Source organism: Trachypithecus francoisi, unplaced genomic scaffold (genome assembly GCF_009764315.1).
Source record: "Trachypithecus francoisi isolate TF-2019V2 unplaced genomic scaffold, Tfra_2.0 Lachesis_group1, whole genome shotgun sequence".
Taxonomy (NCBI): Eukaryota; Metazoa; Chordata; class Mammalia; order Primates; family Cercopithecidae; genus Trachypithecus; species Trachypithecus francoisi.
Window position 1 is genome coordinate 38,483,077 of NW_022681454.1, and position 72,089 is coordinate 38,555,165.

Consider the following 72,089-nt stretch of genomic DNA (forward strand, 5'->3'; position numbering starts at 1 on the left):
TTACTAGGTACCTTGCACTATTCTAAGCAATTTGCAGGCATTAAATAGTTTAATTCTCAACACTGTAAAGCATGTAACTATTATCATTTTCTTTCTACAGATGGAAATTGGGGCACAGACAGATTAAGTAATTTACCCAAGGTCACAAAGATAAGAAGCAGAAGAACCAGCTTCAGATTCAGGCCACCTATACCCAAAGCCTGCTGTCTTAACCATTATATGGGTCTCTGGCCTGGGTGGCCCTCAGGCCATTTCATGCTTCCTCTCAAAATTCAAACCAGGTGTGCCATGGGTGGAATTTTTTTTTTCATACTTTTACCATACTGAGTCATCTGCTGGGTTACCCTCTCCCTCCCTCCCAGGCCCCATTCATCCACCCCTTCACTAGAAAAATACTGCTAATTCTTCAGTACATGCAAAGCCAGAAATCCCCAATGGGTAAAGGAAGGGGGAAATTTACTGGTTTCTATAAATAAGAGGTTTGAGATACAGAAATACATTTATTTGTATATATGTATATATACATATATGTATGGGATTACACCTGTAATCCCAGCACTTTGGGAGGCTAAGGCAGGTGGATTGCTTGAGTCTAGAAGTTTAAGACCAGCCTGAGCAACATGGTGAAACCCTGTCTCTACAAAATATACAAAAATTATCTGGGCATCTCATACATATATATGTATATATACACACATATATACTTATATGTATATGAATATGTATCTACATATGTATATGTATATGTGTGTATATACATATATATATATATATATATACTTTTTTTTTTTTTGGAGACACCATCTCACTCTGTTGCCCAGGCTGGGGGGCAGTGGTGTCATCTCAGCTCACTGCAACCTCTGCCTCCTGGGCTCAAACGATCTTCCCACCTTAGCCTCCTGAGTAGCTAGGACTACAGCCATGTGCCACCATGCCCAGCTAATTTTTGTATATTTTGTAGAGATGGGGTTTCGCCATGTTGCTCAGGCTGGCCTTGAACTTCATCTGGACTCAAGCAATCCACCTGCCTTGGCCTCCCAAAGTGCTGGGATTACAGGTGTGAGCCACTGTGGCTGGCCTCGATTTATTTTTTTTTAATGTCAGGTGAATTGTATCACTTAGATAAAAGTCATTCTTTTTAATGCACATTCAGTCATATCATTATAATGAAGGCATAGAACAATTCCATCCCTCCTAAAATTCCCTCGGCCTCCTTTATATTCACCCCGTCCTCCAGGCCTATTTTATTTCCCTGTACTCACCTCTTACATATGTGTGTCACCTTTTTGAGTCTGGTGTCTATTGTTTCACATTACGTATTTGAGAGTCAACTATGTGGTTACATGTATCAGTAACTTGTTCCTTTTAATTATTGAATAAGGATATACAACAATATGCTTATACATTTACCAGTGAAAGAATGTCTGGATTATCTTCAATTTGAGGCAATTATGAATAAAGCCACCATAAATATTCATGTACAGGTATTATTAACCTTTTTGTTCAATTTTTGGGTTTTGTGTTCCTTGCTCTTGGGTAAATACTTGAGTGGGATTGCGAGATTGTGTGCTAAGTAAAGATTTAGCTCTTTAACAAATTGCCCTGCTCTTTTCCAGAGCAGCTATGCCATTTTGCATTTCCACCAGCAATGTATGAGAGTTCCAAGCTATTCTACAACCTCACCCACACTTGGTATTGTCAAGTGCTTTGTTTTGTTTTATCCAACCAAATAGGTGGGGCAGTATCTCATTGTGGTTTTAATTTGCATTTCCTTCATGACTTATGATGAGCATCTTTTCATGTGCTTATTTGCCAGCCTTATATCTTCTTCAGTGGAGAATCTCTTAAAATCTTTTGCACATTTTGTATTGGGTTGTTTGTTTTCTTATTATTACATTCTGAGAAGTCTCTGTACATTCTAGATATGCGTCATGTTTTGCTAATATTTTCTCCCAATCTGTGGTTTGTCTTTTCCTTTTCTTAACAGTGGTTTTTCAATAGAAGACATTTTTAATTTTGATAAAGTTTAATTTATCATTTTTTTCTTTTATGAATCATAATTTTTGTGTTCTATCTAAGAAATCTTTCCTTAACCCAAGGCCACATACATTTTCTCCTCTTTTCTCCTTCTAGATTCCTTATGGTTTTAGGCTTTACACGTACATCTATGATCTATTTGGGCTTAATCTTTGCCCATAGATATAATTTATGAGTTAAGGTTCATATATATGTCCAATTGTCCCATCACCATTTATTGAAAATACTATTCTTTCTCCATTAAATTGATTTTGCATATTTGTCAAAAAATCAACTAACCATATATGTGTGGGTCAGTTTCTGGGTTCTCTGTTGTGTTTCATTAATCTATGTGTCTATCTTTTCACCAAGACCACACTATTTTAATTACAGTAGCTTTACAACAAGTCTTCAAATTAGTATGAATTTGCTAACTTTGTTATTCTTTTTAAAAATTATTTTGGTTGTTCTAGCTCCTTTGGGCTTCCATTTAAATTTAAGGACCAGTTTATCAGTCTTTCAAAACAAAAGCCTGCTGGGATTTTGCTTGGGATTACACTGAATTTATAGAACAAATGAATTTTTCAATGTAAAAACGTGCTCTATTACTCCATTTATTTGAGTCTTTGATTTCTTTCATCAGTGTTTTATAGGTTTTGTATACAGGTTATGGACATATTTAATCAGATTTATACTTAAGGTTTCTGTTGTTGTTCTGTGCAAGGGATTGGATTTAGCAGTCATAGAGGGACAGATGATAAGTCCTGGCTTTGAATGAGATGGAGAGTTAAAACTGAGACCTTCTACGTAAATAGTTGAACATAAGCAAACACAAAACACTTCTGGAAGAACATACTTAACCCATGACACAGACAGTTTTCACAGAGAAAGCTCTACTTTGATTTAAGTTCACAAGCCAAGCTAACAAAACTCATAAAGAAACATACATTATAAGCAAGAGCACAGATGCTGCAAAGACCACAACAAAGAAATTCCTATGGTAGAACTGTCAGAACACTATATTTAAAGACATGGTAGGATTAATCAAAGCCCTAAGAAAATGGGTATCTGGAAAAGGGTTCCAGCCACAATATTAATGAATGGATTCATTCCACATTATTCCTTCTGCTAATTGCCTCCCAAAGTGCTGAGATTCTGGGATGAGCCACTGCACCTGGCTGACTATAACAGTTAGATGATTGGGGTCTAGCCTACAGAGCCATTCTCTTCCTGGTCTTTTGGGCAATGGGTGAGGGGGGTGCTGCACTTCTTATGGTGTTTACCTGGAGTATAACAGTGGTTTGTTTTGTTTTGTTTTTTTTTTAGATGGAGTCTCGCCCTGTCACCCAGGCTGGAGGGCAGTGGCACAATCTCGGCTCACAGCAACTTCCGCCTCCAGGGTTCAAGCGATTCTTCTGCCTCAGTCTCCCAAGTAGCTGGGACTACAGGTACCCGCCACCATGCCCAGCTAATTTTTGTATTTTTAGTAGAGACGGAGTTTCACCATATTGGCCAGGCTGGCCTTGAACTCCTGACCTAGTGATCCACCCACCTCGGCCTCCCAAAGTACTGGGATTACAGGCATGAGCCACCGTGCCCACCTCTGAGCTAGGTATTATTATTTCTGTTTTACAGATGACACTGAAGCTCAGAGAACCCAGGTAACTTACCCAAGATGTGTTTTTTTTAAAAACATTTTTTTAAATTAGAGATGAAGGGTCTTGCTGTGTTGCCCAGGCTGGCCTCAAACTTCTGGGCTTAAGCGATCCACCTGCCTTGGCCTCCCAAAGTGCTGGGATTACTGCACATAAGCCACCGCATTGGCTTTCAATTGTAGAGTGAGGGAGAGGATTATAGAGAGCAGGGAGCAGAAGGAAAAGATATTTTAAAACCACGTCTGGGCCGGGCGCGGTGGCTCAAGCCTGTAATCCCAGCACTTTGGGAGGCCGAGACGGGCGGATCACGAGGTCAGGAGATCGAGACCATCCTGGCTAACACAGTGAAACCCCGTCTCTACTAAAAATACAAAAACTAGCCGGGCGAGGTGGCGGGCGCCTGTAGTCCCAGCTACTCGGGAGGCTGAGGCAGGAGAATGGCGTAAACCCGGGAGGCGGAGCTTGCAGTGAGCTGAGATCCGGCCACTGCACTCCAGTCCGGGCGACAGAGCGAGACTCCGCCTCAAAAAAAAAAAAAACAAAAACAAAAAAAAAACCACGTCTGAAGTCCCTGGCTCATCTCTGGGTAGCCCAAGCATCAAACTGACCAGAATGAACACAGAAGAAGCTTTGAGAATTGAACTACAGCGTGGAATATCACCATGTTTCAAACTGGCCTCTGTGCACAGTGTGGCTGACCAGAATTGTACTACAAAGCTTCAAAAATTAAGTTAACATTCAAACCACAGCCCACAAAAGTGGGCCAGGATGTGTGCTCTAAATCTAAATGGGTGGATGGCCAGCTAAAATAGAAGATTTAAACAGGAACCAGAGTCTCATAACAGTACACACAGAGTTTCTAAGACATAATCCAAAATTACTCAGCATAGTGAGAACCAGGAAAATCTTACCTTGCATGAGAAAAGAAATCAGCAGACACCACCACTCAAAGGACGGAAACATTGGAATTATCTGAAAAGGGTTTTAAAGTAACTGTTATAAAAATTCTCCTAAAAGCAATTATGAACACTCCTGGAACAAATGGAAAACTAGAAAATCTGAGCAAGAAATACAAGACACAAAAAAGAATCAAAAGGAGATTTTAGAACCAAAAAGTATAATATTCAAAATAAAAAACCCACTGGACGGGCTTAATAACAGAATGGATGTTACAGAGGAAAGAGTATTATAAAGATAGATCAATGCAAATTATCCAATCTGAACAACAGAGAGAAAAACAGACTGAAAAAAATATGAACACAGGCTAGGTACCCGTAGCACAATAACAAAAGATCTAACATTCAGAATTCCAAAGGGAGAGAAGAAAGTGCAGGGCTAAAAAAATTTTGAAGAAATCATGTCTGAAAATTCCCCACATTTGTTGAAAGATCAAAAAAACTACAGATTCAAGGTCAGCAAACCCCCAAAAGATTAAACTCAAAGAAACCCCTAACCAGATATATCATAATCAAGTTGTTGAAAACTAGACAAATAAAAAAAAATGAGAGGTCAGACATAACTTGTATGAAGCATGGTATTGAATTTTTACATCTACAACTAGATAAATACTAAATACTAGAACTGTAAGTGGTTTTATTTGTATCAAAACATTTAATATTTTATTTTTGCCAAAAATTAAACAAAACTTCTTAGCTTCTCCCTCTTCCCAATCCTGTTCCCCTCACTTTCATGCAAGACTTCTTTATTGCAGATGTTTTTCCCCCCTTTAAACCACCTGCATGCAAATCTCTGTTTCAGAATGTATTTCCAGGGAACCTGACCTAAACATGTGCCCACTGGCACAGAGGCAGAAAGAAACAGCCCCCTGTCTCCTCTCAGATGTCGGTATAGTGAGACAAGCAAACGGTGAGCTTGCTGATAGATATTATTATTAAATGTACAAATGTGTAAATAAATTTATAATTTATTTTAAATAGCTTTGATTTCTAATTGTAGATATTTAAATACATAATGGTGTTTTTTCCTTGTATTCTTGCCCCAGGTCCCACAAATATGTAGAGTAAGTCTGCCCTTCCTTCTTGATTTCTATTATATTTTCTAGTTTCTCGTATAGAGGAACATTATTGGTTTTATAATATTATCTTGTATCTCGCAAATAGGCTGAGCTGTCTAATTAATTCTATTATTTTGCCTGATGATGCTATTGGTTTGCTGTTACTGTTTTTAACACCTGTAATAACTCCAGTAATAACTATTTAATTTTCCCCCAACGCCCCCAATCTTCATATCTTTTATGCTTTTCTCATTTCTTATGGTATCTGCTAAATTATGCAGCACCATGTTAAGCATTAGTAGTGACCATCTGGCATCCTTGTCTTATAGTGGTCTTCATGGAAGTGTGTCTAAAATGGCTCCAAGAAGCATGATTTCTGTTATATGATTTTTGTCATATAACCTCTACTTGGGTAAAACTGGCTCCTTTCCTTTTCTAGTTTTCTGAGTGTTTTCATGTAAATAGGTACTGAACTTTAACAAACACTCTTTCTACATCTATTTAGATACATTTAGGATTTTTCTCCCTTAGACCATTAATATGATAAATGACAGTGATAGATTTTTTTAATGTAGAACCATCCTTGCATTTCTTGTATAAAGCTTGCTTATACACAGAATATATAAATACGTAGTTTTAATAAAATGTAAAATTTGGCTAGTTGATGTTTTATTTAGGATTTTATATCCATGGGAATAACTGAAATGAGCTTGTAATTACCTGATCAAGGTTTCATTAACTTCATAAACTGTGTGCAAACGAATGAAGACCAACCAGATGAGAACAGACAAAGGCAATTAATTCAGAGCTTGCTAGTAAGGGAGTCGGCCACCAGCATTTGCATTTTGACAGAGATTCAAAGGCAGGGAAAAGAGGGAGAAAGCTTCAGAGCAGAAAAAGGGAAGGCTACAGGTAAACCCTTGTTGGAGGCTGTTAGCCTGGGGAAGCAGGTTAACTCAAAGCAGGGTATCCTATGTGATTGGTTAGGGTGCATATTTGGCTTTATCTGGTTGGACCTAGGTGGAAAGCAGGAATAAAAATCAGGGATGTTGGCTGGGCGCAGTGGCTCACACCTGTAATCCCAGCACTTTGGGAGGCCAAAGCGGGCAGATCACCTGAGGTCAGTTCAAGACCAGCCTGGCCAGCATGGTGAAACCCCATCTCTACAAAAATACAAAAATTAGCCAGGCATGATGGTGGGTGCCTGTAATCCCAGCTACTTGGGAGGCTGAGGCAGGAGAATCGCTTGAACCTGAGAGGTGTAGGTTCCAGTGAGCCAAGATCGTGCCATTGCACTCCAGCCTTGGCAACAGAGCGAGACTCTGTCTCAAAAAAAAAAAAAAAAAAAAAATTAGGGATGCTGTCAATTATTAATCAAGTCCTGGCTATTTTGGACTGATTGTTACAGGGCTTATTGTTTGCTTCCTAGACTGTTTGCTAGAGATAGTGGTCTGACTTCCTCCAAGTCTAATTTGTAGATTGCAGGCTGGTTTTCTAGGTTGGTTACAATAGGTAACAGGTTAGCTTCCTAGGCTAGTTGCTGCAGATTGTGGTGCAGAGTTCTGTTTTCATACGTACCCTGGCCATTGTCTATTTATATAGACCGTTTCAACTGAGTTGGACAACTTTCACTCTTTTATTTTTCTGAAACATCTTATAAAAGGCAGATATTCTTCCTTGAAAGTTTGGTAAGATTTCTCTGAAAAACTGCCTGGGCCAAAATCTGGGCAGAGGGGGTTCTTGCTTACCCTTTGAGGCTTTTAAAATAATCTTTACTCTATTGAAATATTCTATTTATTCTTCCACCAATTGTTGCCCTTTATATTTTTCCACAAATGTATCTGGTTCATCTAAGTTATATTTATTAGAAAACAGTCATAATAGCATTTCGGCCGGGCGCGGTGGCTCAAGCCTGTAATCCCAGCACTTTGGGAGGCCGAGACGGGCGGATCACGAGGTCAGGAGATCGAGACCATCTTGGCTAACACGGTGAAACCCCGTCTCTACTAAAAATACAAAAACTAGCTGGGCGAGGTGGCGGGCACCTGTAGTCCCAGCTACTCGGGAGACTGAGGCAGGAGAATGGCGTAAACCCGGGAGGCGGAGCTTGCAGTGAGCTGAGATCCGGCCACTGCACTCCAGTCCGGGCGACAGAGCAAGACTCTGCCTCAAAAAAAAAAAAGAAAAGAAAACAGTCATAATAGCATTTTACAATTATTTTAATCTCTAGGTCTATAACTGTTTTCCTCTTTATTATATATTTTGTGTATTTGTGTCTTCCTTCTTTTCTTGATCAGTTTTGCCAGAAGTCTATTTTCCTAATTTTTTTCACACAGCCAAATATGTTTTTTTAATTAATATCCTGAAGTGCTTTGTGTTAGTTTGTTGGTATCTATTCCATTAAATTCTATTTTCTTCCTTCTTGTTTGAGTTTGCATTGTTGTTATATATTTTAATTTGTGGAGATAATTCCTAACTCATTTGTTCTCAATCTTCCTTGGTTTTTTATTTATTTATTTTTCAAACAATACCCGGTTCATGAGGTTTTTTAAAGAAATGTATGTAAATTTACTGTATGAATCTGTTCTCACACTGCTAATAAGGACATACCTGAGACTAGGTAATTTATAAAGAAAAAGAGGTTTAATGGACTCACAGTTTCACATGGCTGGGGAGGCTTTACCATGGCAGAAGACGAATGAGGAGTAAAGTCAAGTATTACATGGAAGCAGGCAAGAGACCTGGTGCAGGGGAACTCCCGTGTATAAAACCATCAGATCTCGTGAGACTCATTCACTATCATGAGAACAGTATGGGGGAAACCTTCTCCATGATTTAATTATCTCCACCTGGCCCTGCTCTTGACATGTGGGGATTATGACAATTCAAGGTGAGATTTGGGTGGGGACACAGAGCCAAACCATATCAAGTTATAAATGTCTTTCTAAGCTCTGCTTTAATTTGGCGCCCTGAATTTTGTCACTCGCGCAGGCAGAACAGTCACACAGAGTGAACCATTTTGCTCACTGCATAGGTGTGGATGAGCTGGTGAGAAGAGCTCTCTGTAGAAAGGAAGAAATGCTTTTTCTTTGTAGAAAAGGACCTCTAGCTCTCTCCTTCTAGGCCCTCAGGATTGTGACTGTCCAAATCAGGTGCCTCTGTCTGATTCAAATAGATTTGTCTTATAGGATAGTGAGAATCCTGAGGTGGGGCTGTTGCTCAGCCCTAAGCATTTTATTTGTCTTATGATTTTGTTAACCCAGGAGTTACTTAGTAGCATTTTATCCAGTTTCCATGTGTCTGGGATTTTGTTTGAGTAATCTACTAGAGTAGATGGGGGCAAATAGACCAACAGGACTGAGGAGACAACTGAGAAATACTGTGCACCCTCGCACCTCTGGGCTCTTGAGATGTAAGACAGGCGGTGCCAAACATTAATGGAGGAAAACAGAAGCGCTTTAGGAAATGATGTGAAAAGAATTGAATCACTATTTAGGGAAAAACAAAACTGGATTTGCTCCTTTATCTCCTATGCAAAGATGAATGTCTGGTGGAAAAGAAAGAAACTGAAACCTACCTGAAGAAAATGTAGGCATTCATCATTGTGAGCTCCAAATTGGGGGAGATATCCACAAGGCTGAAAATGTATAAACCACATAGCAAAATGTTGATAGGTCTGACTATATCAAAATTAATTTATTTCAGCAGAAAAAGTTAACAGGAGCTAACAGAGTAGGAGAAGATGTTTCCAATATCTATCCAAGGACTGTCCTAAGAACACAAGTAAATCAACATCAATGACCTCAAAAACAACATTGAGTAAGAAAACTAGAAAAAAATACAGTAGTTTCCCCTTATCCACAGTTTCGTGCTTTCCACAATTCCAGTTACCATGGCCCAAAAATATTCCATGGAAAATTCCAGAAATAAGCAATTCATAAGTTTTACATTGCATGCCATGTTGAGCAGCATGATGAAACCTCGTACCGCCCTGCTATGTCCCACCTGGGACATGAATCATCCCTTTGTTCAGCCTATCTATGTTGTCTACACTACCCAACCGTTATTCATTTAGTAGCCCTCTAGGCTATCAGATCAAAAAAAAAAAAAAAAAAAAACCATAAAAACAAGCAAACAGCATAGTATATATAGGGTTGGTACTATCTGAGGTTTCAGGAATTCATGGGAGGTCTTGGAACATATCCCCCAGAGACAATAGGGGACTATTGTATTAATATCAAACATCACTCATATAAATTAGAAACACATATATGTACAAAGCTACATGTTTTACAAGAACACAGGCATATTTAAGGTCACAGCTTAAACACAGTAAAGCTGGTGTGCATGGGGATAGGAAAAAGGACTAAGAAAGAAGGGAAAAAAGAAAATAAGAGCGACTCACACCTCAGCTCAGAGAGTAAGGTCATCATTAGTCTATCCATGAGTAACTCAGTTCTCAGCAGAAAAAACAGTTTAGACCAGAAAACATTTGTAAAATATCTATCTAGTACCATCACGTGCTAGTGATATAGTTATGTTAGTTGCTTTTCTACACTACTGTGAAAATCCATGCCACACTGTGCAACCCAGCCTAGATCTGTTTTTTTTGTTTTGTTTTGTTTTGTTTTTTGAGACGGAGTCTTGCTCTGTCGCCCAGGCTGGAGTGCAGTGGCGCGATCTCTGCTCACTGCAAACTCCACCTCCCAGGTTCACGCCATTCTCCTGCCTCAGCCTCCTGAGTAGCTGGGACTACAGGCGCCCACCACCACGCCCGGCTAATTTTTTGTATATTTAGTAGAGACAGGGCTTCACTGTGTTAGCCAGGATGGTCTCGATCTCCTGACCTCATGATCTGCCCACCTCGGCCTCCCAAAGTGCTGGGATTACAGGCTTGAGCCACCGCACCCGGCTATCTGTTGTATTTTTTTAATAAGCAAAAGCGTTCAACCTTACCAGTCAGAACTTCCTTGTTATTAAAAATAAAATGGTAGAGCAAAATGCTGAATTGAGTATTTGAAATGAGACAGGCGTCATCTGGCTAATTTCTTTTAAAGACTTCTCTCCCCTAATAAAGAATGGAGTGAACAATTGGTTGTATTTGAGCTTTTAATTAGACCCAATATAATATGCTTACAAGCATTTTGCCTGCCAGGCATCGCAAAAACCACTCTGCTGATTTTACAAGAATTTAATACACGGGAACACAAGTTGGCTGGGATTCAATAAGAGATTATCTTGCTAAGTGAGAATAATGAAAAAAGCAAGGAGAAACACAACTTTATTGGAAGGGGTGGGAGGACAGGAAAGGCAGGAAGTCACTCTGGAAATGAGTTTCAGAAGTACAGAGTTATTTACTCAGGGACAGGTCCTGGTTTTGTGGGGCCTGACGCCTACCTACTTGGTGGAGGCAGGTGAGGGGAGTAAAATATTTAAGAAAAGATATTAAAATATTAATATGAAACCGGCTGTGATTATATTTATATCAAATGAGAAAAAAGTCTCAATAAACTACAAATTTTAAAAGATGATAGATATGTTAAACATAACAAATCTCATAATGTTTCTTAATGACTTGCCTGACCATCTCTACAATATTTGTTTTCTACATATTTTTTGACTGTGTAGACTTTATAGCCTTTTTCCGTGACAACAATTTCATAATGTTTTTTATATGTAGAGAATAAAAAGACAAGCTAATATTTTCCCTAGCAGGGATTATTAAAATTTATTTTTTATTACTTTTCATTTTTGAGATGCAGTCTCGCCCAGGCTGGAGTGCCGTGGTGTGATCTCAGCTCACTGCAGCCTCCGCATCCCAGGTTCAAGCTATTCTCCTGCCTCAGTCTCCCGAGTAGCTAGGACTACAGGCGTGCCACCACACTCGGCTAATTTTTGTATTTTTAGTAGAGACAGGGATTCGCCATGTTGGTCAGGCTGGTCTCGAACTCCTGACCTCAGGTGATCTGCCCACTTCAGCTTCCCAAAGTGCTGGGATTACAGGTGTGAGCCAGCATGCCCATCCTTGTTACTCTTTCTTTTTAATTTTTTGTTTGTTTGTTTTTTGTAGAAACAGGGTCTTGCTATATTGTCCAGGTTGGTCTCAAACTCCTGGCCTCAAGCAATCCTCCCACCTTGGCCTCCCAAAGTTCATGTCAGTGGGATGAACACCAAAGTTTATGCCAGGCATGAACACTACATCTGGCATACAATTTCTTGTTAATAATAATCAGATTCATAAAATACATGATTTCACACATAGATTTACTCACTTTTATAGAACTGCTACAGGTTTACGCCCTATAAATAGAGAAATGTTGATAAAATCTATTTCATATGATTCATTTCTAATTATATTTGTTGCATTATTGAGTAGATTCTTGACAGGAAAGAACTTCTGCATCAATCAGATGCTGATGAGAACTGAGTGCTCTGCTTACCACTGTACGTGCTTGATGACTGGCAGAATGTTCTGTGGATTGGCCTCTGGCCCTGCATGTTTTAAGCCTTGTTTCTCTTCCACTGGCACATCTGGGCCAGTTGGCATAGGACACATTCTTATCACCATACCACCTCTGGTCCTCCAGCTTCATGTCTCCAATCAGGTCGGGTCAACCCAGTGGGCGATGAAAGTATTCCCTGGACATTATTCCTACACCAGGATGAACTGACAAGAACTCAGCATGGAAGTGATGTGAAACACACGAATATATCCTGCGAAACCCAAACGAAATGAAATTTCCAGGTTAATATTCCCTTAGATGACCCCTGCAAACTGCCCACAGCTGTTCCAGGCCTCCTCACATTTGGGGAAGTCAGAAAGGAAAGAAACGGCAGTCTTAACCAATGTGCAGTTTCAACACCGAATGGTCCTCAAATAACACCATTTCATTCAACCTTGTTTTCATATCACTTCGAGAGAAAAAAATGGATTTCTGGCCGGGTCTCACCACTGCCTATGTGGAGTTGCACATCTCCCTGCGTCTGCATGGGTCTTCTTCGAACACGCTGCTTCCCCACCACATCCCAAAGCTGTGCACACTGGGTTAACTGGCAACTACATGGTCCCAGATCAAGTGAGTGTTGGGGGTTGTGAGTTGCCCTGCCATGGGATGGCCTCCTGTCCAGTGCTGGTTCCCACCGTGTGCCCTACCCTCCAGGGACCAGCTTCAGCCACCTGCAACCCAGAGCTGGAATAATAAGGTAAATAATTATTTCACTTGTTTTATTCTTTTTTTTTTTTTTGAAACAGAGTCTCGCTCTGTCACCCAGGCTGGAGTGCAGTGGTGCGATCTCGGCTCACTGCAAGCTCCCCCTCCCAGGTTCACGCCATTCTGCCTCAGCCCCTCAGCCTCCCAAGTAGCTGGGACTACAGGGACCCACCACTACGCCTGGCTAATTTTTGTGTTTTTCGTGGAGACGGGGTTTCACCGTGTTAGCCAGGGTGATCTCGATCTCCTGACCTCGTGACCCACCCGCCTTGGCCTCCCAAAGTGCTGGGGGGCGTGAGCCACCGCGCCAGGCCTGTTTTATTCATATTTCTTAAATGCATGTATAGCTCACATTTATTTCAGTGTTTAATATTAGAAGTGTTTTGGTCTTTATTTAAAAGTTTGATGCTGTTCTTCTGACCAGATATATGCCATGGGAACTTAATTCTTGTTTTTATCTATTAGCCTATGGGAAAACCGGTTTCATTAGAGGGTGTTTCACTTAAGGTCGCAGTTTCCAAGAACCTATTGATGCCATTAAGTGAGGACTTGCTGTACTTCCATGGATTTCACAGACCTCAATGGCAAGGAAACACAGCACAGGGGCTCGTGCCAGGACTTGGAAAGCACAAAGCCGCAGATGCCTTAGCTTCACGGTAAATCTGCCTCTGACCCTAGAGGCCCACAGTCCTGGCTGATAATCAGACTCATCTGCAGGCCCTGTTAGAGAAATACGGACCCCAAGGTCCCACCTCTGGAGATTTTGCTTCAATAGTGAAAAGTGAAGTGGTGCTTATGGAAGCTAAGATGTTTGGGTAAGGTGTGCATGGAGGTGGGAGGGAGGAGGGGACAGATGCAACTTACTGAGCCTTCCAAAATCATTCTCTTCAGAGCTGGTCCTGGCACCCTGCGAACTGTCCATCATCTTTTTTTTTTTTTTTTTTTGACAAAGTCTCGCTGTGTGGCCCAGGTTGGAGTGCAATGCGCAATCTCGGCTCACTGTAACCTCCGCCTCTTGGGTTCCAGCAATTCTCCTGCCTCAGCCTCCTCAGTAGCTGGAACTACAGGTGCATATGCCACCATGCCAGGCTACTTTTCTTGTGTTTTTAGTAGAAATGGAGTTTCACCATGTTGGCCAGGCTGGTCTGGAATTCCTGACCTTAAGTGATCTGCCTGCCTCAGCCTTCCAAAGTGCTGGGATTACGAGCGTGAGCTACCGCGCCCGGCCTGTCCATCATCTTTCAAAGCAGGCTTGTTCAACCTGTGGCCCCCCGGCCTAATGCAGCCCAGGATGGCTTGAATGTGGCCCAACACAAATTTGTAAACTTCCTTAGATGTTTTTGCGATTTATTTATTTATTTATTTATTTATTTTTGCTCATCAGCTTTTGTTAGTGACAGTGTATTTTATGTGTGGTCCAAGATAATTCTTCTTCCAATGTGGCCAAGGAAAGCAAAAAACTTGAGCACCCCTGTTTTAAAGTCTCCTGGTATTTCAAGAAATGATGGCCAAAGCCAACTTCTCCAAATTGCTATTGCTGCCCTTCCATCACAAACACACACATCCTGCCTCTCCCTTTGCATTCCTATTCTGGCTGGGTTTTTTGTTTGTTTGTTTGTTTGTTTTATTTTTTGTTTTGTTTTGTTTTGTTTGATGGAGTCTTGCTCTGTTGCTCAGGCCGGAGTGCAATGGTGCAATCTCGGCTCACTGCAACCTCTGCCTCCTGGGTTCAAGCAATTCTCTGCCTCAGCCTCCCGAGTAGCTGGAATTATAGGTGTCCGCCACCATGCCTGGCTAATTTTTGTATTCTTAGTAGAGACAGGGTTTCACCATCTTGGCCAGGCTGGTCTTGAACTCCTGACCTCATGATCCACCCGCCTCAGCCTCCCAAAGTGCTGAGATTACAGGTGTGAGGCACTGCGCCCAGCCTTAATGAAAACTTTTTTTCCCCTTGAGATGGAGTCTTGCTCTGTCGCCCAGGCTGAAGTACAGTGGCATAATCTCCGCTCACTGCAACCTCCGCCTCCTAGGTTCAAGTGATTCTCCTGCCTCAGCTTCCCAAGTAGCTGGGATTACAGGCACACACCACCAAGCCCGACTAACTTTTGTATTCTTAGTGGAGGCGGGGTTTCACCATGTTGGCCAGGATCGTCTCAAACTCTTGACCTCGTGGTCCCCCTGCCTCAGCCTCCCTAAGTGCTGGGGATTACAGGCATGAGCTACCACACCCGGCCCTGACTGTTTTTAAGTAAGGGACATGAGTGTGTGTGTGTGTCACACAACACACACACACACACCTGTGTCTTCCTCTAAATTACTACATCAGGGCATATGTTAAATCAGGAGCTGAACCTGTTTATTGGAATCTGGAACTGGTCACTTGGAAACTGGGAGTAGTTGGTCTTCTCTTTGTGTTCTAGAACGGAGGCAATTATACTTCCACTCATCTCCCATGCAGACAGTTCAGGTGAGAAATTAATCAATCCACTCCATCCGGAGTTCATAGGAAGCTCCTTAAATCCTAAGCATAGCTTTCCATTTAAAAAATAAGTCTTTATTTCTGCCCAACTGGAGAACAGGCTTATAACTATAAGCCTGAGATACCATTTGAAAAATCAAATACTAACTAAATAATATTCTTAAAACAATACCAACCCTTGTCATTATTATTATTATTTATTTTATTTATTTATTTATTTTTTGAGACAGAGTCTCAATTTGTCACCCAGGCCGGAGTACAGTGGCATGATCTCAACTCACTGCAACCCCCACCTCCCGAGTTCAAGCGATTCCCCTGCTTCAGCCTCTCAAGTAGCTGCGACTGCAGGCACACACCACGCCTGGCTAATTTTTTGTACTTTCAGTCGAGACGGGTTTTCGCCACGTTGACCAGGCTGTTCTCGAACTCCTAACCTCAGGTGATCCACCCGCCTCGGCTTCCCAAAGTGCTGGGATTATAGCCTGGCTCCTTGTCATTAAGTCTGTCTCTCTTTTTGACATCTTTGCGCCTAAGTCTACAGGCTTCAGAACAGACTGCCTTTGTCCACGTTCCTGTTTTTTTTTTTTGTTTGTTTGTTTGTTTGTTTGTTTTTTAATTTTTTTATTATACTTTAAGTTCTAGGGTACATGTGCATAACGTGCAGGTTTGTTACATATGTATACTTGTGCCATGTTGGTGTGCTGCACCCATCAACTCGTCAGCACCCATCAATTCATCATTTATATCAGGGATAACTCCCAATGTAATCCCTCCCCCCTCCCCCCTCCCCATGATAGGCCCCAGTGTGTGATGTTCCCCTTCCCGAGTCCGAGTGATCTCATTGTTCAGTTCCCACCTATGAGTGAGAACATGCGGTGTTTGGTTTTCTGTTCTAGTGATAGTTTGCTAAGAATGATGGTTTCCAGCTGCATCCATGTCCCTACAAAGGACGCAAACTCATCCTTTTTTATGGCTGCATAGTATTATTCCTTACCATTATGTCCCTCTTGCAAGCTATTTAAGCTCTCTGAGCTTCAGTTACCTAGTCTGTAAAACAGGAGCAGTTCATAACTAGCTGATAGGGCTGTTAGGATTGGATGAAATTGTGTTTGTAAAATGCCTAGTGCAACATTTGAAATTTGCTCAACAAATCAGTTAATATTTTCACTATGTTACTATTCGTACTTTCAGAATGAATGAGAAGGACATGCAAATGAGAAAAAGAAAGAGAGCCCAGGGTTGTTAAGGTTGTTAAGCCTTAACAGGACGTTATCAAACACTGCCATTAGGAAGAACGACAAAGATCATTTAGGAAGTAAGTTGATAGTGTTTATCAAAATTTAATCGGTACATATCTAATTTCTAGGAACCTGTTGCAGATGGATCCAAACTAGTTTTACTGGGCAATAACTGTCAGGTTCTCTTGATAAAATTCAGCTGACTGCAGTGACTAGAGGTAGATGATACAACCATACAACCTTAACACGAAGAGCCACACACCTCAACTGTGGGCTCCTTATTAGGCCACTTCAAATACTAACTGCCTCTAGGGTGTAGAGATGAAAGATAAACTATCATATACACTACTAATGCTCATGGTAGATATGATCAATTGGGTACCTCTTTCTTTTTTTCTTTTTCTTTCTTTCTTTTTTCTTTTTTTTTTTTTAGACCCAGTCTCGCTCTGCCGCCCAGGCTGGAGTGCAGTGGTGCGATCTTGGCTCACTACAACCTCTGCCTCCTGGGTTCAAGCGAGTCTCTTGCCTCAGCCTCCCAAGTAGCTGAGATTACAGGTGTGCACCACTGTGCCTGGCTAATTTTTGTGTTTGTAATAGAGGTGGGGTTTCACCATGTTGGCCAGGCTGGTCTCGAACTCCTGACTCAAGTAATCTGCCTGCCTCGGCCTCCCAAAGTGCTGGGATTACAGGCATGAGCCATCATGCCCGGTCAAACTACTCTTTCTAAATATGCCTTTGTCGGGGAGGAAAAAATCATTTTCCTTCTACCCTTTTAGGTTCTCAGCTGAGGCTCTGACAGGTGAACAGGAAAGAAACAACAGAGGTTTGTCACCATGTGTATACACATGGGAAAAACTCAGGGATGAGTATCCCAAACAGGCGGCTAGAACTTGGACTTAAATAGCACCTTTTAAAAAAAAACAATAAATTTCAAAGACATAACAAGACAAAGCAGAAAAACTTTGAGTTTCTAGGGCAGCAAATTGTGGACAGGTAAATATATGGAAGGTCAGCACCAGTCAGTAAAATTTGTTTTTTTTGTTTTGTTTTGTTTTTTTTCTTTTTTTGAGACGGAGTCTTGCTCTGTCGCCCGGGCTGGAGTGCAGTGGCCGGATCTCAGCTCACTGCAAGCTCCGCCTTCCGGGTTCACGACATTCTCCTGCCTCAGCCTCCCGAGTAGCTGGGACTATAGGCGCCCGCCACGTCGCCCGGCCAGTTTTTTGTATTTTTTAGTAGAGACGGGGTTTCACAGTGTTAGCCAGGATGGTCTCGATCTCCTGACCTCGTGATCCGCCCGTCTCAGCCTCCCAAAGTGCTGGGATTACAGGCTTGAGCCACCGCGCCCGGCCTAAAATTTGTTATATGAATGTTCTGATGCTGTCTTTTCGTTGATAAGGGTCTAGGATTGTCAGTGATTAATTGTTGTACAAATTTGTATCCTGATTTTAGGCAAATAGGGAAAAGGATGACAGCTTTCCGTGTATCTTCTTCTCAGTTGTCTTTAGCTCAAAAGAATCCTTATGCCCAAGTGGTATATTTTGGGGTGGCAAATTCTGCCATCCTTTACCTTCCTGTACTGCAAAGTCTAGAAAACTAAAAATTACATTCCCTAGCTTCTCTTGCAGCTGAGATTTGGAGGGAGAATTCAGTCCCACCAAAGTCACATCAGATAATTTCCAAAATATTCCCCCCCCCCCTTTTTTTTGATAAGGGCTAAGATGAAGGATGTGCTTAGTGTGAGGTCCAGATGGCCTACTGTTAATAACTGAGGCCCAGGATCTGGCCAGCTTACCTGCCCCCAGTCAGGGCAGCATAGGACTGGCAGTGGCCTTCCCTACTGGAGACTGGGGAGTTGGGGCTGAGCTGGTAACATTTAGGGAGGGCCTGTAGAGGCTGAGGAACATTTGTGTTTTTTGCAGACAGCTCACTCCCAGGAGGAAGAAAGTGAAATCCTGGGCTGAGCACACCTAGAATTTTTCCCAAATTTGCCTGCCAGGTTAAACTACCTCTTTCCTCTCCCAGCCACTGCAGAAAGTCAGAGAGGCCAGGGTGTTACAACTCCACATAGGGGAGAATCACCAAGGAGGGTGAAAGGGTTTAGTTACATATATTGGCAGGAAGTCTGGTGAAAAGGGACAAAAAGAACTGTCACAATTTACTGTATATACTCCTGTTTAAAATTAATTTTTATAAAAATCCTGTATTCATGTACAATTTGTATAGTTAAAATAGAAAGAAAAAGAAACCTACCACTTTGGTGTAGGATGGAGTAGCCTACAGCAAATCAAAGATCCTGCCAAGAAAAACTGGAAAATCTAGATTACGGTAATTTAAAAAGAAAAATAAATCTTTTAAATGCATCAGAGGGCTGGGTGAAGCAAAAAGGATTAGAAGAGGCCCCACTCTGGAGAAGGGAGAGCTGCAGAGAAGTGAGCTGTTAACTAGCAGCCACTTATCCCGTGGGGGGCCCTCATCCTGCCACTGGGCAGAGGAAAAGTCACTTCCTGGGATAGCCCCATCTAAGGCCAGCTTTCCTCTTTTATTCTTCATCACAACAGTCTCAGGGTTTGCGCTGCAATTTGTCATTAAATGTCAACGTCATTGCATTTTTATTTGTCTCTCTGTGTACACTGCAACCTTCATGTGGGCAGGAAGAGTCTGTCCATCTTGTTCATTGTTGCACTCCCAGGCCTGGTATACGGTAGATGCTTAGTAAATATGTGTTGGGTTGGATTGGAATGAATGCAATGGAATATGAACAGCGAAAGCTTTCCAACTCTTTCAGCTTTCCTGGATTCTAAAGGCCCCTTTTCTCCCCGGAGGGTCTGTTCCCTTAAGGCTTTGTCAATAGGGCCAAACCTAAGCTCCTTCTGATAGAATGGCATCCTCTGAGTCCTGCTCTAACACCTCCGGGGCTTGGAAGTGGGTGGGGTTGCGAGCCTTATCCGCAACCCTCTAATCTCCCAGGCCACACCCAAGCTAGCACCTCCAGGCCCTTCTCTCCCTAACCACAGAATGCCTTGCAGCTCTAACAGAAAAAGTGTAAGAACTCCTGTTTTGAGGGCCTACCTGGCATCCAGTTTCTGTTTAATTCAACCCATTTCTCAATCTCTCCAAAGCCCTGCAGGTTCTTCAAGTCCACGTGCTCTCAAACCCTTGCCCCAGATTCTAAAACCAGGCCTGTCCACCCTCAGTCTTATTGCCGGGCCTCTGGGCCCACCTTCCCCATTCTCACTGAACCCTGGACCAACCAAGCCTCTGGGGGTCCCACCCAGGGGGAACCCACACCCCATGAGTGAAGACAGTACAGAGAGAAAAAATCTAAATGGAAATCTGCAGTTGCTGGGTACTTTAAAAATGTCTTTCTAAGGTCGGGCACGTTGGCTCATGCCTGTAATCCCAGCACTTTGGGAAGCCAAGGCGGATGGATCACAAGGTCAGGAGTTCAAGACCAGCCTGGCCAATATGGTGAAACCCCATACAAAATTAGCCCAGAGTGGTGGTGCATGCCTGTTGTCCCAGCAACTCAGGAGGCTGAGGCAGGAGAATCGCTTGAACCCAGGAGGTGGAGGTTGCAGTGAGCCAAGATCGCGCCACTGCACTCCAGCCTGGCAACAGAGCGAGACTCTGTTTCAAAAAAAAAAAAAAAAAAAAGAAGTCTTTCTAAGTGCAGCCTGACATTCTCGAAACTTTATTCTTGCGCGTTTGAAGTATTTTATTTTCCTTTCCAGATGTAAAAAGCCCAAGACTGAAGCCAGGAAAAATGAATTCTGGTCCTGGTTCTGCTGCTATGTGATATTGGACCATCCGTTTTCTGATGGAAACCCGGCTCATTTGCTTTGGGGTTTGGTCCTCTGATATCCGAGCAGGGACTTTGATTTTCTTGTGGGCACTCAGAGGCTGTCCGGCTCAGGAAAACCTACATACATGGTCCACATTGAAATGAGGGTCTAAAACCTTGATGTAAGCACGAAAGTGCGCAGGCAGCATGCAGCCCTACAAGCAGGCATTGATCCTCAATGGGTCAATGTGTTAAGGTTTATCCAGCCCCAGGAGGGCCCAGGTCCCCACTGGACAAGAGAAACCCCTTTAGGCTTGTGTATTAGCCCTTTTTCACACTGCTGATAAAAACACACCAGAGACTGGGCAATTTACACAAGAAAGACGTTTAATGGACTTACAGTTCAATGTGGCTAGGGAGGCCTCACAATCATGGTGGAAGGTGAAAGGCGCTTCTCACATGGCGGCAGTGAGAGAGTAGATGAGGAAGAAATGAAAGCGGAAACCCCTTATAAAACCATCAGACCTCGTGAGACTTATTCACCACCGGGAGAATGGTATGGGGGAACCGCCCCCATGATTCAATGACCTCCCACCAGGTCCCTCCCACAGCACGTGGGAATTATAGGAGTACAGTTCAAGATGAGATTTGGGTGGGGACATAGCCAAACCGTATCAGCTTGTTAGGCCTCTCCAGAAATGGAGAATTTTCTTTTATATCACTTTGGTACTTATAGAGGCTTCCTGTGTGCCAGGTCTGTTCTAAGCACTTTACACCTGATGGCCCATTTCATCCTCATGACAAACCTATGGAGTAGATGTACTTTCCCTGCCAAGAGCTCCAAACTGTGAGGCCTTGGGAAGGTAAGGCATTTATTCAAGGTGAGCACTTTCTACAGTAAGAGGCAATCTGGCTCCAGGGTCCATGTTCTTACCCACAGTGCTGGTGATTTTTCTACAGGCACCAGAAGAGCCTCCTCATGCGTGGTTTGGGTTCCCTGGTCACTTGATCCCAGGTGGACAGTGCTAAATGTGGGCATGCCACTCACTGTAGTTTAGTCACACCTTAGTCTCATGGTTTGGTTTTTCTGGAAAACCCTAACTAACACAGTGCCTACAGGGTGTTCTGTAAATATACATGGTTCATCAATGCATGGATTTGATTTTGATCTTTTGAATCTCCTCTGGGCATCGGTCTACAACTCATCTTGGGGGTCGGTTATACCTGCAAATAGTCCATCTCATTAACTACTTTCTTCCTAGTTTCTCAGTAAGTGACATTTTCCTGACCTCTTTTCCAGAATCCAGAAGCAATTTTCCAAAGCCCACTTCCTAAAGGAGGCCCTCACCCACAGCAGTATATACCCAATAGGGGTCTTTCCTTTCCTTGAACCCTTATGAAATCTTTCTAGTCTCTTTTTTTTTTTTTTTTTTTTTTTTTTTGAGACAAGGTTTCGCTCTTGTTACCCAGACTGGAGTACAATAATGCAATCTCGGCTCACCGTAACCTCCACCTCCCGGGTTCAAGCTATTCTCCTGCCTCAGCCCCCTGAGTAGCTGGGATTACAGGCACACACCACCATGCCTGGCTAATTTTGTATTTTTAGTAGAGATGGGGTTAGTCAGGCTGGTCTCAAACTCCCGACCTCAGGTGATCCACCTGCCTTGGCCTCCTAAAGTGCTGGGATTACAGGCGTGAGCCACTGCGCCTGGCCAAATCTTTCTAGTCTTTCAAGAGTAAACTGATATACAGCTCTCCAGTTACTTTATTTGTGTCATTTCATTTAATGGTTCATTTTATTTTATTTTATTTTTTGAGACAAGATCTGGCTCTATCACCCAGGCTGGAGTCCAGTGGCGCGATCTCAGCTCGCTGCAACTTCTGCCTCCCGGGCTCAAGCCATCCTCCCACCTCAGCGTTCTGAACAGCTGGGACTACAGGTACATACCACCACGCCCAGCTAATTTTTGTATTTTTTGTAGAGACAGTCTTGCCATCTTACCCAGGCTGGTCTCCAACTCATGAGCTCATATGATTTGCCTGCCTCAGCCTTCCAAACAGCTGGGATTAAAGGCGTGAGCCACCATGGCTGGCCTTCACAGTTCTTTTTAAACCTCAATCTAGAAATGGAAATCTCAAGCAAAAGAAGGCAGATGTTTTTATTTAAGGCCCTCAAAGAAGATAAGGAAGTCCAAGAAATTTTCCAAATGGAGTTGCAAGCAGAGAGAATATGGAGACTTAAAAAGGTGTTCGATCTCAACAGGAGCTGTTATTTGTTTGCAGATTTGCCTGTGATCTTCTTGGGGGCCTACATACTTCCCATTGTCACTGCTATAGAGCCGGGACCCAGGCCAGTGCCGGGTCAGAAGAAGCTCTGTTAGTGCTTATGAACTGTGTTAAATTGGAACTTTCAACCAATTCAATATGGTCACAACGGGTTGGCTCCTAGTAAGCTGCTCAATAAGTGTGTCTTCAGGTGACGATGGCAAATGAAAGGCAGTAAGACCCATTGATTTCAGATCCAGAGTTTGGGACTCAGAACTATATAATCCTGGGGTCAAATCTCAGTCTTGCTTGCTTCTTTCTGCGTGCCCTGAGCCTCTCCCCTGTAGAGAACCTATTTCACAGTATTGCTATGAAAATGACATGAGATCATGCATGTGAAATTTATCATAGTATTGCTCATAATACTACCTTGGGCTGGGAACTATTCCCAGGCTTTCTCATTTAATCCTCTTGCAATTCAAAGAAGAAGGCACTCTTAACTGCCCCACTTCTTTCAGATTAAGAAGTTGAGGAACAAGGGCCGGAGCGGCGTCTCCAAGGTCACAAAGCTAAGAGTGGGTATAGAACGCAGGTGCAGTGGCTGGTCTTTTTATTTTTATTTATTTAATTAATTAATTTATTTTTATACTTTAAGTTCTAGGGTACCGTTAAGGGAGAGCTACGAAGTCCCACATGTGGGCAGTAAGTACTCAGTAAAAGTACACTGTTGCTGTTACTGCTGCTGCTGTTATGCTGGACAGCGGGGGAAAGTGAGGGGCAGAGAACTTGGGTCCCCATAGCTACTCCATAACAGAGCCAGAACCACAGGTGGCTCCAACATTCAGACCTGGGGCACCAAGCCTTATTGCTTGTTTCTTAACTGCTTTCTCCAAGGCCTGCCCTGGGCAGCCACACCCAGAGTTCTCACCACACCCTGGAGCTCTTGCCACCCAGAAGTTCTCGCCACACCCTGCCTGCTCCCAGAAGGTCCCGGAAGGTAACAGGGCCATTGAAGAAGGGCTGCATTGTTGTGGCCCTGGCCGTGGCCCTGAAGGCCAGGAGGACAAACACTTTGTCTTATAAGTACTGCAAATCAATATACAGTAAAAGTCAGAATAAAAGCCCTCTTGAACTTCAACTGACCTCAACTCCAACGACTGGCCCTGAGGACAAATACCCAGGAACCTGATTCCAGGAGAGAATACTTCTGCATGCCATCCAGTTGCTACCTGGCAGGAGGGTGTTTGCCTTTGGGGGAGGTGGGGGCAGGGGTATCAAGTTCTCCTGGGGAAGACAGAAAGTTTGCCAGCGCCACCCAGAGCAGAAAAAAAGTGTGACGGTATCAATAAAGATGACAATAGCAAGAGATTTCCTTTTTTCCTCAGAGTCCTGGCCTGCAATGAATAGGTGAAATCACAACAGCTAAGATTCAGTTAGTGCTTACTGCGTGGGCCACGTGCTGCGCTTAGAACCACATGCATTGGTTCGTTGAATGCACTTAACAACCCTATGGCGTGGATTGTATTATTTTCATTTTTCAGGTGAGAAAATCATGGTACAGAGAAAAGTAAATTGCCTCCCCAGGGACTGCTCAGCCCCCAGGAAGCAGAACTAGAGTCTGAACCCAAGCGATCTTCTATGGCCCTTCCCTGCAAGCTGGCAGTGGGGTATTTCTCTTTATGGTCCCTCTCATTTAATTTTGAATCAGATGTCTTATGCCAAAGTATATACAGAAAGGGCACCACTTTGGAAGGTATACTATAACAAAATACCATAAACTGGCTGTTTTGTTTGTTTGTTTTTTGACCGAGTCTCGCTCTGTTACCCAGGCTGGAGTGCAGTGGCACAATCTCAGCTCACTGCAAGCTCCACCTCCTGGGCTCACGCCATTCTCCTGCCTCAGCCTCCCAAGTAGCTGGGATTACAGGCACTGGCCACCACACCCAGCTAATTTTTTGTATTTTTTTTTTTTTTTTTTTTTTTTAGTAGAGACGGAGTTTCACCATGTTAGCCAGGATGGTCTCCATCTCCTGACCTCATGATCCGCCCGCCTCAGCCTCCCAAAGTGCTGGGATTACAGGCGTGAGTCACCTCACCCAGCCAACTGGTTCTTATAAACCACAGAAATTCATTTCTCACCGTTCTGGAGGCTGGAACTCCAAGATCAAGGCACAGGCAGAGCTGGCATCTGACAAGGTTCTGCCCTCTAGTTCATAGATTGTGCCTTCTCACTGTGTCCTCCCAAGGTGGAAGGGGTGGGAGGTCTCTCTTGGGCGTCTTTCATAAGGGCACGCCTCCCATTCAGGAGGCCTCTGCCTTCATGACCTCATCACCTCCCAAAGACCCAGCTCCTAATACCATCACCTTAGGGGGTAGGATTTCAGCATATGGATTTTAGGGAAACACAAACATTCAGACCATAGCAGAGGCACTGAGAGACCCCTGAAGCCTGCTAGGGCTCCTAAGAGCAGCTGACACATGTATAGGATTTTGAAGAAACTTTTCAAGTCCCAGGGCAATCAACTTTGTTCCTGCTCTGAGTCTGAGAGGTCCCCGTTAAGTTAGCCCTCTCATTCAGTCTTTTTTTTTTTTTTTTTCTTCTTAAATTTTGAGACAGGATCTCACTCTGTGACCTAGGCTAGAGTGCAGTGGCACAATCACAGCTCACTGAAGCCTCCACATCCCAGTCTCAAGGGATCCTCCCACCTCAGCCTCCCGAATAGCTGGGACTACAGGTACGTGCCACCGTGCTTGGCTAATTTTTGTATTTTTTTGTAGTGACAGGGTTTTGCCATGTAGCCCAGGCTGGTCTGGAACTCCTGGGCTCAAGTGGTCCACCCGCCCTGACTTCCCAAAATGCTGCCACTACAGGCCTGAGCCCCTAACTCGGTCTTTACTGCAGAGCATTAAAAGGGTGGAAGAAGCGCTTCCCTGAGCCGTTCTCCTCCCCCCACCACCACGAGAGGTACAAATTCTACCAAACCTCGTCTCCTGGCCTCTCTGCCTCTGTTGCAGGTTGAGGTTTGGCCTTCAGGGACTGCTTCTGTGAGCTAATTTCTTGCAAAGGATGTGACAAACGTCACTAGAGAAGACACACCTCAGCACGTGTTCCAAAGGGCTAATGTGGTGAGTTCAGCACTGGCCCCATCAGCGTGCAAACCATGTGAGAGGACTCATGCATGGGAGGCCACCCATGAGCAGGGCTATTTTAATAGAATGTCTTCGGGATGTGTTAAGAAAAACCCCGGCTTGGAGTGTTTGTGGTTCATCTGGAACCAGGCAGCGCTGTTGTAAGTTGGGGGCCTATAGGGGCTTCTTGGGTTTCTGCTTATTGATACCCATTTCAGGTCCTCCAAGAAGGGTCCTCAATCATTCCCTTGGCTATGTCCATGTACCGCATCATTCCTTTGAGTAGTACACTGTAAATACTTAAAGAATGCTAAAGAAAGTTTTGAGATCAGAGCCTTTCCCACAAAAGTCAGGAGTTTCAGCTCTCAATAAGCGGAGGTATCTGTGGTTAGAGGGAGCCCAGAAAATGTGGGCTATGTGCGCCCCCTGCTGGAGAGGGAGGCCCAGGCACATGGGGCTTCTAGTTCAGGGCCCGGGTCCTCTTGAGGGTTCTCGGAGCACCTCTTCCTGGTTCAAACGGCTTCCTGTCCTCTCAGGACTGGAGAGCAGGGCTGCTAAGGGTAATGTGGCAATCTAGAACCAGATTGCCGGGGTTCAAATCCTGTTTCTGCAACTGCTGTGTAACTTTCGGCAGGTCATTAAACCTCTCTGTGCCTCACCTTCCTCATCTGTAAAGTTGGGATGATCGTATTGGAGCCTACCTCACGGAGTACTTACGAGACATAAACGAGATAACATCTCAAACACTGAGGCACAAACGAGGCAACATGTCAAAACACTTAGAATAGTGCCTGGCACACGGGGAGTGTTATGTGTTAATTAAATATTGATTATTGCTATTATTAATATCATCATCATCATTCTCCTGGTTACTAATAAAATATAAGAGAAAGTTTTTCTCCTCTCTCTCAACCCTAAGGGTCACTTTCACAGGCATCAGAAATTCTAACAATCCCAGAGCTAGGATTACAGGCATGAGCCACAGCACTAGGCTCATTATTCTAGATACTAAGAGAAGGGAAGAAACTGCTAACACTATTCCAATAAAAACATCTTCCTCAAAGAAAAAGGGTAAGCGGCCGGGCACGGTGGCTCACGCCTGTAATCCCAGCACTTTGGGAGACGGAGGCGGGCAGATCACGAGGTCAGGAGATCGAGACCATCCTGGCTAACATGGTGAAACCCCGTCTCTACTAAAAATACAAAAAATTAGCCAGGCGTGGTGGCAGGCTCCTGTAGTCCCAGCTACCGGGGAGGCTGAGGAGGGAAAATGGCGTGAACCCAGGAGGCGCAGCTTGCAGTGAGCTGAGATCACACCACTGCACTCCAGCCTGGGCGACAGAGCCAGACTCTATCTCAAAAAAAAAGAAGAAAAAAGGTAAGACAAGCCCAGTGGCCATGCCTGTAATCCTGGCACTTTGGGAGGCTAAGGTGGGAGATTACTTGAGGCCAGAAGTTTGAGACCAGTCTGGGCAACCTAGCAAGATTCCCTCTCTACAGAAAAATTTAAAAATTGACTTATGCCTGTGGTCCCCACTACTCGGGAGGCTGAGGTGTGAAGATCATTTGAACTCATGAGTTTGAGGCTACAGTGAGCTGTGATTACCCCACTGCACCTTGGGCAACAGAGTGAAACACTGTCAATAAATAAATAAATAAATAAATACATTTTAATTAAAAAGGAAAGGAAAAACGGTAGAATAACTTTCATATTAGCCAGGCACTTCCAAAGTTTGTTGGGCTTGTTGGTTGTCTCTGATAGCAAAATAATCTACAGACTGCCTTTTATTTCTGCTTTGGGGAAAATTTAATAAAGTTTGGTTTCTGAGGTAGGTAGCAATACGTAACCTCAATTTAACAATTTGTTTTCTTGAAAATTTGAAGATTATACATATGTCTGTTCACATGTATGCATATGCCTTATGTATATATACACATATGTGTATTTGTGCAAACATGTATACATCTATATTCCATTTTAGTCATTTGGCATATGGTTACAAAGATACATAAACATATACATTATGAGCATGTTTAAGACTTTATAGGCCAGGCTGCTAGCTCACATCTGCAATCTCAGCAGTTTGGGAGGCCGAGGCAGGTGGATCACTTGAGATCAGGAGTTTGAGACCTTCCTGGTCAACATAGTGAAACCCCGTCTCTACTAAAAACACAAAAAATTTAGGCAGACATGGTGGCGTGCACCTGGAGTCCCAGCTATTTGAGAGGCTGAGGCATGAGAATTGCTTGAACCTGGGAGGCGGAAGTTGCAGTGAGCCAAGATTGCACCACTGCACTCCAGACTGAATGACAGAGCAAGACTCTGAAAAAAAAAAAAAAGATTATATAAATACATATATACAGAATGCCTTATAGATGTTTATGCCCCTTTGAGTGGAACACTGATGGTTGTGGGGAGGAAGGCACACATGGAAGAGGTAAAAATAGCCATAGGGTACCCCAGGGGACGATATTTTCAAGAAATTTTGAAGTTCAGCATGGCGCAGTTTAGAAAGGGAGGTGATGGTGGTGATAGTGGTGGTGGTGGTGGTAGTGGTGTCGATGATGGTGATGGTGGCAGTGATGGTGATAGTGGTGGTAATGGAGGTGGTGGTGGTGGTGGAGGCTGTGGTGCTAGTGGTGGTGATAGTGGTGGTACTGGTGGTAGTGGTGATGGTGGTGGAGGCAGTGGTGGTGGTGGTGGTGTTGCTGGTGGTGATGATGGTCCTGATGGTGATGATGGTGGTGGTGGTGATTGTGGTGGTTGTGGTGGTGGAGGTGGTGATGGTGGTGGTGTTGGTGGTGATGGTGATGGTGTTGGTGGTGATGGTGATGATGGTGGTGGTGGTGGTGGTGTTGGTGGTGGTGATGGTGTTGGTGGTGATGGTGATGATGATGGTGGTAGTGGTGATCGTGGTGGTTATGGTGGTAGTGGAGGTGGTGATGGTGGTGGTGGTGGTGGTGATAGTGGTGGTGCTGGTGGTGTTGTTGGTAGTGATGACGGTGTTGATGGTGGCAGTGGTGATGGTCCTGGTGGTGATGGTGATGATGGCTGTGGTAGTAGTGGTGATCATGGTGGTTGTGGTGGTAGTGGTGATGGTGGTGGTGATGGTGATGGTGATAGTGGTGGTGGTAGTGATGGTGATGATGGTGGTGCTGGTGGTGGTGGTGATGGGGGCACTGGTGGTGGTGATTTTGGTTCTCATGGTGGTGATGGTGGTGCTGGTGGTGATGGTGCTCATGGTGGTGGTGGTGGTGGTGGTGGTGATCGTGGTTGTGGTGATGGTGGTGGAAGCAGTGGTGGTAGTGGTGGTGATGGGGTGGTTATGGTGGTTGTAGTGATGGTGGTGGTATTGGTCGTGGTGGTGGTGGTTGTGGTGATGGTGGTGGTACTGGTGTGGTGGTGGTGATGGTGCTGGTGGTGATGGTGGTGGTTGTGGTGATGGTGGTGGTACTGTTGGTGGTGGTGATGGTGGTGGTGTTAGAGGTGGCAGTGGTGATGGTGGTTGAGCTAGTGGTGATGGTGGTGGTGGTAGTGGTGGCAGTGATGGTTGAAGTGGCAGTGGTGGTGGTACTGATGTGGTGGTAGTGATGGTGGTGATGGTGATGGTTTTACTGGTGGTGGTGGTGGTGGAGCTGGTGATGGTGGTGGTGGTGTGATGTAGTGGTTGTGGTGGTTTAGGTGATGGTGGTGGTACTGGTGGTGGTGATGGTTGGGTTGTGGTGATGGTGGTGGTACTGGTGGTGGTTGTGTGATGGTGGTGGTGGTAGTGGTGGTGATGGTGGTGGTGGTGATGGTGGTGGTGATGATGGTGTGGTAGTAGTGGTGATCATGGTGGTTGTGGTGGTAGTGGTGATGTGGTGGTGATGGTGATGGTGATAGTGGTGGTGGTAGTGATGGTGATGATGGTGGTGCTGGTGGTGGTGGTGATGGGGGCACTGGTGGTGGTGATTTTGGTTCTCATGGTGGTGATGGTGGTGCTGGTGGTGATGGTGCTCATGGTGGTGGTGGTGGTGGTGGTGGTGATCGTGGTTGTGGTGATGGTGGTGGAAGCAGTGGTGGTAGTGGTGGTGATGGTGGTGGTTATGGTGGTTGTAGTGATGGTGGTGGTATTGGTCGTGGTGGTGGTGGTTGTGGTGATGGTGGTGGTACTGGTGGTGGTGGTGGTGATGGTGCTGGTGGTGATGGTGGTGGTTGTGGTGATGGTGGTGGTACTGTTGGTGGTGGTGATGGTGGTGGTGTTAGAGGTGGCAGTGGTGATGGTGGTTGAGCTAGTGGTGATGGTGGTGGTGGTAGTGGTGGCAGTGATGGTTGAAGTGGCAGTGGTGGTGGTACTGATGGTGGTGGTAGTGATGGTGGTGATGGTGATGGTTTTACTGGTGGTGGTGGTGGTGGAGCTGGTGATGGTGGTGGTGGTGGTGATGGTAGTGGTTGTGGTGGTTTAGGTGATGGTGGTGGTACTGGTGGTGGTGATGGTTGTGGTTGTGGTGATGGTGGTGGTACTGGTGGTGGTTGTGGTGATGGTGGTGGTACTGGTGGTGGTGGTGGTGGTGGTGATGGTGGTGGTGATGATGGTGGTAGTGCTGGTGGTGGTTGTGGTGATGTGGTGGTACTGGTGGTGGTAATGGTGATGGTGCTGGTGGTGATGATGGTTGTGGTGGTGTGATATGATGGTACTGGTGGTGGTGGTGGTGTGATGGTGGTTGTGATGATGATGGTACTGGTGGTGGTGGTGGTGGTGATGGTGGTAGTGCTGGTGGTGGTGTTAGAGGTGGTGGTGGTGATGGTGGTTGAGCTAGTGGTGATGGTGGTGGTGGCAATGGTGGCAGTGATGGTTTAGGTGGCAGTGGTGGTGGTACTGGTGGTGGTAGCAGTGGTGGTGGTGGTAGAGGTGGCAGTGGTGGTGATGGTGATGATTGTACTGGCAGTGTTGGTGGTGGAGCTGGTGGTGATGGTGGTGGCGGTGGTGGTGATAGTGGTGGCAGCAGTGGTGATGGTGGTGGTAGAGGTGGTGGTGATGGTGGTGGCGGTGGTGGTGATGGTGGCAGCAGTGGTGATGGTGGTGGTAGAGGTGGTGGTGATGGTGGTGGCGGTGGTGGTGATGGTGGCAGCAGTGGTGATGGTGGTGGTAGAGGTGGTGGTGATGGTGGTGGAGGTGGTGGTGATAGTGGTGGCAGCAGTGGTGATGGTGGTGGTAGAGGTGGTGGTGATGGTGGTGGAGGTGGTGGTGGTGGTAATCGTGGTGGTGGTGGTGGTGGTGATGGCAGTGGTGGCAGTGGTGGTAGAGCTGGTGGTGGTACTGGTGGTGGTGGTGGTGATTGTGGTGGTACTGGTGGTGGTGATGGTGGTAGATGTGGTGGTAGTGGTGGTATATCTTCATGATGCAGCAGGCTGGTAGAAGACCCCAAAAAGTTGATTTCAAGAGTAGCTGGTGGTTGTGGTAGAACCAGTTTTGCCATTCTTTTGCCAGGAAAAACTTGTGCTTGGCATCACTACTTGTGACACACCTCTTCCAAGTCCTAGACGAAGTGCCTCTCTGAGCCTCCGTAGCACCCTGTACCACTCACTCCTACCACAGCATCTGTCACTCTCTTCTCTGAGCCTCCATAGCACCCTATACCACCCACTCCTACCATAGCATCTGTCGCTCTCTTGTCTGCCCTCTCAGTAGAATGGAAGCTCAATGAGAGTGAGGAGAGCTTTTCCTTTTCACATCTGCATCTCTAGCTCTCAGCACATTGCCTGGCACAGAGTTGGCACGTTGTAAATAGTTGTTGCATGGATGAATGGATAAGCAGACAGGTGGACACATGCATGAATGAGTGAACAAATGAGTAAGTGTGGAAATGAATAAAAGAGAATCAGAGGACTACAAGCCTGGAATTGGGAATTATTTCTACCTGAGGGATTCCAGAGAGCAAGAGCTAGAACTGGGGATTTACCATCTGCTGGGGTTTGCCTCCTGGTGGAATGACGGATCAGTGGCAATGGCATTTTACCATAGCCCAAAGACATAAAGTGTTCCGATTCAGGAAGCCTCTTTTCTGAGACTGAAGAATCTCCTAGCTGAGAATATATTTCTCCAAAGCAGCCCTAGCTATATGGGAAGTCATTTTGGATGAAGTCACCCTGTGGTAGTTGAAAAACACAATACGGTCAACGCCTACTCTGCGATGACAGCATGCATCTTCCCTCTAGCGTTCAAAGCTTACTTTGGCCTTGTGAAGTAGGCATGATTATTCCATAAAGAAGAAGACTGCACCCAAAGATGCGGAGTGGCTGGCTAGTAAGTACAGAGTCAGAATTCAAACCAGCTCTGTTGGCTTCAGTGTCCCCTGTGGCTACTTGGGAAAGCAAGATTGATGAAAAAAGGAAGAAATTCTGTTGGTTAGAGTAACACTCGCTGCTGTAGCAAACTCTGAAATTTGTAATTGCTACAACAATAGACGTGTGTTTCTCTCTCACGTAAAGTCTCAAATGGAATTCCTGGTGAGCAGATGGGCCTTCTCCAAGAAGAGATTCAGGAACCTGTGCTCCCTCCATCCTGCGGTACCATCAACTTCAACACGTCTCTCTCCTACGCAATCCTCCTTGACAAGGAAAAGATGGAAAGGGCAATAATTTGTCAGTACAACACAGTCATGTTTTAGGTGAATTTTAGTTACATGTATTTGAAATTGTGTAATACAGAACATTCATAAGGTCTCATTTTGTGCTCAAAATGAGAAATGGTGCAAATCTCCCAAATTAAAATAAAATCAAGAATTGCTCATGTCAAAACTGCTCAGACAAGTGAATTGTAAACTGTGCCACTTCAGTTCTAAAACAGAAATCCTCTCTTCCTTTTGCAGATCTCTCATAGACTACGCTGCTGTTCACACAGCTCAGAACTCCAGGTGATTTTGGTGACAATCAAAAAGTGATTTTGTTAACATCCTATGGCCATGTCATGTGAGCATTCATAACGTGATGGCACAGAAAAGCACCAGGAGCAGTGCATTTCTTCTGCACGTTAGATGTCATAAAAAGGCTCTGCAGAAGACAAGACAGCCATTATGATATTATATGCTTATAATTCAGCAGATTGATTTCTGCAAAATATCAGAGATCATGCCGAAGAAATGAAAAGCACCATTAAAAAGCAATTATGTACCAACTGGTGTAGATTTATGTGCACTGTAAATCTACTCTTTCATACTTTAAATGTATTAATGTGGGAAAAAATTGCTTTGAGTTACATAAGTTTTGGATAATGCAGTCTTCAGGAATGTATCCATTGTATAAAATAAACTCATCCTAAAGATATTATCATTTACTTCTAGGAACTAAAATACCCAATGCATTTGGTAACTAAATTGCTCATGATAATTTATAAATTGAAAGTTTGATTTACACATCAGTCTCTAAGGAGCTTATCATGCGTAACCTCTGGGGACACGGAGGAAAATGAATTTTTCCAATTTGTAAGCCTACGGCCTGCCTTTGTACTGTGACAACTTAGCATGCACTAGCATGTAGCATATCTGGGTGGACCTCAGTTTTCTCTTTCCATGTTGACCAAACCTGGACAAGAGCTAAGGCTTTCCAAGAGGCAAGTAGAAGATGTACGGTGATATGCACTATACAGTTAGTAATAGGATCTACCACTTATTGGGTGTCTTTTTTGTGTGTGTGTATCAGACATGATTCTAAGTACTTTATGTACATTATTTTATTGACCTAAAAATCTATGTGTATGAACAAATGAATAATTGAAAGCACAAGAATGTTGACTAACTTGTCCAGATTATTAATTAGGATGTGGCAGAGATGATTATTCTAATATCTCCAATTTACTTTTAAATATTTCCATATATACTGTGGGATATCATATGTATTACCTTCATTAAGGCACAACCAAGGTGGTCAATTCTTTTTTTTATTTTTCGTATTTAGAAACAGGGTCTCACTATGTTGCCCAGACTGCCCTGGAGCTCCTGGGCTCAAGTGATCCTCCTGCCTCATCCTCCCAAGTAGCTGGGATTACAGGCAAATGCCACTGCGCCAGGCCCAGGTAGTCTATTCTTTTTCTTTTTTTTTTTTTTTTTGAGACAGAGTCTCGTTCTATTGCGATGATCCAGGTGGTCAATTCTAAGCAAGAATTCTGGCCGGGCGCGGTGGCTCAAGCCTGTAATCCCAGCACTTTGGGAGGCCGAGACGGGCGGATCACGAGGTCAGGAGATCGAGACCATCCTGACTAACACGGTGAAACCCCGTCTCTACTAAAAACACAAAAACTAGCCGGGCGAGGTGGCGGGCGCCTGTAGTCCCAGCTACTCGGGAGGCTGAGGCAGGAGAATGGCGTAAACCCGGGAGGCGGAGCTTGCAGTGAGCTGAGATCCGGCCACTGCACTCCAGTCCGGGCGACAGAGCGAGGCTCCGCCTCAAAAAAAAAAAAGAATTCTAACCCAGGTGGTCATGGGGCAATCGACCCGGGAAGTCTGTGCCCAAGCAGCAGGTGCTATATATGCTTTGGTTATTTGTATCTTGACAAAGAGCTACTGTGTTGCCAATCAGCACAGGGAATGTCAGTCACAGGTTTTTATTTCTGATCCTAATGACTTGTCAAACTGCATGATGGATTTTAGAAATAGGCTGTAATTTGGGCATTAAAGGTATTTAAAATATGTGGCTTGGCTAAAGTATTTTACAGATACTCGCGCAATTGCACAAATAGAATATGATGACCTTTGACTCCTGTAGTCTTCACTGTTGCGCTCTAGCTCTGGGCTAAAGCCCTAACTGGTTCCATGTAAAGCCATGACTCAGAGGATCGCAGCTCACTCACCATCCAATGCCAGCAGTCAAGGTAACAGAATCCTGTCTCTAGAGGTTCAGCATGTCTGCTTTGGATCACCCTGTCATGCAATGTGGTAGATGAAGCACCTAAAGTGACAGAGAGTTGGGGCTTCTTTTAGCCTTAAAGAACCAGTTGCAGAAACGGCTCTGGACTTGCTTGCTAATAAATGTTTGCTAAATAAACAAGCAACTAAATAAATGAATGTAGCAGAACTATAACTTGGAAGCATAATTGTGAGGAAGGGAGTCACTTCAAATCTCTTCTGAGACTATAGAAGAAACCAAGAGCTATGTCTGACCAAAGTGACTCAGGTGAGTTTTCAACAGAGGTATTGAACCCAGAAATGTTTGCCTGTCTCCAGAAGCAGACCTTGCTCTTTAGAGCAAGACCTATGCTGAAAAAAAAAGCATCATGGTTTCCACTACAGGGTCTCACTCTGTTGTGCAGGCTGGAATGATCTCTCCTGGAAATGACTGGCATAGTTGAGGGGAGAAAAGACCGGTCAGCTCTCAATGCTTTTCTGTAAGCCCCTACTGCACTCACCCATTTGGGTCAATGGGTCAGAGATGACCAATACCTTTGACTCATGGAAGTAGGCCAAACTGCAGCCTTGACCTCCAGGGCTCGAGCAATCCTCCCATCTCAGCCTCTTGAGTAGCTGTGACTACATGTGCCTGCCACATACCTGGCTAATTTTTTTTGTATTTTATAGAGATGGGGTTTTGCCATGTTGCTCAGGCTGGTCTTGAACTCCTGGGCTCAAGCCCACCTGGCTAATTGTTTTTTTTTTTTTTTTTTGAGATGAAGTCTTGCTATGTTGCCCAGGCTAGAGTGCAGTGTCATGATCTCTGCTCACTGCAACGTCCAACCCTGGGTTCAAGCAATTCTCCTGCCTCAGCATCCCAGGTAGCTGGAATTACAGACATATGCCACCATGCCTGGCTAATTTTTGTATTTTTAGTAGAGACGGGGTTTCACTGTGTTAGCTAGGCTGATCTCAAACTTCTGACCTCAAGCGATCCACCCGCGTTGGCCTTCCAAAGTGCTGGGATTACAGGTGTGAGCCACTGCACGCAGCCTTTTTTTTTTTTTATTTTATAGAGATGGGCTCAGATTTGCCCATTTTGTATTTTATAGAGATTTGCCATGTTGCTCAGGCTGGTCTCGAACTACCCGGCTCAAGCCCACCTCAGCCTCCCAATGCTCTAGGATTACAGGCATGAGCCACCATGCCCAGTAGGTTTCAACTGTTGAAACAGTAAGTAGGTCAAACAAAAGAGGATAGCCCCAAATTCTGGAAAATAATGGACAGCAGACTCCAAATGGGACCATCATCCCATGATATTGATCTCTCCTGGAAATGATTGGCATAGTTGAGGGGAGAAAAGACCGGTCAGCTCTCAGTGCTTTCCTGTAAGCCCCTACTGCACTCATCTATTTGGTTCAATGGGTCAGAGATGACCCATACCTTTGACTCATGGAAGTAGGCCAAACCCAGCTGAGATGTTATCAAAAGGAAGTTGGACCAGACATGAATTATGCAGCATGGGATAATTCGTGGGGAGTGCTGTCACAGTTTGAAAACCAGAACACATACTCTCTTCAGGAAGCCATCGTGCTAATCTGCAGAGAGGCGAAGGTGTTTCCCATGGCAGGCATCACTTGCTGGGTGTTATGGTCTGTCTCTCTGTCCTCTGCTCCTTAGCATCCGGTTTAGGTCTGGGTCTCGATACTGTCTGGCTTCTCATGTCTCCATCCACATCCAATGTACTGTATTGTAAAGAGATTTTGGACAGAACTTCTTTACTTCTGGTTTGATTAGTAAGTAATGGATAAAACTACCAAGCTACCCCAAACTCCAAACACTGCTTGACAGCGGGGCATCTTAAATAGTCACCGTGCCACAAATGCTGCCTTCCTCTGCTGAGATGATAAATTATGTTGATTTTTACAAGTCAATCTTGAATTTCCACAATGAACTCTTTGAATAAATAAACTTGGTCACAATGTCTTATACTTTTTATACACGACTGAATTCTGGTTACTAATGTTTTATTTAGGACATTTTCATGTGTGTGGGATTGGCCTGTAATTTTCCTTTCTTATAATGTTGTCAGATTTTGGTACCAAGGGTATACTGGCCTCTTAAAAAAACTTAAGAATTGTTCTATCTTTTTCTACGCTCTGAAAGAGTTTGTGTAAAATTCTTTTTTTCTTTCTTTCTTTCTTTTTCTTTCTTTCTTTCTTTTTCTTCTTTCTTTTTCTTTCTTTTTCTTTCTTCTTTCTCTCTTCCTTTTTTTTTTTTTTTTGAGATGGAGTCTCACTCTGTCACCCAGGCTGGAGTGCTGTGGCCGGATCTCAGCTCACTCCAAGCTCCGCCTCCCGGGTTCACGCCATTCTCCTGCCTCAGCCTCCCCGGTAGCTGGGACTACAGGCGCCGCCACCTCGCCCGGCTAGTTTTTTGTAGTATTTAGTAGAGATGGGGTTTCACCGTGTTAGCCAGGATGGTCTCGATCCCCTGACCTCGTGATCCGCCCGTCTCAGCCTCACAAAGTGCTGGGATTACAGGCTTGAACCACTGCGCCCGGCCTCTTCTTTCTCTCTTCCTTTCTTCCTTTCCTTCTTTCTTTCATCTTTTTTTTTTTTTTTTTTTTTTGATAAGGTCTCGCTTTGTCACCCAGGCTGGAGTGCAGTGGCAAGATCTTGGCTTGCTGCGACCTCCGCTTCCTAGGCGCAAGTGATCCTTCCACCTCAGCCTCCTGAGTAACTGGGACTGCAGTAATGCACCACCACATCCAGCTAATTTTTGTATTTTTGTAGAGATGAGGTTTCACCATGTTGTCCAGGCTGGTCTCAAATTCCTGGCCTCAGGCAATCTGCCCTCCTCAGCCTCTGTATTAGCCTGTTTTCACAGCGCTGATAAAGACATACCCAAGACTGGGCAATTTACAAAAGAAAGAGATTTAATTGTACTTACATTTCCATGAGGCTGGGAGAAGCCTCACGATCATGGCAGAAGGCAAGGAGGAGCAGGTCGTGTCGTACATGGATGGCAGCAGGCAAGGAGAGAGAGTATGTGCAGGGGAACTCCTCTTTTTAAAACCATCAAATTTCATGAGACTTATTCATCATCATGAGAACAGCATGGGAAAGACTTGTCCCCATGATTCAATTACCTCCCACTATGTCCCTCCCACAACATGTGGGAATTCGAAATGAGATTTGGGTGGGTACACAGCCAAACCAGCCTTCCAAAGGGCTGGGATTACAGCCATGAGCCACCATACCAGGCCTACAATTGGTACTATTTCTTAATTAAAGTATTTATCAAATTCTCTAGTGAAGCCATTTAGGCGTAGAGTTTCATTTGTAGGAAAGATTAAACTACAGATTCTATTTTAATATGTATTTATTGGACAAATCAGAATTCTCATGTCCACTTTGGCCAGTTATTTTTCTAAGAATTTATCTGATTTATCTAAAAAGTTTGGCTTTATTATTACTTATAATGCCACTTTGTGATCTATTTAACATCAAAGGTGAGATGTTTCCTTTTCCATTTCCAGTACTGGTGATGTAAGCCTTCTCTACTTTGTTCATGATCATCCTCATCAAGGCTTTACTTTTCACTTTGCTGAATTGTACAGTGTTTTCTGGTTCATTTGGCTTTTTTAAAAAAAATCTTTGTAATTTCCTTCCTTCTATTATACCTTCTTTAAGTAAAATTTTCTGTTTGTCTTCTAATTTCTTCAGGCTTATTGATTTTTAGCTTTTCTTTTTTTCTAATCTAAATACTTAACACAAATAGAACACTTATGGAAATATACAATCCTATAACAACAACCAAATTTTGCATCCCAAGAAAAATGTAAAGTTGAGACTGTGTCCAGCTAGACTTATGTATTTATCTTAGAAACAGGGTCTAGGTATGCTGCCCAGGCTGGAGTGCAGTAGATATTCACAGCAGTGATCAAGCACATTGCAGCCTTGAATTCCTGGGCTCAAGCAACCTTCCTGCCTCAGCCTCCTGAATAGCTGGGACTACATATGTGTGCTCTGTCACCTGGGCCTAATTAGAATTAAATTAATGCAGCTCAGTTTATATTTCATCATCACATTATTTGAATTCTATCACTAAAAAGATCCATTAAATTTTGTAAATTAAAAACATCAGGCCAGGTGCAGTGGCTCACGCCTGTAATTCCAGCACTTTGGGAGGCTGAGATGGGCAGATCACTTGAGGTCAGGAGTTCGAGACCAGCCTGGACAACACAGTGAAACCCTGTCTCTGCTAAAAATACAAAAATTAGCCGGGCATACTGGTGCATGCCTATAATCCCAGCTACTCAGGAGGCTGAAGCATAAGAATTGCTTGAATCCATAGGTGGAGGCTGCAGTGAGCCAAGATGGCACCACTACACTCCAGCCTGGGTGACAGAGCAAGACTCTGACTGAAAATAATAATAATAATAATAATAATAAATAAATAAAAATAAATTAAAAAATAAAAACGTCATTTACACTTTTGCCCCCAGCTTCACCAGTCCCACCAAAATAACAGAGAGTGGCTTAAAAAAAAAATATTAACTCACAAGGACAAAGAGAAAAAGAAAGTAGAAAAGAAAAAGAAATATTTTGGAAGTTGGAGAGCATATGGGACAAGTGACTACCAACTTAGCTGACCAAAGGAAGCTGGAACCAATTGGGGGCAGCCTGAAGTAGGATGATTTGAGACACAGAACCTCAGAAAGACTCAGGAGTTGGTGGCCCCAGGATGAAATCGAGGCTGAGAACAGAAGACTGCTTACAAGCCTATACAAATAGAGGCGCATAGATGCCCCCAGATCTGCCAACCGCTATCTCCAGTCTCAGAAGTCCAGAGTTGACCCTCCAAAGAGGGTTAGCCAGAGAGACTCCAGCCTCAGTGACATCAGGGCAGGGCACCATACAGAAAACTGGGGATCAACTGGAGTTCTACATCCTGTGGGCCCTCATCCCCTTCCCTCCACTACAGTCTCAGAATGCTGGCAGTCAGGTTTATAATTCTCAAATCAGAAAGGGTTTCAGGAAACTGTCTAGATTAAGAGAAAAGACCCAAAGAAACTACAAAATAGGAGTTTCCCAATGAAACAGCCCAGCAAGATCACTCTACAGAAAAGTTCACACACTGGTAAGCTCCCTCCAGTCCTCAACACCACCATGTATGTGCATGCACACACACACACACATATGCACACACATATACACACGCATGTACACACACTACATAACTTACAACCAGATTTTAGTGCTTCACTTTTAAATATGAGAAAAGAGTCAAAGATGACCAGATATCTGATAAATTTTCTAATAGAAAAACTGAGATAAAAGCAAATAAGATTTTTATAAGAGCTCAGTAGAAGCAGAAATAATAATAATTTTAAAAAGTAGAAAATTTCAAAAAGCTGTAATTGATATGTTCAGAGAAAAAAATGAAGGAAATTAGAAAGTTACGTGAAATAGAAATGTCAGAAGATAAAATTTGGGAAAGTAAAAAAAAAAATTCAGACATGGAAAACATACAAAAAAAACCCCATAAGAAATAATACCAATTTTACACAAACTCTTTCAGAGTTTGGGAAAGTAAAAAAGTATTTTGGAGATGGAAAATATAGGAAAAAATTAAAGACCTGATGAAGAACTATAATATTCAAATAAATTGGGAGTTCCAGAAAGAGAGAACAGAGAATATAGAAAGGTTAAAACTATTCAAAAAATAATTCAAGAAAATTCTTCAGGCCAGACGTGGTGGCCCATGCCTGTAATCCCACACTTTGGGAGGCCGAGGTGGGTGGATCGCCTGAAGTCAGGAGTTTGAGACCAGCCTTGCCAACATGGTGAGATGAAATCGCACCACTGCACTCCAGCCTGGGTGATTGAGCGAGGCTCTGTCTCAAAAAAAAAAAAAAAAAGGAAATTCTTCAGAGCTGAAGGACATGAGTTTTCATACTGAGAGGCATCACAAGGTCTCCTGCATAAGGGGTTTAGAAAGTCCCACACCAAGAAACATCATCATAAAACGTTGCAATTCCAAGGACAAAAAGAAGATTCTAAATGCATTCAGAAAGGAAATAGTATGCCTCATTAAAAAGGTAAAATATCAGACTTCCCAACAGCTGCACTGGAAGCTAGAAGAGCAGCATCTTTAAATTTCTAAGGAAAAAAGATTTTCAATTTAGAATTCTAAACCTAGTCCAATATCAATCATGTATGAGGTTGAAAGAATTGTATAGATAGTTATGATCTGGAAGCTTCAGGAGGATGTGTTCACCCAAAATGAAAGTGTAAAATGAGAAACAGGATGTCATGGGACCGAAAAAAAAAAGAAAAGAGACTCCAATACAGAGGAGAACTGAAAGGAATTTTGAGGTTAAGAAAAGGAAATCCCAGGGTGACAGCTGGGTGGCAGATTTTGAGAACAGCCAGTCCAGACTGCAGCAGGAGGAGAGAGAGCTCCAGGAAGGATATCTTCCAAAAAAAGGTTTACGCTGGCAGAACATACAGAGAGGAGATTTCCATTTCTGATGCAGGGTTTGGGATGATTTCAGTAGAGGTAAGGAGTCTCCTCCTATCTGTGGGGATATGTTCCAAGACCCCCAGTGGATGCCTGAAACCAGAGATAGTCTGAACCCTATATATACTGTATTTTTTCCTGTATGTACAGACCTATGATAAAATTTAATTAGGCACAGTACTCTTGGGGCCATTATTAAGTAAAATAAGGGTTACTTGAACACAAGCACTGCAATACTGCAACAGTTAATCTGATAACCAAGATGGCTACTAAGCAACCAGTGGGCAGGCAGTGCAGACCTCGTGGATAATTTTTTTTTTGAGACAGAGTCTTGCTCTGTCGCTCAGGCTGGAGTGCAGTGGTGGGATCTTGACTCACTGCAACCTCTGCCTCCTGGGTTTGAGCTATTCTCCTGTCTCAGCCTCCTGGGACTACAGGGATGTGCCACGAGGCCCAGCTAATTTTTCTATTTTTAGTTGAGAGGGGGTTTCACCAAGTTGATCAGGCTGGTCTCAAACTCCTGACCTCAGGTGATCTGCCCGCTTCAGCCTCCCAAAGTGTTGGGATCTCACGGGCACGTGAGCCACCGCATCGGGCCTAAACTTTTTATTTCTTAAATGTTCCACTTAATATTTTTGGGGTTGAACATGTAGTAACTGAAAGCACAGAAAGTGAAACCATGGATAAGGGGGATTGTTGTACATAGAAAACTAAGCAAATAAGAAAAAAATGAGATGATAAACTCCAGTGAAAACACATAATTGAAAAAGAAAAGAAAATATGGCTCAGCTGCAGATATTTTTAAAATCATAGTTATGTAAACATTAAATATTATCTTGAAAATTTATGAGAGAGATATATATTGCCAGATGGCAGGAGGAGATGTTCAGGGAAAGATGTGTAAATGGTGTAACAGAACTGAATCATAATTATTTTATAATAGACGAGATAATGACAAAAACTGAAAAGTCAATATAACAACAATAGTGCCGGGCACTGTTAAAAGTGCTTATTTTTAATGCATTAATTCCTTTGGTTTTATTTATTTATTTAAGACAGAGCCACCCAGACTGGAGTGAAGTGGTGCAATCTTGGTTCACTGCAACTTCTGCCTCCCCGGTTCAAGCAATTCTCTGCCTCAGCGTCTCAAGTAGCTGAGATTACAGGTACATGCCACCATGAACAGTTAGTTTTTGTATTTTTAGTAGAGACAGGGATTCACCATGTTGGCCAGGCTGGTCTCAAACTCCTGACCTCAGGTGATCCACCCACCTTGGCCTTCCAAAGTGCTGGGATTTCAGGTGTGAGCCACCGTGCCCAGCCTGAATTAATTCCTTTTAATGCTCACACGAAATTTATGAAGTTTTAAAGCCCATTTAATGGGTGAGAATATGAAAAATAGAAATATGGGGGCAAACTCCAGAAGCAACAGCTGTAAGAAACAAAAGTAATTGCCTCCTTGGAGAGGAAATTGGATGGAAAAGGGCATGTAGAGGTCTGCTGGTTTTCAATAGAAACCTTGGTTAGGCACAGTGGCTTTCACCTGCAATCCCAGCACTTTGGGAGGCTGAAGTGAATGGATTGCTTGAGCCTAAGAGTTCAAGACCAGCCTGGGCAATATAATGATCTCATCTCTACAAAAAATACAAAAATTAGCCAGCATGGCTGTGTGCACCTATAGTCCTAGCTACTTGGGAGACTGAGGTGGGAGGATCACTTGAGCCTGGGTGGTAGAGGCTGCAGTGAACCATGATCGCACCACTGCACTCCAGCCTGAGTTACACAGTGAAGGAAAAAAAAAAAAGACGAAATCTTATGAAATCATTTTTATTTTGTTTTGTTTTGAGACAGAGTCTCACTCTGTTGCCCAGGCGAGAGTGCAGTGGCATGATCTTAGCTCACGGCAACCTCTGCCTATCAGGTTCAAGTCATTCTCTTGCCTCAGCCTCCCAAGTAGCTGGGACTACAGGTGCATGCCACCATGCCTGGCTAATTTTTGTATTTTTAAGAGAGACAGGGTTTCACTATGTTGTCCAGGCATGTCTCAAACTCCTGACCTCAGGTGATCCACCTGCCTCAGCCTCCCAAAGTGCTGGGATTACAGGCTGGCCACTATACTTGGCCTGAAACCATTGACTTGTTGAACTCTGTACATATAAAACTTTGATAAAACTAAAAAATCAATTAAAAGACATCAATTCAATAATTTATTAATCAATCAGTGATAATGGTTTGGCTCTGTGGCACCACCCAAATCTCATGCTGAATTGTAATCCCTAGTGTTGGAGGTGGGGCTTGGTAGGAGGTGACTGGATTATGGGGGGATTGGTCTCTAATGGCTTAGCACCATCTATCTCCCTAGTGATTTCTCACAATAGAGTTCTCACAAGATCATGTTGTTTAAAAGTGTGTGGCACCTTCCCCTTCTCTCTCTCTCTTTCTCTCTCCTGCCACCATTTGAAGATGTGCTTGCTTACCTTAGCCCCTCTGCCATGATTGTAAGCTTCCTAAGCCTCCCCAGCAATGTCTCCTCTACAGCCTGTGGAACTGTGAGTCAATTAAACCTCTTCTTTTTATAAATTACCCAGTCTCAGGTAGTTCTTTATAGCAGTGTGAGAACAGACTAATATAGAAAATTGGTATCAGAGAAATGGGACATTGCTATAAAGATATCTAAAAATGTAGAAGTGACTTTGGAACTGGGTAATGGGTAGAGGTTAGAACAGTTTGGAGGCTTTGGAAGAAGACAGGAAGATGAGGGAAAGTTTGAAACTTCCTAGAGACTTGTTGAATGGTTTTAACCAAAATGATAGTGATAGGGACAGAGATGGCCAGGCTGATGAGGTCTCAGATGGAGATGAGGAACTTACTGGGAACCGTAGTAAAGGTCATTCTTGCTACACTTTAGCAAAAAAACTAGTGGCGTTGTGCCCCTGCTCTAGGGAATCTGTTGAATTTTGAACTTGAGAGAGAGGATTTCGGGTATCTGGCAGAAGAAATTCCTAAGCAGCAGCAGAGCATAAAAGTTTGGAAAATCTGCAGCCTAGCCATATAGTAAAAAAAAAAAAAACAAAACCGTTTTCTGGGGAGGAATTCAAACCTGCTGCAGTAAAGATAAGCCAAATGTTAACAGCCAAGACAATGTGAAAAATGCCTCCAAGGCATTTCAGAGACAGAGGGCTGGAGGACTAGGAGGGAAAAATGGTTTTGTGGGCCAGGCCTAGGGTCCCCCCCCACTCTGTTCTGTGCAGCCCTGGGACATGGCGCCCTGCATCACAGCTCCTCCAGCTCCAGCCTTGGTGTAAAGGGCCTCAGATATGCTTTAGGCCTCTGCTTCAGAGGGCAAAAGCCATAAGAAGCATTGGCAGCTTCCACATGATGTTAAGCCTGTAGGTGTGCAGAGTGCAACAGTTGAGGCTTGGGAACCTCCACCTAGATTTCAGAGGATGTATGAAAATGCCTGGATTTCCAGGCAGAAGTCTTCTGCAGGGGTAGAGCCCTCATGGGGAACCTCTACTAGGACAATGTGGAGGGGAAATGTGGAATCGGAGCCCCCACACAGAGTTCCCACTGGAGCACTGACTTGTGGAGCTGTGAGAAGAGGGCCACCATCCTCCAGACTCCAGAATGGTAAATCCACCAACAGCTTGCACCGTGTGCCCAGAAAAACTCCAGGCACTCAATGCCAACCTGTGAATGCTGCCACAGGGGCAGTACCCTTCAGAGCCACAGGGGCAGAGCTGCCCACGGCCTTGAGAGCCCACCTCTTACATCAGCATGCCCTGGATGTGAGACATGGAGTCAAAGGTAACTATTTCGGACCTTTAAGATGTAATGACTGTCTGCTAGGTTTGAGACTTGTTTTGTCCAATTTCTCCCTTTTGGAATGGGAGCATTTACTCAATGTTTGTACCTCATTGTACCTTGGAAGTAACGAACTTGTTTTTTATTTTACAGGCTGATAGGCAGAAGTGACATGCCTTGCATCAGATGAGACTTTGGACTTGGACTTTTGAGTTAATGCTGAATGAGTTAAGACTTTGGGGGACCATGGAGAAGGCATGAGTGTGTTTTAAAATGTGAGAAGTACATGAGAGTTGAGAAGGGGCAGGGGTGGAACGATATGGTTTGGCTTTGTGTCCCCACCCAAATCTCGCATTGAGTTGTAATCCCTAGTGTTGGAGGTGGGGCGTGGTGGGAAGTGATTGGATCATGGGGTGGTTTCTAGTGGTTTAGCATCATTCCCCTAGTGCTGTCTTATGATAGAATTCTCACAAAATCTGGTTGTTTAAAAGTGTGTGGCACCTTCCCCTTCTCTCTCTCTCCTGCCACCATGTGAAGACATGCTTGCTTCCCCTTTGTCCTTCTCCCATGATTGTAAGTTTCCTGAGGCCTCCCCAGCCATGCATCTTGCACAGCCGGTGGAACTGTGAGTCAATTAAACCTCTCTTCTTCATAAATTACCCAGTCTCAGTTCTTTATAGCAGTGTGAGAACAAACTAATACAATTAATAAATATATATTCACAATAAACCATTTTTAATTAACAAAAATCTATGCCTGTTGTAATCATTTCTATGTGAAAAACTCACAGAAAGGAGGTCTTGAACATTCCTCTAGTCAGCCTATGCTTCTGGTGATGACTTTCCCTGGCCTGCAGGTTCCCAGTTCAACCAAACTGCCATCAATCTCCCCCCATGGAGGCTGGAGGAGTTCTGTGGCACAACTTGACCACCACTCTTTCTTCCAAGATGCTTAGCAAGTGTGTGCAATAAATCAGATTAAAGATTCAGCCGAAATCAAAAACATGAAGAATCATCCTTACAAATGCTTTAGAAACTATGAAAGCTCTGAACAATCACTTTTCATTCAAATACCCACTGAGAACTATGTGGTCATTTGCTATATTTTCTGAGAATAAATCAAATAAACAAATAGATATAATAATATTATAACATCTAGTTTTAATTAAAACAAAATTAAACATAACATTTACTTTGGTCAGTTTTAAGAATGATAATTCCACTGATACTTTTTGGAAAACAGTTGCTAATTAATAATGCTGGAGAGAGAAAAAACAAGAATAATGAATGCTTAGCTCATTATTCAAACTACCCTGGAGTCCTTGTTTTCATCTTGTCCTCAACCATTCATGTTTTCAGGCTGACAGTTTTTCCACTGTCACTCAAGGCAAAAACAGAAGACTCCTTAAACTATGTCAGAAATAAATTAGCTCCCAGATAACACACACTCCATGTAAGAAAGAAAGGAAAGAAAGAATAAGTTCCGAGGTAAATTAACTCCTGGTGTACATAATGAAACTAGCCTCAAGCTCCAACGTAGTGATACAAACACCACAAATTCTGCCAATGACTGCACAATCTGTATATTTGTGAGAAGTTTGAGGAGAGAAAAAGAAGAGCACTCAGGCCCTTAGACAAATAAGACCATATTGAAATGACCCCTCTTAAAAATGGACTTTATTTTTTAAAGCAGTTTTAGGTTCACAGCAAAATTGAGTAGAAAAAAAAAATTGATGAGAAAGTACAGGGAGTTTCCATATTTCCCCTGTCCCCACCTGCCACATGCATTAAAAAAGTTGCCTTTTGGCTTTCCACGCCCCCGTATCCTGTACCCATATAAACCCCAAACCCCCAGGCTCCAGAAGCAGATGAGCAGACAAGGAGACAAGCAGAGGAATGTCAAAATGGTGCGGCAGAGAGAGAGAAGAGGAGGAATGTCTCAACACCAAGAGTTCAGCGGGGGGCGGTTGGAGAGGAGTTCAGCTGTCAGATGGCCAAACTCCAGGGGAAGACCATCTTCCTACTCGGTCCTCCCTTCAGGTTCTCCATCCTTCCTGCTGAGCGCCACCTCCGCCATTCAACAAGACCCCCACATTTATCCTTCAAGTCCACGTGTGACCCATTTCTTCCAGGATGCTGGACAAGAGCTTGGGATACAGAATGCTGTCACACTGGCCCTCTGCCCTTGCTTGTTAAAACTCAATCCGTTCTCAGACGGCTAAAAGAACACATTGTAACACGTGCCCACTTGGGCTCCTGCACCTGCCTGTCTGCATGCTCCCCTTCCTGTAAGGGGTTTGAGCGGGGTCGGCAATCGAACAGACAAGCCACACCCCTGTTGCACGTCCTGTGAGAGGGGTCAGGGAACTCTTCCGTTTCATCATTACCCAACTTTGGGACTCAAGAAAGGTCTCACAGGGAAATTTTTGCAGAATCTCATGGAAAATCTCACATGTATTTGTGAAAATACAATGTGGATCTGTGAGATCCCACTTCAACACAGGCCACAGGGCCACCTTCTGCACCCATGTGGGTTGTCGTAAGTCTTCCTTAGTCTCCTCAAGAATGACATGATGCTATGATGTTGGCAGGAATCTTCCACACCTTCCAAAACATGACAATATGGGCCAAGCCCGTGCAGAGACTGTGGCTCCTGCTTTGGGAGTCACCTGGAATTGTTGAGAGAGTTAACAAATCCCAGAACCAGGTTTGTTAGAATTAACTGCTCAACCAGATTGTATTGAAAATGGTCTGAAGTCAAAGATGACAGATGCAAACGGGCTAAATTGCTCAGTTAATTCTTCTATTTCTCTTCCTCCTACTTGTTGCAGCTTCAGGGAGAACTCAGGAGAGCACTGTTTGAAAACCACTGATCTAGTTTGCACTTTCATTTTACAGAGAGGAAACTGAGGGCCACTGAGATTTTACAGAGAGGAAACTGAGGGCACTGACTCATCCAAGGTGACCCAAACCCTGGAGTTTGTTGTTGCTGTTGTTTTTCACACTATGCAAAGCACTAAAAACTTTCATTTGAAACAGGTGAACAAAAGTCTAATTTGTAGTGAGGTCTGGGGGAATGATTGTCCAGTCAATTCCTCAATTCATGAAGGAGCATTTGGGATGCCACAGAGAAACATACACGGGTATCCCTACTCCCACCCAACACCAATCAGAAGGGGTGGTTCCCCCCCCCCCAACTGCACTGAAGCAGATTCATTTCCCCCAGGGCTGTGGGAGGCGATTGAGGCTGAGTGAATGATACAGGCTTTTAATTTGTTTTTAATTGTCGTGTCCTGGTAACCCTTCCAAAGACCGATCACGGATAGTAGTTTTATTTTTTCCACTTATTAACCGCATTCACTAGACTGGAAAAAGAATTCCCTATCTCCCAAGAACTCTCCCTTTCATTCTTGTAATTCCTTTTTTTTTTTTTTTTTTCCAGCACCAGGAAAGTAATGTGTGTAAAACTAGAGCCAAGCATATTGTGGTTTCAAATACAAGCCTGTTTGGAGCAGAAGCCCGTGGGATTGCTGCGTTTCAGCCTCAGGGGATGGCCCGCTGATGGCCTCTGCCTGTGAAAGGGAGGGGCTTGAATGGCCCTTTGATTCAGCCCAAATCGTGGGATGGAGGGTGGGGAAGAGGCAGGCCTGTTATTTGACACTCTCTGTTGGGCTTGGCCCAGGCCTCACTCCTTATGCCGGCCCCCCTGAAGCCTGCAAGCCCTCTCTGAGGATGCGCTGGCTTGGCAAGGGCTGAAATGCATAACATTCCTTGCTGCTTAGGAAGTAGACCAGCAATCCCCAGGGCTCGCGAATTCCATGCGCTTTGAGAATGGTGCTCTTCATAACCTTCCCCATCCACACACACACACAGACACACTCCACACACACACCCCAAACATACACACACACATTCCACACACCCAAACATACACGTACACACACACTCCACACACACACACTCTCAAATATACACACACATGCACACAACAGACACACACCCAAACATACACACACACTCCACACACACACCCCCAAATATACACACACGCACAAACTAAACACACACTACACACACACCCATACACACACATCCAAGTATACACACACATGCACAAACTACACACACACTACACACACACCCAAACATACATGTGCACACACACGCTGCACACACACCCCAAATACACATGCATACAATCCACACATACACTCCATATACACACACAAACCCAAACATACACACTCTACATACACACCACACACATCGCAAACATACACATACATGCTCTACACACACCCAAACACACACACACATGCACACACTACACAAACACTCCACACATACATATAGACTCACACTCTATACACACCTACACACACGCTCTACACACACATTCTATACATACACTTTACACACATACCCCAAAAATACACATTCTACACACACCCCCAAACATACACATACACGCTCTACACACACCCAAACACACACATGCACACACACTACACAAACACTCCAAACATACATATAGACTTACACTCTATACACACCTACACACATGCTCTACACACATTCTATACACACACTTTATACACATACCCCCAAAATACACATTCTACACACACACCCAAACATACACACGCACTCCACACACACCCATAAACATACACATACACACTCTACACACACACACTGCACACACACAGACCCCCAAACATATACACACACTGTACACACACACCCAAACATACACACACACACACTTCACATGCACCCCATACATACACACGCACACACTCCACACACACATTCTACACACATACTCCCCACACACGTTCCATACACACACACTCCACACACATACCCCATACACACACACAATACACCCAAACACATACACACACACACTGTACACACACTCCACACATGAACCTCCCGAAACATACACATACACACTCAACACGCACACACATCCTCCACACATTATACACACACCCTACACACACACCCAAACGTACACACACACACCACACACACCCCAAACATACACACACACCCAAACACACACATGCACACACACTCCACACACACACTCCACACACACTCTATACACACTCCATGCACACACTACACACACCCAAACATACACACACACGCACACACACCCCCAAATACACACATACACACAAGCTACACACACACACACCCCACACACTATACACACACTACACACACCCAAACATACACACACACACTCCACAACACCCCCTAAACATACATACATGCACACACACACTCCACACACACACTTTACACACGCACTCTCCACACACACTCCACACACAAATATCCCAACATACACTCCACACACACTTACTCCACATACACACTTCATACACACACACCTAAATATACATACACACACACACCAAATGTATGCACACTCTCCACACTCATATTCTACACACACACTCCATACACACACTCACACACACATATTTACACACACACCCCAAACATATACACACACCACGTATATACACACACTCCACACACACTCCAAACACACACACGCAGACCCTAAACATTCACATCCACACACACTCCCAAACATCCACATCCACACACACACTGCACACACACATTCACACATACAAATCACACACACATACACACACTACATGCATACACACCCCCACACCCCATACACCACACACTCTCTACACACACACACACACTCCACATACCTCACACATACACACCCCATACATACACACTCTGCACACACACACATCCTACACACTTTACTATGGCATTAACCGTGTGTGTTTGCTAGCTGATTTTAAAGTATTTATTATCGTTGTTTGCATGGAAAACCTGAGAATAGACAGGCATATTATCAGAATTAATAACAGAACTTACCAAGAGGAAGAAGTAAATGCAGTACCATGAGTATAGCCCCGGGTGCTGGAGAATGAGTTGGAATCCTTGCTTCGCCACTTATGATGGAATCTACTTAAATTCTCTACACTTCTTTGGACTTCAGTTTCCTCATCTATAAATAGTTATAATAATAAGATCTCCCTCACTGGGTCATTGTGAGATTGAATGCATGTCATTCACGTAAAATGCCTAGAACAGTGCCTGACACATAGTGAGAGTTATATAGATGCCTGCTATAATGATAAGGTAGTATGATATTCTGCTATGACTTTGAGATCAATATGCAAAAATTGATGGTATTCTAAACACTGCAACAAATAGTGAAAAGATATAACTTGTAAAAGATCACGTTTACATAACTTGTAATAGCATAAAAATAAGGTGCCTAGGAATAAATCTAACAGATGATGTGCATGATCTTTTAAAAGAAAATGATAAAATTTTGTCAAATGTAATTAAAGAGACTGAAATAAACGGAGAACTATTCTATGTTCTTTATGAAAAATGTATAACCTTGAACACTTTTCTTCCCCTCATATTACTCTTTAATTCAAAGTAGTTCAAAACAAAATATTGATTGGTATTTTTACTGTATGTTGTGGAACTTGACGAGTTTGATTTTAAATGAAGGCTAAATAGTAAATAATTGAGAAGCGTGGGATCAGCACAGAGATTGACAAATAGAACAATGAAATGGAAATGGAATGTCCAGGAAGACTTTCCTGCATTTATAGAAACTTGATAGATGGCAAAGGTGATATTACAGGTCAGTGGAAATAGGGTGAATTATTCAAAAACAATAATACTGGGGCAATTAATCAGCCATTAGCAAAAACTCAAAATTAGATCCTAGCTTCAGTCATACCCTGGACTAAATATTTCAGTGTGAAAAACGAAACAAAGCTGAATATCGTCCTGGTGACTCTGGGTCAGAGAAGCATTTCTTAAACAAGATTGGAAAGCACCAACCATAAAGGAAAAGACCGATAAATGTGACTCTGTTAACATAAATTTTGTTAATGTTTTATTATTTTCTGGTTCGCCAGGGTAGGCTACGGTCCCAGTTTTGCACTGTCTCCGCACAGGATCATCACACAGCTATGGCCCTTACAAGGTGACTTTGCATCAACTGCCCGTAGGGTGGGCAGCATGCATCTCCACACAACTGAGTTTGAGTCTCACCGGGTGACTTGCTTTGGGCAACAGAACGTCGGACAACATGCATGATACCCAACCGATTTTATTTTTTTGAGACAGAGTCTCACTCTGTTGTGCAGGCTGGAGTGCAGTGATGTGATCTCTGCTCACTGCAACCTCTGCCTCCCAGATTCAAGCGATTATCATGCCTCAGCCTCCCGAGTAGCTGAGATTACAGGCATGTGCCACTACGCCTGGCTAATGTTTGTATTTTTAGCAGAGATGGGGTTTCATCATGTTGGCCAGACTGGTCTTGAACTCCTGACCTCAAGTGATCCACCCACCTCGGCCTCCCAAAGTGCTGGAATTACAGGCGTGAACCACCGCGCCTGGCCCCAACCCGAGATTTTAAATGTGCTTGTGTGGTTTTCCTTGGTCTCTTCCATTAATCATGAGATGAGCATGCCCTGAGTAGCTGCTGTCTTTGAATGTGAAATATAGACAACAGACTTAAACCAGACCTGAAGTCTGAGGCAGAGCCACCCTGGCTGAACAATAGAACTGTGAGTTAGGAAAATACAATTTTGTTGCTTAACTACTGAGATTTATCTGCAATATTATCCTAGCAATAACCGACTAGCACATTAACCTATTCAAACTTTTTTGTGGGGGAGGGGAAAGGGTATCAGGGCTCATAGAATCAATAAGAGGGTAGAGGCTTCGAAACAGGCAGGAACCAGGATACTTTTGGGGGATGAATTTCAAGACCATCAGCAAGTGTAAAAAGCAGGCTCTCGTAAGGCCAGGGCACAACTGCTGGGATGAAATAGAATTATTTTCTGCTTCTTTGATCCTCTGGTCAAAATCCAAGTACTAGGAAGAGAGTATGTAATTGTCCTAGCTTGGACTACCTCCATCCACGAACTAGAGAGTACAGGTATCTTGGTCACTGTCTACCAGACTACATCCCCTGGGAAGAAAAAAGGCCTCAAAAAGAAATGATGAGCCAGGCGCAGTGGCTCACGCCTGTAATCTCAGCACTTTGGCAGCCAGGGTGGGTGGATCACTTGAGGACAGGAGTTTGAGACCAGCCTGGCCAACATCGTGAAATCTGTCTTTACTAAAAATACAAAAATTAGTCGGGTGTGGTGATGCGCACCTGTAATCCAGCACTTTGGAAGGTTGAGGTGGGCGGATCACTTGAGACAGGAGTTTGGGACCAGCCTGGCCAACATGGTGAAACCCCATCTCTACTAAAAATACAAAAATTAGCCAGACATGGTGACACGTGCCTGTAATCCCAGGTACTTGGGAGCCTGAGGCAGGAGAATTGCTTGAACTCATGAGACGGAGGCTGCAGTGAGCCGAGATCGCACCACTGCACTCCAGCCTGGGTGACAGAGCCAGACTCCGTTTAAAAAAAAAAAAAAAGGAAGTGGTATACTTTTTAGAAGAAGAGATTGACACTGGACAGAGCCAGAAACAAGAAATGGCCACGACACATGCTGACCAATGTACTTCTACACTGAGGGTTCCCAGCTTGTGGGATAAGAGTACCTTGGAGAGCTTTGGAGCTGTTGCAAGAGGCCCTAAGTCTATCTATGCCACAACCATGGTCTGAGGTTTGGCAGATAACATAATTTATATCCCTATACTACCCTTTCCTGAATATATATAGATGGTATTGGATGTTATTGGCTTAATTCAGTGCAAATTCATTTTCAAGAGTTACTAGATTCACAGTAATAGTTGCTTCTTAGGGTAGACTTCCCTAACCAACAAATACTACAAACAGAATGACTGCCACATGGGAGTCTGCAAAATAGAGATCACTATTTTGATCTCACTAAATTATTCTAAGGTTCAAATGACTAAGTACACGGAAGTGCTTAGAACAGTGCTTGGGACACAGTAAATATGCAGTCAATACCAACCATTAGCCTTCTGATGATGCCATTTCGTCCCATGAGGGCCTGCAGGAAAGAACTCTGCCAGCGTGTGCACTGACCTGGTCACCTCAGTAGCTGTATTTCTCATAGTGAACTCACGCTCAGTCTTCAGAGAAGGCCCTCCAACTCTGTGGCTCGCCAGAACTGTCTTCCAGTGTCTGGATGGGACCTAAATCTGCCCTTCTGGTGACTTAACCCAGGTGCTGCTTCCCAAGGAAGGTCATCTTAGCCACTAGGTGGCCTCCCTTCAAGTCTTCTCTAAGGCTAGCATTCTTCTTGTCCTATGGGCAACACATAATCTAGACAGAGGGTAAGGGACATCAACAGAGTAACAACAAGCAGGTTGGTTGGTGTTCGATTTTGCTTTGGAGATGAAGATGGCTTTATCTTACAATAAGCAGCCAGGCAGAGCTGAGGGTCAATTTGAGGGGGAAAATAACCCAAACAGAACTGTGTTTTAGGAAAATTAACCTTCCTAGGGTGTATAGGTCGAAGAATAAAAAGGAGACACTGCCCATGGACTCTTTTTCTCTATAGTGTAGGTTTTTCAAGCTAGAATAATAACTATAACAACTTTCTGAAGTCAGTTTCCTCATCTGCAACTTCCCCACAGTCTCCCCTCCAAGGCCAAGGTAGCCTGATCCCACCAATCATCAGAGACCAGACGAAATCAGGTGTGCTCAAGATTGCACGGTGTGCTATGTATAAAGCACTTGGGGTGTGCTTCTCCACTGGGGGTTCCCAGCCTGTGGGCTAAGAATACCTTGGAGAGCTTTGGAACTGTTGCAAGAAGCGCTAAGTCTATCTATGCCACAACCGTAGTCTGAGGCTTGGTAGATAATATAATTTATATCTCTATACTACCCTTCCCTGAATATATACACATAGATGTTATTGGATGTTATTGGATTTAATTCAATGCAAATTCATTTTCAAGAATTACTAGATTCATAGTAATAGCTTCTTCTTAGTATAGATTTTCCTAGCCAACAAATAGTACAAACAAAATGACTGTCACACAGGAGTCTGCAAAATAGAGATCACTATTTTGATCTCACTAAACTGTTCTAAGGTTCAAATGGCTAAATCCATGGAGGTGCTTAGAACAATGCTTGCGACACAGTAAAGATGCAGTAAATACCAACCATTATCATAAAGCGATTCTCATTTTTGAAAGGTGGGGCTCACTCATCTAGACGATCTCTAAAGCCATGCTTTGTGCCTTTAGGTTTTAATGGCTTTACACATTTTATCAAAAATCTTGTGATGGGGGCAGACATTCTTTGAGATCTGTTGCTGTTGCTGATGCAGAAAGTGCTTTAGCCTATGAGCCATTCTTCTAAGCTTGGATAGAAGGCGTCCTTGGAAGAGCGCCCATATCTCTTCAATTGACCGTGTGGTCCAGAGAGGCCACAGTCGGAGACCTTTGGGCACTAACACAAGGGCAGTCTGTTTCCTCCAAGGAGGAATGAATCGACTTCTGTCCCACGCAGCTCCTCCACTGCAAAGCTCCCCGAAAAATACTAAAGTGACCGCAAGGTGGCACTGCAACCCAAAATTTCACACAAGGGTGCACAGTTACCCTCAGTTCATTTTTTTTTTTTAATTTTTTTGGGTTAATTTTTGTTTTTTGATCATATCAATTATTTGTATTATCTTTAGAAATGGAAACACAAAACTTAAGAATTTTGTAGAGAATTTGAGTGACTTTAAGAGTGTGTCCTCAGAGTCCGGTTTAAGAAACAATTCTTCCGACTGGGAAGTCCTGGAGTTGCAGGAAGTACCCTGCCGTCAGGTGAGGGTCTCAGAGGCGATTCATTCCTGAAGTTCGGTATTTGCAAGCTTTTCAAAGCTTTCAGAGCTATCAAAATCAAAGGGCCACAAGATGGAGAAGGTACTCCTTGAAAAAATATCCTTTATTTTAGGAAAATAATTTTTCAAAAATTTCAACAGGTTTCGGGGGAACCGATGGTGTTTGGTTACATGCATAAGTTCTTTAGTGGTCGTTTCTGAAATTTTGGTGCCCTCATTACCCAAACAGTGTATGCTGTATCCAATTTGTAGTCTATCATCCCTCACCTCCCCTCCCACCCTTTCCCCCGAGGCCCTAAAGTCCATTGTATCATTCTTACACTTTTGTGTCCTCAAAGCTTAGCTCCCATTTATAAGTGAGAACATTCGATGTTTGGTGTTCTATCTCTGAGTTACTTCACCTAGAATAATGGTCTCCAATTCCATTCAGGTCGCTGCAAATGCCATTATTTTATTCCTTTTTAAGGCCCTCAGTTCATTTTTTAAAAAATGATACGTGATATTTTACATATTTATGGAGTACATGTGCTATTTTGTTATATGCATCAAATGTGTAATGATCAAGTCAGGGTATTTGCAGTCTCCATTACCCTGAGTATCATTTCTATGTGTTCTCCCTTCTAGCTACTTGGAAATCAACAATACATTGTTGTTAACTAGAGTCACCCTACTCTGCTATTGAACAACCCCCCCCACCAAAAAAAAAAAGATTGTATTGCTCTGTTCGTTTTTAAACTCTTCTTTCTCAAACTTTACCATGCATAAAATCCAGCCAGGATCTTGCTAAAATGCAGCTTCTGAATCAGTAGGCCTGGGATGGAGCCTGAAATTCTGCATTTCTGACATCTCTCAGGTGATGTGAACGCTGCAGCCTGGTTTTAGCTGGAGTATAGCTTTCAGCAATTCTCTGTTGTTGTTTCTGATTAGGGATAGGAGTGAGAATTAAGAAGACCAGAAAAATGGCTCCTTTCTGTGCCTTTAGGAGGTGATGAAGAGCAAGAAGAAAAATCAGAAACAACCAAAGAAAACCAGGGCAGCTTTCTCTTTCCATTCCAATCCCGTGAGAGTTGCAGTTCTGCCCTCGGAGACGACTGATTCAAGGCAGCAGGTGGCTCGGTGAAGGTGAGTGGTGGAGCAGGTCAGACCTTCCCGGTAGGGTCTTTCTCTGACACAAGGACTCCTTCCAGAATTTGTTACAGAATTTACAACACAGGAAGTGACCTGATGCTTCAGCAAATACTTCATGGCTTCCCCCAAAACCAAAGTCGGAGTTCCTGAGAGAGTGCATAGAAAGTCGGGGTGGAGGCTGGGCCCGGTGGCTTACGCTTGTAATCCTAGCACTTTGGGATGCCGAGGCGGGTGGATTACGAGGTCAGAAGATCAAGACCATCCTGACCAACATGGTGAAACCCTATCTCTACTAAAAATACAAAAATTAGCAGAGTGTGGTGGCGCATGCCTGTAGTCCCAACTACTCGGGAGGCTGAGGCAGGAGAATCACTTGAACCTGGGAGGCAGAGGTTGCAGTGAGCCAAGATCACATCACTGCACTCCAGCCTGGTGACAGAGCGAGACTCCATCTCAAAAAAAAAAAAAAAAAACCAACCAAGTCTGGGTGGAAAGAGCCAAGCTGAGAATTGAAGAAGTGTGGAGTCACAGGAAGAGGCGCTCTGCCGGCAGTGTCACTCTTGCATACACAACGAGATTTATTTTAATCCCATGAACTTCTGCTTTCCATGGTGAGAAGGCCCCGTGGGGAGCAACCAGTGAAGTGAAACTGCTTCTACCCCAGTGCTGGGCGTCTGTAGCTATTCACAGGCCCTTGCTTTAAGGTAGATGCATGTGGCAAAACGGGAAGTTGCATTATGGCTGCCTCCTGCTGGGGTTCTTTTTCTCCTGGTATTTTAATTTTAATTTTTTGGATTTGGTTTGATTTTTCCTCTTTAATGATCTTCATATATCATTTGTGTTGTTTTTGTTCTTCAGCCTGAAGCTGAGTTTTGAGACAATAAAAAATTCAAAGCCAAATTTGATATTTCCATTTTTATCTATTACAAAGATTCAGGTTAAAGTTTCTCCAGCCACCTGCTTGTAAGGGTGAAGGAGGAAGTTGGCTCTATGTTTTCTCTGAGGCTCTGACAATGGAGTTCATTTCCCACCTCTCCCAGGCAGCCTTAGGAGACAAACTTTCCCATTTAATTTGTAGAAAACATGGATCAGGGTGTCCCGGCTGCACCCAAGCCAGGAGTAACAGTTTGGCTTTTATTTGGGTAAATTTTACTCCTCTCCGTCTGTGTGCATGAATTGATATGTATAGGTGGGTGGAAGGAGGAGTATTTGGGGATTGGAAAGGAAAGGTGGGGCAGAATCGAGACAGTGGAAAGGAGGCAGTGCTGTGTCACCCTTCTTGCCCCCTTGGGCTGGTTTGGAACCCCCGCGGAGGGAAGAGTGAGAGCTGAAGAAATGGATTACATGAGAAACTTGGTGAGATGGTGGATCCCAGCATTGCAGCACTGGGATGCTGAGAGGTGGACACACAATTTTGAGGAGAGGAGTACCAAACCTACTGCTAGCTCCGTGGAACTCGGCATGGCTCCTCATCTCAAGGATAGTTGCATTTGGGATTATTGGGAGAAAGCACCCTTAGCATGGTTGTTAGCACCATCGAGAAAGCACCTTCATTTAGCAATGTCAGTAGTGAGAGACTCTTGCAAGGATCTGCAAAGGGCCCAGGGGTAGCTGCTGCAAGCTAGAGGGGAAAGGAGCTGACAGCAAGCTGTCCGGCACCTGCGAGAATCTCGGGTTTGAATGGAAATACTTGTGTGCACGTTTGCAGGAGGGCGAGAGGCCCCATTTCAGCAGGTGGGAGCGGGAATAACTGGGGTCACTGATGTTGTTGTGCCTTCTTTGTAGCCACAGGCTGGTGAGGATTGGTAGCATTTGGATTTCACATGTCATGATAAGAATCTCTCTTCCACAACGAGATACCTCCATCCAAGAATAGGGTCTAGCAGGAACAAGTATGTCCATGTTACTACACATAGGAAAGAAACGAATTCTTCAAGTCACCAAGCTCTTGCTCTACCAGTGTAGCAGAGCATCCGTGAAAGCAGGCTCTGGGCCGGGCATGGTGGCTCACGCCTCTAATCCCAGCACTTTGGGAGGCTGAGGCAGGTGGATCACTGAGGTCAGGAGTTCGAGACCAGCGCCAACATGGTGAAAACCCGTCTCTACCAAAAATGCAAAAAAAATTAGCCAGGTATGGTGGTGTGTACCACCTGTACACACCTGTAATCCCAGTTACTTGGGAGGCTGAGGCAGGAAAATCACTTGAACACAGGAGGCAGAGGTTGCACTGAGTGAGATAGCACCACTGCACTCTAGCCTGGGTGACAGAGAGAGACTCCATCTCAAAAAAAAAAAAAAGTAAAAATATAAAAGCAGGCTCTGTCATCACACTGTCTCACTTTTCTGTCACTAGCTATGAAACTTTGACTTCTGGTTGGGGACTTTATCTGTTAATAGGAATAATGATAACATTTAACCCTTAGGTCTATGTGATTTAACAAGTATAACTCATGACAGACTTAGAATAGTGGCTGGCACATTTGAAATCTCAAGAAGGGCTGAGCATGGTGGCTCATGCCTGTGCTTTGGGAGGCTGAGGTGGGAGGATCACTTCAGGCCAGGAGTTCAAGATCAGCCTGGGCAATATAGTGAGACCCTGTCTCTACAAAACAATTAAGATATGAGCGGAGCATGGTGGCATGTGCCTATTGTCCCAGCTATGCAGGAAGCTGAGGTGGGAGGAATGCTTGAGCCCAGGAGGTGGAAGCTGAAGTGAGCTGTGGTCATGCCACTGCAACCCAGCCGGGGCAACAGAATGAAACCTTGTCTCTAAATAAATGAATAAATAGTAAATCCTCAAGAAAGGTTTAGTGCCTTGTATTGTTAAGTACAAGGCCAGGATGCTAACGACAGCATCGTGGAAACTTATTTTTCCAGAAATAAAAGAGCCAGAAAGAGGTTGAGGGCTTAGGGGTAGTGAGTGCAGGAATCAAAGATCGATCCTAATGGAACATCAGAGCTAACCTTGCACACATTCTTTCAGCAGCTTTCTCTGGCCTGTTTTTTTCCCCAGGGCCAAAGGTATTGCTGCCAGGAAAGACACTTAAAGTCCCTAGGTCTAGAAGGTTCCTGGGCATGACCAAGGATCTAACTTTCTTCACAGGGAGAACACAGTCTAATAATGTGGTGCCTTAACCCATCATGGCCTAAAATAATAAAGGCCTTGTCTCCTTTCCATTTTTAATAAACACCACAGGAGGAACATCCAATAAACTTAATATTGTGGTATTAGAATGTGCCTGTTCCAATCTGTCAGAGCAACCCATCTTACCACCGAATTTCACCACACATACATTAGTGCTCGAGATAAAAACTGTCCTGCTGCCAGCGACTTCCTCTGAAACAGAAAAAAATCATTGTACAGCTAAGAAATCAGAAGCAATACACATTCTGGCTGCGAAGCCAAGATATTCTCCTTCTCAGGACTGTGTAGCACAGAGCCCCTCTCTATAAAATAATTTGATTTAAAAAATATGTTTTGGCAGGAAGTAGTGGCTCACGCCTGTGATCCCAGCACTTTGGGAGGCCAAGGTGGGCAGATCACTGGAGGTCAGGAGTTCGAGACCAGCCTGGCCAACATGGCGAAATCTCTACTAAAAATACAAAAATTATTCCAGCGTGGTGGCGTGCACCTATAATCCCAGCTACTCGGGAGGCTGAAGCAGGAGAATCGCTTGAACCTGGGAGGCAGAGTTTGCAGTGAGCCAAGATTGTGCCACTGTACTACAGACTGGGTATAGAGGAAGACTCCATCTCAAAAAAAACAAATGTTTTGTGGCCAGGCACAGTGGCTCACACCTGTAATCTCAGCACTTTAGGAGACCTAGGCAGGCAGATTGCTTAAGCCCAGGAGTTCAAGACCAGCCTGGGTAACACGGCAAAACCCTGTTTCTACCAAAAAAGATACAAAAATTAGCTAGGAGTGGTGGTACACACCTGTAGTCCCAGCTATTCAGGAGGCCAAGGTAGGAGGATCACTGGAGCCCTGGAGGTGGAGGTTACAGTGAGCTGTGATTGCACCACTACATTCCTGCATTCCAGGTGAGAATGAGATACTGTCTCAAAAAAAAAAAAAAAAAAAAAAGAATATTTTGAAATGGGTGGACCCATGTGAGGTTCAGTGAGTTATTAATGAGAATTAGTACAGAAGAGTTGTTTGCATATTGTTTATTTTCTAGCTGGTACCTGTGAGGATCCTTTGCAGCATCCAAGCAACATCTCTTCCTGTTCAAACCCAGGAGCCATCTCTTCATGCATTTTATTGTTCATTGTGCTGTTCTTGGTTAGTTGTGTCTCTCACCAAGAAGAAAACAGCAGCAGTGTTGTAATTAATCACAAGGCAGCTCTTCAGAACCTGCTCACATTAAATTATGTACATCTTCTTGCCTCTGCAGTTCCCTGACAGTATGTTTGTAACGCTGGTTGAATTATTACTCATGCCACCACATCATCTATCCACCCTGGCTTCCTGTGACTCTCAAAGGTTGTTGCTGTGCTTCATGGGTGCAAGCCTTCCCCAGAGGATGCAGAGAAATATAAGCCTGTACAGTATTCATTTTCCGATTCTGTTAAGTTCACCATTCAGAATTTTATAGTATAAACATAGAACCACAAACCATCCAGCCACATTTTCTCTTGGCCTCTTGAGGTGGTAACCATTGCATTCCTACCATGGAAGTACTTTTGATTTTGACAGAACTTCTGCCTTCCACACAAGGGTAGGCAAGGGGTCAGTGCACAAAGAGAGAAGAGCAGTCCCACTCCTGCAAGAAACATTCCTCCTTCATCAGGCACAGCTTAATACTGACTGGCAGAGCACCATGTAACCATGGGAGGCAAGAGAGGATGTTGATTGGAAGGCCCATTGGTGTTCAGTTTTGAAAGCCATCCTTGAAGGACTGCCTGGCACATGGCTCAGAGCATACAGCAATGGCAGCTATTACCCTGGGTGCCCGAGGCTGGGGGCACAGGGGGACGCAGGATAAAGGACACCTGCCAGCACACCTGCCACCCTCAGGTGTTATAGACAAGAGGTGGCACCACAGTCAAAACACAGATGGGCATAGGTCCACACTGGTGGCTCCAGCCCAAGGGTCAGCGATGAGCTGCTGGTAGCCAATGCCCTGAAGTCATCTTGTGTTCCATGGGAGAGTCACCCCAATCAACATGTCAACAGCATTCTGGTGCCCAATCCTGGGTGGGCCTGTACTGCTTTTCAGGCCACCCACCTCAGATGGGGACCCGGTCACCAGTCTCTGAGAGAACCCCAAAGATGTGAATTCCAGAGCTCCTCAGGATATCTGGTTGACTCCATGTTTGCGGTAGAGGGTCAGAGGTCATCTCAAAGGGGAGAAATAAAGACTGGGGTCCATATGGGTCTGCATCTGGGCTGGGGCATCCCACTTGGGGAACACTGCCAGTCCTAGCTGTACCAGGCCCTCAGAAGAATTTAGAAAGTTCAAGGGAGACCTTCCGAAGCACTGGGGCAAGGGGAGATCTGAGGCGTGGACCCACAGCAGGGGCTTCATTGGCCCAGCGCTGCCCCTTCCCCTCTAAAAAGGCTAAGACAGCAAAAGAACAGGGGAAGTAGTTGGGGGTCGTGGAGCCAGGTACCCCATTTGCAGTGATTCATATAATCTGCAGACTCCAAAATAGTTAAAGGGCTGCCCAGAGCAAGCCCCTGAGATCCGGCAGCTTCCAATAGGAGGAGGCAAAGAGAAGATTCATGAAGTGTGCGGGGATTGGGGGAAGCACCAGGCCAGTGACGGCACATCCCAGAAAGTGTCAGCAAAAATACAGATGGTGAGGGATGCCCCTTGATATGGTTTAGCTGTGTCCCCACCCAAATCTCATCTTGAATTGTGGCTCCCATAATTCCCACATGTTGTGGGAGGGACCCAGTGGGAAGTAACTGAATCATGGGGCGGTTTCTCCCATACTGTTCTCATGGTGGTGAAGAAGTCTCACGAGATCTGATGGTTTTATAAGGGGTTTCCCTTTTTGCTTGGCTCCCATTCTCTCTTGTGTGCCACCATGTAAGATATGCCTTTCACCTCTGCCATGATTGTGAGGTCTCCCCAGGCACATGGAACTGTGAGTCTATTAAACCTCTGTTTCTTTATAAATTACCCAGTCTTGGGTATGTCTTTATCAGCAGCGTGAAAATGGACAAATACACCCCTTTACAAGTAAAATCTGTATCCTTGATTTCCAACAACAAGCGCTGACACTGGAGGGGGCAGCCTTGGCAACAGAGGCCCTGCCAGACTTCAGAAAAGCAGAGAAGGCTGATCAACAAAGGGTCCACAGAAAGAAAATCCTTAGGAAGTGGACCTGTGCCAGGCACTGTTCTAGGCAGAGATGGAGACAATATCTGTGAGCAAAACAGAAAAAAAATCTCTGCTCTAAAAGAGTTTGCATTCTAGTGGGGGAAGACAGGGAATCAGCAGGATAAAGAGAAAACTTAGAAGTAAACTTCGAAGATGGCAAATGCTGTGGAGACACAAAAAGCAAGGAAGGTGAACAACGAGTGCCGCCATTTTCTACTAGGTCATCCAGGATGTCTTCAATGGAAATGGGATTGGAGCAAAGATTTGAAGGGCAAAAAGAATACTGAAATAAATGTCTTGGGAAAAATGTGAATTGATTTAGAGTCCACTCCACTGGTTTTTCATTAAGTATGTCAAAATGATGATTAGAATGTGCATGTGTTGTTAGAGTATTAACAGTTACCCTTGAGGCTGCTCGGACACCATTAACAAGTCAAGTATCTCACTGTGAAGAGGCAGACATGGGGCTGCTGTCAGGAGTTGTGCTGGCCAGGAGCCCCCACCCAGCCTCCCTAACCCTAACCCTGAACACCCCTACTGTTGGCTGCATCTTTGTCCTTGGACACCCCGAACGCAATGTTGTCCAGCAGCTCAGAGCCCCCATCTGTGAAAGAGGGCAGTGTCTCAGCAGCTGGCTGTTGAGTAGGTGTACAGGTGTAGGCCACTTCCAGACCCACAGTCAGGAGTTTTTCATTGTGCTTGTCCCCTGGAGGACTTCAGGATGCACCACCAGACTCACTCCCTCCCTCAAGTGGGTCCTCAAGGAGCCCTGTCCAGGGTTAAAAGCATCAATGGCAGCAGCACGTCATGGGTCACAGCAAACCAGGTGGGAAACTGAGCTCAGGGACCAGGGAATGTATCCCCAGCAGGGTGCTAGTGATTAAGTTGCCTTTGAAACCTCCAGGGGAGAAGAGGCTCCCCATTATTTCCCATCCTTTATGTAGAGAACATTTTCGGGCTCCTAGACAAGGGGTGGCTGACCTGAGGAGCAGTCCCCATTGCAAGTTACTGATGGCAAAATAATGTTTTTATCAGGGATGGAATCAGGTGGCAAATACAGGATGCTTTGGCCATGGAGGAAGACTGCAGAGAGAGCCTAGACCTCAAATGACTTTGGGGAATATAGATGGGCTAATCAAAGTGTCCCATCCAGGGCTCTGTTCTTGAGAATTGCAATAGAAGGAATGAGAGAATAAAAATCAAATGCAACAAGGAAAGGCCACTTGGTTGTGGATTGGAAGGAAAAACTTTAGGAGTTAAAAGACTATGACCTGGGCTTGGGTAGGTCATTTAAAATTCTAAAGCCTCAATTTCCCCATTTGAAAGTTAGAGTTATACTTGACAATCTCCAAATTCTCACTCACTTTTGATATGTCTAATCTATGCTTCTCTTGAATGGTTCATCATAATAGATAAAGGAGTGAATTTTGGGGAACCATTGCCAAAAATTAGATGTAGAATTCCTTCTTCCCACTAATCTGTTGGGAATTCAAGGATTGCTATTCCATTTCAGTACAGCCCTCTTTGCCACGTTTGCTGAGAGAATACAGACCATTCTCAACAACTCAACTGTTGACATCCAGAAAGGATTGCAATGTATCTGTAGAGATGCTAAGAGATTGTGAAGGCCTTCTGAGGAACGCACAGACAGACTTCATTTAAGAGCTCAGTTTCCTCGGGGAAAATAAATGAAAGAAGTTCCAGGTTGACAAATGGCAAGGAACTAAAAAGGAACTTACAAGCTCCAGAGTCATTTTTAAAACATGATCGGAGTTAATGACACTGGCTGCTGTTACAGCATTCAGTCTGGGTATGCTCACTTCCGCATCAATGTCATGATTCAGAACAGTGGGTCTTTGTTGAAATCTGAGATTTCTTGGGTAAAAGTATATCATCAGGTTTGTATGAGGCTAGGTGTTACTTGTATTGCAAACCTCAAAAGCAAATAACATTCAACTCATGTAAAATTTATTTTTTCTGATTGTAAGTCATAACAGTCAAAACCAAGCATATTAGGAAATTTTGGATGGTATTTAAGTTTCTGAGAAAGGAACACCACAATTATTTGATAGGTAAGATTTAAGGATTATCCAGCTGTGAAGTTGCTGAGAGCTCAGCCTAATGTGTTATTTTTAAATTTGTAATAAAACACATCTATTTTTTAAATGGTATTGCTAAACTGAGGATTCTACCATGAAATGACTAAATCCTGGCAACTTTAAGTCTAATCTTACATTCTTTGCATGTTCCAAATTAATTAAATGCAAATTAATTAATTAAAGCTGAATTAATTAAGCAAAGGTGAATTCATTAAATAATTAAAGGTGAATTCATTAACTAATTAAAAGTGAAAGTCTCATTTTGAATAATTTACTCAAGATTTACAAACCCTTAAGCAGAATCGGTCTCACTCCTCCAGAAGCCAAGAATCACATTTACATCAGTGTTCCGCCCAGGAAAGGCACTTTCCCCATGCTTTGTCCCCACTCCACTGTAGTTTCCTTGGGTTTCCCCTTCTGCCAGACAGACCATGGGCTCACCAGGGAAGACAGAGATGCTCAGCCCCCAGGCTGCTGGACTCTAGCTCCTCAACTCCAGCTACTAGCCAAATGGTAGCATGGCCTGGCTTTTAGATCAACACCCAGTGCCCTCCCTGTACTCTCGGGTTGGCCTTCTTGAGTATAAATTTTAAAATAATCACTAGCATGAGGAACTCATAAGATCACAAACTGTAAGAAAATGAATTAGATGCAGAATCCAGTTTTAACTTGTTTAGGGATTAGTCTTAGTAGATGGTGTGATGGCTAATATTGACTGTCGACTTGATTGGATTGAAGGATGCAAAGTATTGTTCCTGGGTATGTCTGTGAGGGTGTTGTCAAAAGGGATTAACATTTGAGTCAGTGGAATGGGAAAGGGAGACCCACCCTTAATCTGGGAGGGCACCATCTAGTCAGTTGCCAGCATACCTAGAATAAAAGGAGGCAGAAGAACATGACAAAACTAGACTGGGCTATCCTCCCAGCCTACATCTTTCTCCTGTGCTGGATGCTTCCCGCCCTCAAACATCACACTCCAAGTTCTTCAGCTTTTGGACTCAGACTGGCTTCCTTGCTCCTCAGCTTGCAGATGGTCTACTGTGGGACCTTGTAATTGTGTGAGTAAATACTCCTTAATAAACTCCCATATATATTGCATATTGTGTGAGTCAATACTCCTTAATAAATTCATACATATATATATGAGCTTACATATCCTTATAAACTTATATATATGTATATATATGTGTGTGTATATATATCCTATTAGTTCTGCCCCTCTAGAGAACCCTGAATAATACAGATAAAATGAGATTTTTAAAAGTAGATGCTTTTCTAGGTCAAGAGCAACCAAATTTTGGCAATTTCACATGACTTGAGCTCTACTTAGGAATCCTTAAATTCTGGATTCTCTGTCTTCTTACCTGAGTTTAACCTATTCCTGCTCTTCCTGAGCTTCTCAGAATATGCCTTCAGATTCCACCATCTATCCTTAAGCCAGCTGAGTTCCCACTAAGCTCCTCTAGCCAACCCAACATCCATTCCATAAACATTCATTGAGCACCGGTTCTGAACCAGGGAATGCTGCAGACACAAGGGCAGATGTAAGTCTGTCTTAACCTTTGAGGAGTTCATAGTCTAGTGAGAAACAGAGACTTTAAAAATGTACATAATTAGGCTAATGATAGAAATATGTCCAAAGTGTGGAAGAGAATCAAGAAGCATCATACTTATGGGAAAGAGTAAGGAAGATTTCAAAGAAGAGTCAATATGTGGATTGTGTCCTGAGAGAACTATAAGATTTCCTGAACAAACCCAAGTAGTGAAGGCATTACAGCAGGCATGATGTGAAATCTGGGCTCTGGAGCCATGAAAGAACACTGAAAGTTCTGGGGGAGGGCCAGTAGCTCCATAGGGCCCAATGATAGGATGCAAGGAGGGGCTGGGTGTGGTGGCTCACACCTGCAATCCCAGCACTTTGGGAGTCCAAGACAGGAGGATCATTTGAGGCCAGAATTTCAATACTGCAGTGAGCTATGATCGCACCACTGCATTCTAGCCTGGGTGACAGAGCAAGAGCTAGTCTCTAACAATTAAAAATAAAGAAGATGCAAGGAGATAAAAGGAGATTGGTGTCAGATCTTAAAGGAGCATGACGTTCTGTCCCTGAATCATGTGTTTAAGCCACAGAATTTTTTTCTAACCAGAAAAGTGACATGGTATTTATTTTTGAAATATAAATTTGCAAAATTATAATTTTTTATATTTTATGCTTTTCTTCCTGTGACCTGTGAGACCAGAATGAAGAATCAAGCCAAATGAGTAGGATGCGTAGGCTTTAAAAACTATCTTTATTGTTTTTTTCTACTTATAAAAGAAATACAGATTCATTCTAAGTAATTCAAACATTATGGAAATATACAACATAGAAATCAAATGCTCTCTATAATCCAAACTCCCAGACCCAAACCACTGTTACGACATCTGGTGTAGATTTCTTTACACTTTTATTTCAATGGCAAAAACCACAATTAGTTTTGCACCAACCTAATAGTTTATAACATACTAATATGTTTTTTCCATATCAGTAAATATAGAGTTACCTCATTCTTTTTAGTGGCATGTAATATTGTATTACATTAATGTACTATAATTTATTGAATTAGACCTAATGTTGTGGACATGAGGATGTTTTCCTTTTTTTTTTTTTTGTTGGAGTCTTGCCCTGTCTCCAGGCTAGAGTGCAGTGGCTCAATCTCGGCTCACCGCAACCTCCACCTCCTGGGTTCAAGTGATTCTCCTGCCTCAGCCTCCCAAGTAACTGGGACTATGGGCGTATGCCACCATGCCCAACTAATTTTTGTATTTTTAGTAGAGACGGGGTTTCACCATGTTGGCCAGGATGGTCTCCATCTCTTGACCTCGTGATCCACCCACCTTGGCCTCCCAAAGTACTGGGATTACAAGCATGAGCCACTGTGCCAGGCCACATTTTTCATGATTATAAACAATCCTGGGATGAACACCTTTTTCCATAAGCCCTTATAAACTTGTGAAGGTGTTTCTATAGGATACATTCTTAGAAATCCTTCCAGAAACTGATATGAAGGGAATAGCCATTTGTTATTTTAATGAGTATTGCCAAACTGCCATCATAAAGGTTATATCAATTTACATCCCAACAGTGTATGTGGTCCTCAATTTCCCTAGGACTGTGGGATTTTATAGGCAGTCTGTTCTCATCAGAGAGACTGTAGAACCTCAAGACTCTTCCTTTAACTCTGTGAATGTCTGCAGTTCATACATTTCTCTGGTGGTTGATACGTTAACATTAATAGCAACTCGAAGGTTTGCCCAGAAAAGCCCACATTTACACCTATCCTTGGGCCATTCCAAGTATGCTTTTTCTTCCAGGAGAGTTTTCAGTTTATGACACCTTGTGGGAATGCAATAGAATGGAATGGGTTCCAGTAAGATAAGAATTATATGATCAGAATTTTCATGGAAGAGATTGTGGTGGGCAAAGTAGAATTCATAATGGCACCACTCATTCTGGACAAAGTTGGGAGACAAAACAAAGATGGACTTATAGCTTTTCTCAATGAAGCTTACAATATTTTCACTAATGCTCTTTCCAGGGTCAAAGTATCTTTCATAAAGGCAAATCAAGATAGAACCATCTTCTTTCTCCAGATTGGGGATCAATTCATTCTTCACCCACAGAGAATCATGTTCACTGTATGAAATAAATGCGTGGAATCGGACATTTCTCTTGAGTTGTTCTTGAGTTGTCCTCCTAACCCTGTGCCATGTTTGTGTGCATCGACCTAGCATCCTGAAATACCAGGGCAGATCAAACTGGAGACAGCAGAAGGCCACAGCCAACCCCAGAACTAGCATGATAACCACAATGGTGACAATCAACAGAGCTGTGTTGCAAGATACTTCAGGGAGATGAACGTCTTTTAACCGAGTGCCCCTTAGATTTAAAGGATATTCACATGTGTATGAATCTGACCATCCAACCATCATGACCTCTGAATATGTTTCAAGCTGAATGAAATTTTTTAATTCACAGGTACACTGGAATGGATTTCTTCCCGCATTTAGAGTCTTAACTTCCTGGCAGCTCTGAACAAAATCCAGAGATGGGCTGAGAATTAAGTTCATTTCAACGTTCAGAATTGAAAGTCTACTGAAATGACTACACCCAGGGAGATCAGTTAGGAAATTAAAAGCAATATTTAGCTCTCGTAAGGCCATCAGATGAATAGTCTCTTTAGGTACAGTTTGGATTTGGTTATTATTTAGGTCAAGTATTTGAATACCTTTGGGCAAGCACCTGAAGACAGAATCAGACAATTTATTGTATGACAGATTCATGTTGACCACAGTTTCTGGCCATGAGCAATTTTCATCATTTTTATGTTGTAATAGATTTTGACTCAGATCCAAGTGTTCCAAGGGTGTGTTGTTAGCAAAGCAACTCACTAAAGAAAGTGTCTCCAGTTTATTGCTATTCAAAATGAGAGTTTTCAAGTGAGGCAGTTGGATAGTTCTTTTAAACAACTCGTCTGTTAAGATATTATTGGCAAAATTTAAATATTGGAATTTTGTAGGATAATTAGGGAAAAGCATGTGTGGCATTCGTGCATTTGATATTGTCAGGTTTTCTATGTCCGTTTTGGTCAAAAGCAAATAGGTTTTATCCTGTTGAATGTAAAACACTCTGAAATGTACATGCTCCAATTTTATAGTTCTCATTACAGTATTTGAGTAGTCAAATGAATTGTGGTCAAGATAAGCCTTACCACCAAAAGTCACATTTTGGATCTGAAAGTGTTCCACTGATGTATGCCAAACAAATTGTAAGATATGGAAAAGGTCATCCCAGAGTAAATCAACTTTATTAAGTAATAGAACTGATGTCTTAGCATTTTCTAAACTAAGATTTTGTTGCATTTCATAACTTACAAATTGGCTTTTGCCATCTATATTTGTCATTTCTAATATTTTTGAAGTCTTGATTCCATCACGCAAAAGAACCCAGAAATTTGTGTCCATTGGTAAAACAATGTGCAGTTTTGTCGTGTTTAAGATGGGCAGGCTACCTTCTTCATAATGAGAAAGAGTTCTGAATCCTAAGAAGACAGTATTTAGATGCAGATGAGCAATTTTCTGGAAATCTGATTTTTGTATTTTTGCCCCACTCAAACCTAGGATTTCCAGGTGTGACATGTTGCCAGCTTCCTCACAGATAGGCATGGTATCAAAGTCATTAAAAGAAAGATCTAAATACCTGAGACCTGCCAGTAAATACCAAGTTACACTCTTCAGTCTGTTATTAGACAAATCTAAATATCTTAACTCCTTGTTGAATTCAAAGGTTTTGAGATTCAGCTGTTGAATTCTGTTATGGCATAGAATCAAAACTTTCAGTTTGGAGACAGAATGAAAATCTGAACTCTGGAGTTGAAAAAGGAGGTTATAGGATAAATCCAGTGTGGTTGTGGCTGGGGTCAAGTCTGCGGGAACCTTTCTTAGAGACATGTTGGAGCAGTTGGTCATCAGTTCCCTTTCTTCTGGCAGCTCTGGAGCCTCGCCCTCTACTGTCATAACAATACTACAAAATATGTAAATGTTTCTGATGAGTCTCATTGTATTTCCAAGGATTTTACCACTGATTTCCTCATATGAATGATGAAGATGAGCTCAAAACCCTAAAAGACAGTATATAATGTTAGGTTTTTATTTGGTTAAATCCTGTAGGACTTTTATTTGTGAAAAAAAATGCCAACATCTGACTATACTCATCAAGAGGTTGGAATAGCGTCCCAACCTGTATGTTGGGTCTTTGACTTGATCTCAGAGCATTGGCTGAGAAGTCTGCAAGCTGGCTACTGTGCCATATCTCTGTTGTTGAGGCAAGTCAGGATTCTCAGAGAGGAGAAGCATAATGGCCCTTCAGTTTAAGAACCGCATTGTCAGGTCAGACTCAACACCCTCTCTCACATCTGCTTTTGATAGCCTGAAGATTTCAAGAAAATTGAAAGTAATTTGTTTTCTTACCAGACACTGTGAACCTTTGACTTGATATCAAGGCGTTACCCCTCAATTTTTGTATTTGTGGATATAGAAAGTCCCTGGAGCTAATATTGGACTTTCAACACTTACCTATACAGATGGAAGTTTCAAAACAGGAAACAAATAGAATGATTCCTGTCCTTCTGCCTCTGTATGTCTTCAGGTTAGTGGCAAAAGCAATCTGGATCACCGCCAAATAATAGTATTAATGTTGCAAAACAATTTCCAAGTGTGACATGTTGCCGGCTTCCTCACAGATAGGCATGGTGTCAAAGTCATTAAAAGAAAGATCTAAATGTCTGAGACCTGCCAGTGAATACCAAGCTACAATCTTCAGTCTGTTATTAGACAACTATAAATGCCTTAACTTCTTATCGAATTCAAAGGTCTTGATATCCATCTGTTGAATTCTGCTGTGGCATAGAATCAAAACTTCCGGGTTAGATTTCAATGTGTCAAGATACATACTAATTGCTTCGTGTATATTATTTATTTATCACCATACTCTGTGAGGGAAGTACTATGACTCCCACTTGATAGATAAGGAAACTGAAGGATATAGAATTCTGAGGACTTTGGGAGACATGTTAAGCTTCACGTGATTTGATTAGACAAAGAACAGAGGTAGTTGGAGTACTAAGATTTTACAATATTCATTAATCAAGATATGTATTAAGTACC

At 43.5% G+C, this 72,089-nt stretch overlaps 1 protein-coding gene and 1 long non-coding RNA gene across 9 annotated transcripts in view; one reads left to right on the forward strand and one right to left on the reverse strand.

The window, feature by feature from the left end:
* The first annotated feature begins 15,316 nt into the window (after positions 1–15,316).
* LOC117086332 lies at positions 15,317–32,967 on the forward strand. Of its 2 annotated transcripts, XR_004438292.1 has the most exons (5): positions 15,317–15,363; positions 16,567–16,690; positions 23,178–23,234; positions 25,675–25,785; positions 32,641–32,967. It is a non-coding gene; the product is annotated as an uncharacterized LOC117086332 (long non-coding RNA). The 2 variants fall into 2 exon arrangements; XR_004438291.1 differs by lacking the exon at positions 25,675–25,785 and having other exon boundaries at positions 32,641–32,964.
* A 35,461-nt stretch (positions 32,968–68,428) lies between these two features.
* TLR10 (toll like receptor 10) overlaps positions 68,429–72,089 on the reverse strand; it is a 10,062-nt gene continuing 6,401 nt past the window's right edge. For 3 of the 7 annotated variants that reach the window (XM_033213977.1, XM_033213975.1, XM_033213976.1), the window contains 2 exons: positions 71,164–71,352; positions 68,429–71,044 (listed from right to left, as the gene is read on the reverse strand). In XM_033213977.1, the coding sequence (XP_033069868.1) occupies positions 68,586–70,982 (2,397 nt within the window). In that variant the 5' untranslated portion in view covers positions 70,983–71,044; positions 71,164–71,352 and the 3' untranslated portion in view covers positions 68,429–68,585. Of the gene's footprint in view, positions 71,045–71,163; positions 71,353–71,498 lie in introns of all 7 variants that reach the window. The other 4 variants (XM_033213978.1, XM_033213974.1, XM_033213979.1 and 1 more) reach the window with 2 other exon arrangements.